The 72,089-nt window shown below is 38.8% G+C and overlaps 1 protein-coding gene across 2 annotated transcripts; it reads right to left on the bottom strand.

The window, feature by feature from the left end:
• Nucleotides 1–5,236: 5,236 nt before the first annotated feature.
• MRPS9 (mitochondrial ribosomal protein S9) lies at nt 5,237–39,059 on the bottom strand. 2 transcript variants are annotated; one of them, XM_064710195.1, is made up of 11 exons: nt 38,970–39,059; nt 32,064–32,243; nt 23,640–23,702; nt 23,520–23,550; nt 21,232–21,311; nt 15,018–15,100; nt 12,175–12,250; nt 9,340–9,508; nt 7,831–7,939; nt 6,810–6,979; nt 5,237–5,447 (listed from the first exon to the last, which is right to left on the bottom strand). In XM_064710195.1, the coding sequence occupies exons 1-11, from the start codon at nt 39,057–39,059 to the stop codon at nt 5,356–5,358; spliced, it is 1,143 nt and encodes a 380-aa protein (XP_064566265.1). In that variant the 3' UTR covers nt 5,237–5,355. The 2 variants fall into 2 exon arrangements, with proteins under 2 accessions (XP_064566265.1, XP_064566273.1); XM_064710203.1 differs by lacking the exon at nt 38,970–39,059 and adding an exon at nt 38,394–38,530.
• Between the last annotated feature and the right edge of the window lie 33,030 nt (nt 39,060–72,089).

Consider the following 72,089-nt stretch of genomic DNA (forward strand, 5'->3'; position numbering starts at 1 on the left):
ATTGTGCAACCATGTGCTTGCATTCTCCTTTTGCAATGAAGTTGAAGGAAGCAGATGTTTTGTCTCACACAGCCCTGTCAGTATTCACGTCACAGCCTTCTGGGGCATTGCTGCTCCTGCCTAAGAGCACTCTGAGGATTTTGCTGGCTCACCTCACACTTACAGCAATGGGCATGCCATGCTCAGACCAAGGGTGAAGAGTTTTGTAAGACAAAGACATAAGGTCCTTTACAAAGCAACGACCTCTTCCTTTTCTGCTACACAGTCTGTAGCAATATTCCTACCATTTTATTGTTGACAATGGATAATATATACTCATTCTTGCTTTGTAAAACATTTTCCCCTAAAACCTCAGTTGATGTTATATGAATACAAATTAAACCAACAAAAATATATTGTTGATATCTCCACCAGTACAAAAGCATTAGAGCTGCCACTGCCCATATGCGATCTAGCACTCAAGGAATTAGGTACATATGGCCAAAGTTTTAGTGGTGCCACCAATCCAAATGCTGTAGGGCTACTCTAGGGCTTGAAATAAGAACTCCACCAAGATATGCTGTAATTTTTTTGTAATAAATTCTGCCCTGGTTAGTTAGTGTAATAATTTTTTTCTTAGCATTATGTCAGTTACAACAGTTACTAAGGTAAAGGCCAGCAGGGAAGTGTGACGACCAGTTCTGGAACCAAGGAGAGTTTGCTTTTTTGACCTCAGAGGCAAATCAGCACTTTTAGAAAGATTCAACCATCTTGTACCTCCTGCTAATTATCTCTCAGTCTGAAGTTGCTTCTGTGATGTATTAGTCTGCTCAGGACATGTAACAAGCACACACTACCCTGCCTGCATTATTATGTCAGTATCATCAGCATCTGAAAGTGACATTTATTAAAACGATTAAGAAATAGTTAGGACACACCTTTAATACCTCAAAGATTTAGTGTGTTGAAATACACTGTGCTGGGAGTGGAGCACTCAAGGTTTTCTTCCTTCCCTCAAACTAAGCAAGTCCCCAGCAGAGCAGCAGAGTATCCATCACAGCTGACGGGGCTGGTAACTAGGAGAGAAATGGCAGGTGGACTGGAACTGCCCACCAGACTTCAACATTTGGCTACTTAATACTGAGAACTAACAGTGAAGGTGATTTCTGACACAGTGGCTGAGGGCAGATACTAAGCACCATGAAATCTAAACCCATTACTGCCCATTTGTTTGCTTGCTTGCTTTGTTCTGCTCCCACACTGTTTATGTAGGCAGGTACACGGGCAGTGATTTATGTTTACTTGTTTGTCTGGACATTTAGTAAGATACCACAACTTATATCCACTCTGTGCTAGCACAGCATAAAAAAATGCTTTCAATTCCAGCCCATGAAATTTTATCCATATAAAATATCAGAGAATACTCAGAAAATGAATTCAAATATTTACAAGAATTTTATGAAATTGTACAGATAAAGCACAGTTTCAATAACAAATCTCCCTCTCTTTAGCCTGATTTCTGGCATTTTATTTAAATAATTATATTTATTATGTTATGTATACATTTGGTATGAGATTTCTAAGGGTAAATTTAGGTTGGACATAAGGCAGAAACTCTTTAAAATGAGGGTGGTAAGATACTGGAACAGGTTGCTCCAAAAAGCCATGGCTGCCCATCCCTAGAAGTGCTCAAGGCTGGGTTGGATGGGGCTTTGAGCCAAGTGGAAAGTGTCCCTGACAATGACAGGGAAAGTGGAATTAGATAATCTTTGAAGGTCCCTTCAACCAGAACCATTCCATGATTTTTGATGACTGGCACAATGCTACAGTACCATTTCCAGGCTTCAAAGAGCAGCTGGCATTTCTAAGCACAATGTACTAATAATTTGAAGGTATTACACACTGAAATTAGATTGCTGAAAACTAGTATTAACTGGCACTTATTATTTCTCACTAAAACCTTTTTTCTTGTCATGAGAAAAAGAAGTCCTGGAAAGACAATTCGCCTATACCCTTTTGAAAGCCAATACACTTATTCTCATATTAACCTGTGTTATGGAAGCAGCGCTCATGAGGAAGACTCCTCCTGTCCTCCCCAAGCCTCCTCATCCCACTCGCGGCTCCGCATTCTGTTGCGCACTGCGCCACCTGGTGGCGGCGCGGCAGCACTGCCCGCACCGGGCACAGCCCAGCTCCGCCCGCAGAGCCAAGCGAGCGGGACGAGCACACAGACAACTTCCATTTACCTCACTGAAAATTTGGGCATCTTACAGCAAAACCGCCAGTTTGGTGGAGAGGAACGAAAAACAAAAATAGCCTGGATGAATCAAAAAGCATGGAGAGCTTATTTCTTTTTGCCCACATTCAGAAAATATTTTAATGTTCAGGGTATAAGAATCTGTCACAGGAGAGTAAATTATGGAATCTTGCTCGTGAGATAGATTGGTCCACATTGCAAATGTTCAAAACTGAGACCTAAGAAGCCTGGCTTGAACACAGAAGCCAGGTGTTCAGGGCTGCTTCTCTCACTAACTTTGGAAATGCAATGGAGTAAGAGGAGCAGGAAGTTAAAACAGATTATTCAAATTGATGAATTGATTCTACTGCTGTTCTGCTGTCATAAGCAACAATTAAGAACCCTGATAAATTTGGTTCTCCCACATGATACTTGTTCTAATGTCTGCAAGTACGAGTGAAAAAAATGCTAGTTTCACCTTTTCATCAGCTTTAACACTACAGATAATAGTAATTTTTCTTAATACAACAATTTAACTTCCTAACTCCTAAATGTTGACATATTTTGCTGATGATTGAGAGGAACTTCCTACAAATGAAAAAACTGTACAATTCTGCGTTTTGTTTTTCTCTTTTAAAAATGCTTTTTGGCTCACTTTCAGATTTAGTTGAAAGCCTGAACTGGTAGCTATTAAGCAAGTGACTTGGCTGCATAGCACTAACTAGTATTCCTAGCGACTTTCCTAAAAAGTTGCGGTAAATTCTGAAACTTTATCTCATTTTCTTTGCTCAGTTAAAACATAAAAGGCCATGGGTATACTTTTCTGAGAGGTAAACCACTAATAATTCCTTTAAAACATGATAATAAAAGGCTTTGCATGTTTTAAGCACTGATAAGCTGTTGCACTTCTAGCTTCTTGCCTAGTAATGAGGCAAGTAATGTGGCCAAACTGACCAATTCTCATTTGAGAAAATGATACAAATTTACTATTTAATCTTCATTATCTTCTTCAGCTAGCACCTTCAAGACCATGTGATTATGGTTATGTTCATTTCATCAAGTGAGCACAGCAAAAGGATCCTTAGGTACCTGTGCCAGCATGGATGATGTTTTTATTAAAAATCACAACTTCTACTGATACATGACATAGAGTTATTTTGCTACACAGAAGCAATTCAGATTTAAATTTAAAGAAGTGCTAGTTAAGCCTTTCTGTATTTGCCTTAGTGCAGAATCTCTCATGTAAAACCCCCATTTGTTTTTCAAAGGGAGAGGTGAATTGCCTCAGCTGTTGAATTCAATTTAACCAGTCACAGAATCTTCTGCATTGGAAGAGACTTCTAAATTCAGAGTCTGACCATTTATCCAGCAGAGCCAAGTCCACCACTAAGCCAGGTACTCAAGTGCCACATCCCCATGTCTTATAAATACCTCCAGAGATGGAAACTCCACAATTTCCCTGGACAGTCTGATCCAGTGCTAGACAAGCCTTTAGGTGATGAAAGTTGTCCTAATATCCAATCTAAACCTCCCCCGGCACAACCTTAGGCAGTTTCATCTCATTCTATCACTTGCTACTTTGGAAAAGAGGCCAACACCCAACTTACTACCACATCCTTTCAGGTAATTTTAGCCTTATGTATTCTGATAAAGATGTACTACCTTAGCAATGAGGAATCTTGTCCAAGTTTACAGAGTATTCTCATAGAGCGAAAGCTAAAAAGAAGCACAGGCTTTGGGAAGAGGAATCACAAACACGTCAGTCAAGAATGCATACCCAGTTTCTGACCTCCTCTGTTTTGCTCAGCAGACGAGGTCTATTTATTTGTTGCCCCCTGAATGACGCTTGGGAAATAATGACTGTACACATCACTTACAGTTGCTTATCACCTGCAGTGATCTGCTGGCACCCTTTATGACCTCTGAGGTGTGGCTTTTGGTATGACCTACAGCAAGTAAGAAGCAGAGCAGGTACTCTAGAGCTTAAAAAACTCTGGCTGGGAGAAAGAATTCCAAGTACTGAAGTGTTCTAAATTAAAAGAAAGCTGGAAAGCGCCCTGTTGTTAAAACTATTGAGTTGTGTTTTTCTGCCTTTCCTGTGAAATAAACTTTATCTTCTTTTTTGCTGTGGTCCACTTTCTACAGGATAGATGAAGGATATGCTCTTCCTTGAAAGTATTTGATCTCTGTCCCAGGAAGGAAGTTGGCAATAAACCAAAACCTTAAGCTTTTGGGTGAGCACTGTAACCACTAATCTATTTTGGAAGGCTACAATTATAGACAGGAGGTGGGCAGCACTGTCATCACCTCCTGCTTCTGATTTTAAAACAGAAAAGTTATGACTGTATTTGGCAAGGAGTCCAATGCTATCTTTGTGCATTAGCCATATTCAGATTCAGAACACACCTCTTTGAACAGGCCCCTTGAGATTTAAGGGGTGGAGAAGAGTGTTCCAAAAGACAACTTCAGCTTAATCCCTCCAGCTCTTTCTGCATTTGGGGGAAGAACAGAAAAACTGACTCCTCCAGAGGATGATTCAGAGAACCTAAATTTAGGTACTTGTTCTGAATCACTCCCTACTTAACCTGGGGAAGCATCCTGGAGACAAGTGATTCCACAGGCAAAGGTTATCCTCTGTGACAGTTCCTCTCTCAACATCCCCTCAATTGTCAGTACTATTCTCACTGGCTTCTCAACTCCACCACAGTTTAGGCAGGAAGTTGTTGCTTATCCTCAGATACCTGTGAGCACAAAAGGAGGCACATTGAAGATGTCCAAATACCTGGTTAGGGGCTGCCTAATTTCAGAATTTAAACTGCCAAATCATTAAACAAATAAACTGATTTTTAGAAGTTATAATCCACCAACAGTTTCATAAATTGTTATTGACTTCATTGGAGTTAAGATGCAAAGTTGGCACTTGGTGACTATTTTAGATTTAGCACTCCAAATTGCACCATGATTTTCCACAATTTAAAACAAATTTAGAGTTGTTTGTTGCTCTTTAAACAGAAGACATAATAATTATAAAGGGGAAAAAAGTCTTTATTACTAAATATATTCATACAACACTTTTAAATCATAAATCAGTATGTTTTGAAATTGTGGTAGCACTTTGTCACTCTTTAAATACTCAAGACTTATCGCTTTTTCCAGGTGAATTTCCGTCTGGGTCCCTCTTGACCAGGCTTTTTTCGTTCCTTCACACGTGGGTCAACTGTTAGTAATCCAGCTACAAAGCACAGAAAAGCACCCATTTATTTACTGCTCCCAGTTACTATTACAGGTATGCTATGTGTGAGCAAATAACTCTGACTTTGACTAACATAATTTGTATCATCCAGAGGGCTAAAGGTTCAGAACCACAAAACACTCAAAGGAGTGTCATCAGATCCTCTAACTTCTCTTTAGTAACTGAACTTCATTCATATTTTCCTTTACACACCACTAAAATAACCACTCATTGTTTCCTATCTACCCATATTACTTAAGCCCTTAAAGCAGTGGTCTTCAAACTTTTTTGATCATGCAGTCCTAGCAGCATTTTTGAGCATGTACTCCCAAATATATGTATTTATTCACATATGAATTATATACAGCACATTCTTACTGAATCCCAATGGATCAGTTGCACATTCCCTGTTCTGAAGACCACTGTTATGTGGTACATTTACTTGTGAGTACAAATACATTCATATATATAAATATACTTAAAAGTATACTTGGCAATGTCCCAAACATGTTCACAATTACCTGATCTCAGTAAAGATACCAAACTCAATGTCTATTTACAAGGGTTTTCCTAGCAAGTTATACTTGCCAGCGTTGAAAGGGTACAGTCAAAGAAACCTGTTGCAAAGCATGAATACAGCTTTTGTTTCATGGCTGGCAATACAGTGAAAAAATCACAGATGTTCTGCCACTAATACAAGCAGGTATTCTTGCTACTAGTCCAGAAAGAGCATAGTTAAAAGCTCACAGTTAATAACTGCATTTGCTGAAACAGCATAGGCATCTCATCATCGAGAAGCATCAAATCCTGCAGTTATCTAAATAAATCCTATCTTATCCTAGGTAACTTGTACACACTAAATACTGCAAGAGAGGAAAGAAGCTCCCTCAGTTTGGCTAGTTGCATGCACTATGTTGCTCATTACTCTCTCTTCAAAGCCAACCCTCCGGCATTTATGTTGGAGAAGAAAACTTTTTAAAACATGAAAAAGACGCAACCAGCAAAGCAAAACAAACCACAATCTCGGTATCTTACAGCTCACTAATGTCTGATCCAAATTTATTTAGTAGTGAACACAATTCATGTTTTGTGATTCTATGTTGAGGCAATATAAGTTGGTTAACAGACCTAAAAGAGGTCATGAACAGATGGAAAAATGCTTGAGAAGTCATCCAATACGTACAGAAATGATGCTAGGAAAAAAAGTGAAAACAGTCTATAAATCAATGCACATCCCTTTCATACAATACACAAGGTTTCACTGGGATTATTTACTCAAATCTGATCCTTAATGATCCTTGTATTAATTCTGTTAATTACCAGAAACACATTAAGAAACATTGAAATAATTTCAATTCCTACCTTGCCTCATGAATTCCACCTCCTTTTCTGTCACAAAACTCCTCAAGGCTTTTGCAGAGGCTAAACGTATTGCTCCAGCCTGTGCAGATCTTCCTCCACCAGAGACTGTGCAAACCATATCATGTTTTCCAATTCTGCCAAGAAACTGGAAAGGGAACAATAACTGTTCCCTAAGGGAAAAAAAAAAAAAAAAGAAAAGAAGAAAAATTTAAAAATTCATGTGCATAAAGTTCTTTCCTATGCACATTTCTTATCATTGTATATTAAAAAACATAGTTAACTTTTGGGCAGAGATCCAGAAAGACATTGATATCTCATCCAAATCAATAGGAAATTAGCAGCTAGGAGCATATTCCAACGGCCAATGGTATGTACTTTAAGATCAGTTTTACAACTAACTTTTATTCCACTGCTTCTCTAAGGAAGCCAAGATCCACCAGCTCTGGATATTGAAACTGAGCAACCTCTCCCTTTACTCTTGAGCTTAAAAACCACAATATGAAATAAAAATAAAAATCACATTAGGAATAGAAACTTTATGTCAGCCTAATGAGAAGTCTTCTCTATATCAGACTGTGCACATCCTCCAAAATCTGAAGCTTTATATGAAAAACCTCACCTTGTTTGCTTCCACTATGTTACTGTATACCAGAGTAATTACACATGCATGCAATTTACAAATCTCTTGTGAAACACTTAGAAATGATAATGCTTATTATTAATCTTTAAAATAAAATTCAAGCCCTTTATAAGGGGACTAAAATTTAAACTATTAGAACACTCCGTCCTCTTGCTTTTTGCATCCCTTCAGAAAAGGTGAGGCAAGGAGCACAGAGCAAGGATTGTCTATCAGTAAACTCCTGAAAATTAGGAGGAAGTGCAAGACACATTTTTATGAAACACACAGGTATACAGAGACAAGAACATAGACTCAACATAGCATCAAGGTGTAACTGTATGGCATTACTTTTGCTGGAATAATTTAATTACAGTAAAATATAGCATTTCATAGTGCTCTCACCTGTCCTGCAGCACTGGGAAGTAATGTAAAATATCTATTCCATTCACTGTAATTTTTCCAGTCCCATTGTCATAAACTACTGCAGTAGCTCTGGCAGTTTTTCTTTTACCTTAAAGGAATTAAACAAAATCTTTTATGAGGCTTCAATATTCTCCAGAACTTCAAGTGCCCAAGTAATTAAACAAATCTCATCACATTCATACAGTGCCAGCTGTTTGGTTTTACAGGCTGAGGTAAGAAAAAAAATGCAAACAAAGGACAACTATCTTTCAGTATATTTTAATCAATGTCTGTTAAGCAGAGGAGAAGTGTGTGTTGGGAAACCAACCTCCTTCAGCACAAAGGAAGCAATCATTTTGATAAAGGAATTATGAAACAAATAAGACATTCTTCTTCATTTTGGGGGTGATGGGGCACAAACAAGACTGGTTTTGAACTTATTAAACCCGGTGGTTTTTCTTAAATCACATGGGTTGCATGCTCATCAAACTTCATTAACTACTGTTCTGAAGATACTACTGAAAATCAGTGCAAATTAAATCACAGTTTGCTGCTCTCACATCTTTGCTGTCATGTAATCTTGAAAACAACCCAGGTAAAGCAGCTCTCTAGCCATTCTGCCCCTCAAATTCTCTGTGACCTTTGTTCTTATTATCATCTGCTGCCTACTGCATAATACTCATAATCTCTAAGATTCCTCTTAAATGTACAGCATAAAGTGTGTGTACACATGCTTTGTCCAGAAAATCATCAGCCTTTTCTATACATATTATGTCACATTTTTTCCCTGCAATCACTCATATTCTATTTTCTATTACTGCTTTCCAGCTGTGTGTCTCTCCAATGAAAACATAACAGGCTGTGTTTAGGAGATACAGAGACCTTCATGGCTTTTGTCTAACACCCCGTCCATCTCAGTATGAATGATCAATATCCCATTGTTCATCTCTGTCCCATATTTAGAAATTTCCTCTTCACATTTTCCTAGGTGTTTGTAAATATCCAAATGCCTTGCAATTTATTCTTTGCATCTTCAAAGTTTCCCCTTGCTGGACTGCCTACAAAAATCATGATAAAGGTTACTTACTAGTCTAATCATGCCATTTTTATACTAAGCAACAACACTGTTACATCCATGGAACTATTGATGTTTGTTTGTGCAGTCCTCTACTCGTTATGTTCAGCAGTCAGCTCTGCCCAAAATTCAAAGTCCTTTTGTATCCTACACCCTGTAACCCAATGGGGTCCTCTCTACAAAGCTATCACTGTATAAAAATACATATAAAAACCAGATGATATGAGTCTGGGCCAAAAATTTGTACTTTCTGACCAGTCCCTGTCTTAACTTGGTGTTCCATAACATTACTAACAGCTATACATGCAGTATACATATATATGAGCATATAAAATGAAGTAGTGACAATTTCAGCAGTGTTGTACATTGAATAAAGAAAGCAGTGTGAAGAGGAATAAAGTCTGCATCGTTACAAATCAACAAGAAATGATTACCTTCCCCAGTGCTGAAGGCCACTCCTCGCTCGTCATGCTGCAAGGGCTCAATAAGCACCTTCTGCAACTGTGCAGGAACTTCTTTGGAAAACTTCTGTATGTACTTCTCCTCGATGTCAGCACATGGCAATGTCGCCAATTTTTGTAAGAGTTGAATAAATCTTGAATACTATAAGACAACAAGACTTCATTAAAGTATGCAAGTGTAATTGCATTTGCGAAAACTTTCTATTTTTATTTAATGGATCTTTCCTACTTCACTTTTATTGATGATTTCTGACAAGATGACATTTTTGCACCTACATGCTGATTTAAGAACAGCAAGCAGTTGCATCATTTTCTGTGTGACTAAAGACATCTAGTTCTTTCTTCAGCAAACAGTTAAACTATACTCCAAAGCATAACCAACCCCTTTTTAACAAAGGATTACTGTATTAGAATGAAGTTCATCTCACTTAAAAAAAAGAAAGAAAAAACACTGGAGGGATGTCTTAATTATTTTATTATTGTCTTATTAAAATAGGAAAAGATTTTTACTTGTTTTTTAGTAAGTCAGCATATTCCCTGATTTGGAAATAATTTTATTTCACTGAACTGAATCTCACAAATGATTATATTTCATAACATATACAAAAAAATGCCTATCTTTGGCTGTTCAAGCTGAGTTACTTTAATGTTTATGATTTCCTTTAAAACTGAACAATCAAGGTATTTAAAAATTCAAGAGATACTTGACTTAAAGGGCAACCTCTTGAAATAAATTATCCTTCGCTACTGTGTGGTTCTCCTTCCCCCTTATACCTCCCTCCAAAGTTCTTCAACATTAAAGAGTACACACCAGTGTGTTAACCCATTTGTACCAAAAGCTGGGATGTCCTGTTACCAAGTGTTACAGGCAGGAGCTCCAGACAGCTGTCACCAGATATAAAGGTATCGTACCATCAAAAAAGGATTTTTCATATAGATATCATAAACTGATTTTTGAAGTTTTTTTCACTTACAAATAGTTATTACAAGTACTTGCTCTTTTCTCCTTTACCAGAGTCTTCTCTAGCAAAAATTACTACTTTTCTTGTAACTTAATAATAGTCCCTGAAAACTACTTTTACCTAACAATATGACACCGACTTGTGGTAAAGCCTTTGAAGAGCAGAAATATGGAAATAAAAACATGTAGAAATTATAGATACTATAGAAGTAGAAAACTTGCAACAGTTCTCATTTGGAGAGTGCAAAAGGAAAAAAAATTCAATAGCTCTGAGTTTGTTTAATAATGTAAACACCACTGAAATTTTTCTTGCAGTGGCAAAAGGTAAGAATTTGAGCAGGAAAGACTGGCAGCTTATACTGAGACATTTCAAATTTATTTAAACAATATATTTTACTATAGACTCAGACTTTGTAGCCTTACATGGGAGAGGCCAGTACAGAGAAAGGTTTAGTGTAGGTTTTTGGTTGGTTGGGGTTTTTCGAAGTTTATTGCAATGTACTTTCACAGATGTAAAATGTACTCATGTACAGAATGTACTAAAACCAAGCAGTGAAGAACACCAAACTGTTTGGTTGTACAATTAGACCTGGCACTTGGAGAGGAAAAATAGCCATTCCAAATGCAGGAGCTACTGAAAATATTGAAGTCTTAATGGCTTCTACTGCAAGTAAGGTAGAGAAAGTCTCCTGAGTATTATCAGGATGGAGAATTTGCAACAACTACTTCTAACTGATGCTTATGGACCACAATCTGCTGGAAACCTTTTTATATCCCCCACAGACAAGGAAGCCATCACATGCCACTGCTCCAGATGACAACTGAGCAAAGGGCATGGTTGCTGCTGTTATGTTATTTTTGCAAAGCTGTTGTTCACAGGACAGACAAGATTGAGGAACACTGCTTCTAGGTGAGAAAACACTTGGAATGTTCAGACAAATAGAGTTACATTCCCTGGTACTGTCATATTTAAGCTTCCAAAAGCTGGCCACATAGACTGAACCTGCTGTGACAAAATCTAATGCTCTTCAGGGGACTGCAGGGAAAAGCTCTGAGTGAGAAAAAAGTGTATGACTATTAGGATGAATAGTCTTATACCCAGAGATAGATGGAAAGGATAATTCCAAACCTACAGAGTGATACAGTTGGCAGACACTGAGGAAACTGCAAAACTCCTCCCTCCCACCATATTCATACCAAGGAAAATGTAACAGGAGATATCTGTATCAAACCACAGATCTATACAGCTTTTTGTCTTGTTTCTGTTATTTGATTTTGTAGTCAATCACTAAGAAAAAGGGCTCCTTATTTCTAGTAAGCCCTCTGTGATTTTTCTACCATTACCATGTCATCCTTAACATTAAATAACTCTGTGCAGGTTAGCTATTGTACAAATCCATTGCATTTCCCCGTGTTGAATATTTACCCCTTCTCTACAATTAGTAACAGCAGTTGTAGCCCTGTCTATTTTTCATCTGTAACTACAATAAATGATTATTTCTATAATAAATACTTATAACCCATTCCTGACCACATAATTAGATAACAAGGAACAAGTGCTCTAGGTCTCACAATGTTGCCAGGAGAAAAACCAAATTATGGTAATAACAATGGAAAGTTCTTAAGAGTTCTGTATTGTGCTAGATAAAAAATGTCTACACAAGTCACTTCAAAACAACATGGATGTGACAGTGCTGTGAACATATACAGACTTCATCAGAAGACAGAAAACTCTTTTGAAGAGCACCTCCTTCTGCACAATACCTTTCCAGTATCCACAAAACACACCCAGAGTCCATATTTTTAAGACACAAGCCTCCTTAAGATAGGGAACATTAATTACTTACATCATTATCTGACACTTTTTCTAACAACATTTCTTCCAATTCAATCTTAGTCAGCCATCTGCTGCCAGCCAGGTTTCTGTTTAAAATATCACATATATTCTTCTTTTAATTAACCATGCAATAGAGTTACATCACAAAAGACCACACATACAGTCAGTCTTTGTTCAGAAATACATTTCCCATTACAAACGAAGGCAGATCACATTCCTGTAGTAAACATGAGAAGGAATACGTTAATTTTAAAAGATTTGCCTTTTGAAAGGTGTGGTAACTTCATGTATTGAATTAACCACATGACCATTATGAGTATCAGCTATGCATTATTCATATTATTGAAGTCAGAGATTGAGTTAAAGTAACACTGTAATAGGAAGTGATCTTCCCCCCAGCTTATGACTTACTTTTAAAAGCCTGCTGTCAGGAAAAATTTGGTATACTAGAAGCACAGAGCAAAATCAAAGGCAGAATGTTGAAATCAAATTCTTTTGCCACTGGTCTTTACTCTTCTGATCAATATAAAGAGCAGCACTAGCAGTAAGCATAGTCAATGTACTAACGTAGCAGTGACACCCTGTGTTCTATCTACTGCGGAATCTTGAGCTGCTCAGCACAGTGACTGCACTGATGGCAGCAAAAGCAGAAATTTCTAAGATAACAGCCTCATACAGGAGAGATGCTAAGGCAAAGAAAAATCTTGAAGTAGATCTTTGTAATATATATGATATGAAGTGACCAACTAAACAGTCATAAAAATACATACCAACATTACCAGGTAAATTTAAAGCAAATATGTAACTAGCTTCTTAAACTCCTCGGGTTTTTTAGAAAGAGTGTTTTCAGCAGCATGAAGGAAGCTGTGATTCAGTAAAACACTCCTTCTGAAGGTGTTTTTAAGGAGTACTACTTCTCAAGCATGCATATTAATGCTTTTCTGAGTCAGGACGTGAGAAAGGATTATTTAGAAACAATGCAGATATTAACAATGATTTTAAAACGCTTCCAATCCTGACCTAGTATATATAGGTATATACTTACATTTACATACTGTTACTTGCTATTTCCACTAAAGCTGGAAAAAGTTTCTTGCACGTGAAAAGCTATAAACTTGAAGTAGTTCAGATCAGGTCCTAACCCTACAGTTAATATTACAGAATGGATTCACAATAGATTATTTTCTGGGAAAAAAACCCTAAACCAAACCCCTAACTCCATGCCTCTCAGACAAAAAAAACAGCCCTTCCCACTAACCCTCTGCCTATACTTAGGAGATAAATTATCCTATCCAGACTAATCTCAGAGGAAGTACCATATCCAGTGTGAGAAGTAAGTATCCAGAATTCTTTAAATACTCGGAGCTTTATAAACCTACCAGGGAAAAAACCTTTCATCTCTGACTAGCTTTAGGTTGTTTTTCACATCAGTAAATCCACTGGCTGAGCTCCGTGAAGAGTCAGGCTATTTTTCAGCAGCATGCAGCAAGAAACTAAATTCATTTGTTTTCTTGTCTGCTCAGAACCTAACACAAATCTGTAATAAAACATTTTGTGGGTCACAGAATGCTATTTATATCATGAAGAAACATGAACTTCTGTTATTTAAGAAATTGAAATAATCTCAGCAAATTAATCCTTTCTCTTCCTAACATAAATAACAAATGGCTGAAATGAAAAAGTGACAAACCAACACGATGTGCTCCTGGAGCAATGCATAAATCTGGCTAGAAAATACACAGCAAGAACAAAGATAAAAACAACTTGGGACTGGGAAAAATAATTATACAGTAAAGCAGTAAATGCCTAAACCAAAACTTCCTAACTGCAGCCATTTCTTTTAAACACTTGCTTAACTTAATTTTCTAAATTAAAATCCTTGCAAGAAATCTCAGAAAAAATCAAGACTACACTCTAAGAGGAGCAAACAGCACCTAAAAACATATCCTGATTGGATACACCTAGAAACCAGCAAATGTAGATTTCCCATAGCTTCTGGTTGACATGGAGCTTTTCTGTCCAGTGGCTAACTAGATGAAGAGCTTGCTGTGCATACTAGAGAAGTTAAACAGAAAAAAAACAGACACTAAATTCATTCACTAATAGTGGTAATAACTAAAGAAATCCAGCCAAATGAGCTCTTTTTCTTTTCTAAAATTACTAGGTTTTGATGATTTCTGTTCAAAAGCATTAGAAGAAAAATAGTGAAATTAAGTATTTTGAGACTCTTATATACAAATATTGGTAAGCTAAAATATTCAAGAACCATAATTAAAGACTATTAAAGAGCTCAGCCTTAGATCTTGAGATTTTAAAAGCAGGAACAATGTAGTTGGCACTTTAAAAGCCCATGCTTTTTTATAAAAAGTTTACCTCCTTTATTCAAAATGCTTTAATAAAACACATAATTAGAAAAATTCATACAGAATTTATGTTTTATATATATATATAAAACATTCATATATATGAATAGACATGTTTTATATAGAAACATAGAATTCTGGATATTTTCTGTTCATTTTCAAATCACACTTCAGAACTTTTACAAAGCAAAGGAAAAAAAGTGCACAGAGAGTTTAAAGAGTAAGAGAAATAGATGGGATTCCTCTACTCTAACAATGAGAAGTGAGTGCTCCACATATATCTAATAAAATTTTTCAACATGAAATTACCATACAAATATGGTAATTTCTATTACCTTCTATTCCTTACACAAGGAACAGAGCAAAAGTCTGAAAATGTGTTTGTGGAATAGAAGGCAGGTAGCATGGGGAACTACCAGAAGTGCCAAAACAGAATATGAAAGCACATTAAGAAAACTACTACCAATATTCATTCTAATTGGAAGCTTACCTTTTTTCCTTCTGAAGAGGAAGGTTTTGAGCTGTCAGTTGGTCTTGATGTTTCTGAACATTCAGAAATTTTTCATATGTTTCCTTAAATGCATATGGAAGAAGTATTTAAATAGATTTTTTCATTCAATATTTAAATTTTGCTACTTAAAACACATGTTTAAATGGTTTTTACTTTTCAAACACTTAAAATACAGAGGTCAGAAAACAAGCAGAGCTCTGAAAAAAAAATCATGTGCAGTTAAAAATGACTGATTTTGAATTCTGCAATTTTTGTCTTACAAAAGCTTGTAAAAAAAAATCTCAGCTGTATACAGAAAGATAACTACATTTGTATAATGAATGCAACTCCAAAACATACTGCACAATAATTTCATCAGTGTATTCACATTTTGGTTTGACTTCCTCAAAATACTGACAAGGTTTAAGATGTATTTAATTTCATTTAGTTAGGATTTTTGTACATGTAGAAGTGTCAGATTTACTGGTGGTCTGCATCAGTCACAACTTCTTACCCTGGTAAATCTACATGGATACAAAGTTGCACATTTATCACAGTAAGCATTTCTGTTCTTTCAACTGTGCAGATGGACCTCCTCTGAATTTTCAGTATTTTTAAATAGCTTTCTCAAAATTCTTAGCTATATTATTATTTTCAAAAATGGTGTGACAGTGATTTTAGGGTTTTTTTTTCAGTTCAGAAACTTATAAAGACTACTTGTTCTAAAATATAACCTCTAATACTCTTAATTACAACAGTGATCCAAATGCAAAGGTAAATAGGATATTTGAAGAAATAATTATAAATTACATTGAAACAACAGGACAGTTGTACTACAACAGAGTACTTCTATGCCAAATAATTTACTTTCATTTAGGAGTGAAACAGAAAGCTTATAGTCACTTTACTATACTGTACTAATATGAATTTTAGCAAATACTACAGAGAAACAAAAGTAAGAATTAATGGGAAAAAGCAACAATAGTTTGGGGATTTTTATTTGTATTACTTAAAAAAAAACAGTAAAGAAAGAAACATGAGATATCACTATGCTGTCAGATACTAACTAATGAAATACTAGTTCTTGACATAAAACTGGGATTTATAACAGGATGCAGTGAAATATCTGCAACAGCTTAAAAATAACCAAAAAATAGAAGCCCCTTGCTTAGTTATAAACACCTACTGTTCAAGCTGATTTTTTCACTAATATAAAATACACCTGCACATACACTAAAAATATTTGTACTAAAAATGTATGAACAAAGAACAGATTGTTATCTGAGCTGCACTCAAAGCATTTAAATAGGGACAACTCACTGAAGTCTCTGACGCAGGTCACTGAGGACATTTTTAATGGCACAATAGAACAAAATATTTTAAAAATAATTCCACAGTTAAAAATCTTGAAGTACAAAATTGTTCACTTCTGAGACAGCATGAGAATTCATTTATTATAGCAGCAAGCCTTTCAGAAATCCTTTCTCTTTCATGAGGTAACTGTATCAGATAGGAACTAGGAAAAAATTTCAAATTAAAAAAAGTTTATTTATCCTCAAATACAGGAAACATTACATAAAAGAGCAGCAAGCCTATTTTCAAGTATTTCCAAACCTCACAAATAGAACCATAGTCCTCTAAGGAAACAGGATAGAGTATTACTACTGTGGGCAAGATTTATGTAACATCACTCTAGTAATCTTAACAACCTCATTCAGAGCTGAGCATTAGGCTTCAAAAATTATTGCCTATACATTAAAGCTGACACAGTTTGGTTTAGAGAGCATGAGGTGTGCCTGCACCAAGCAATTTTTAGGTATCTGTAGTTAAGTACTGGTAAAGAATAAGTATGGAAGCTTCTGTTTGGGACCACAGAGTGAGGAAAGAGAAGGGAAGGAGGGCTGTGTCTGTTCCTCAGCACGCTGGGGAGAGCTCAGCTGGAACAGTCCAGTCAGAGATTGAATCTAGTGAGCTCCGTGAGTGTCTGCATCTGGAAGAAGTCAAGCCAGGCACAAAGATGAAATTTTGGTGTCAGATGCTTAGAATTCTGTACTGGTTTATCAGGTCTTATAAATGTGTATGGAGGTTTTTCACCTTACTGCTACTCTTGACTTACCTCTTGCCTTCAAAGGCAGAGGGGGTCACCACTCTACCTGCAAAAGCAGCCTCCTGTCTGCCCCCTCACAACCACCCATCCTCCTCCAATGCATTCTGGCATACATATTTATTTATTAGTATGGTCAGCAAAAGTACAGGAGCTCAACACAGCTCCAACACAGCTCCTTAAAAAAGGACACCTGGAAGTAATCACAACTGTGACCTTAAGAGACATACTACAGTCAGAATTGCTTCTAAAGAGCAACTCAAGAATTTTCAGGTAACATGACACAAGTCAGAAGACTTACGGATTTTTTCATATTTGGAAATGATTGATAAATACAGGCAAATAAGATATGGGTTACGATCTACCACTTTCTAGCCTCAGAAATTAATTGTCAGTCACAATGACAAAAGGGTTTAGAGCAGCAGCAACAATAAAATTTTCCTGAAGACCCTCCCTAGGTAATCCCAAAGAACACCAACACTCCATAGCCCATTTAAGTTTTAAGAACGTGCACTTTTAAGAATTAAAATTATATCTTTAAACTGTTCTGGTTAAATTACAGCAATCATGTCTATTCAGACAAAGAACCCTTTACTCAGGAGATGAAGTCAAGCAACATTGAAAAGTAGCATTTTAAAGTAATTCCAAGTGTAAGAGAAATGTTAAATATAATTTCCTACATATTTCTGGCAATGAAAGTGGACTTGGAACTCTATAAAATTTTGGTCTGAAGTACTAAAAAAAAATAAAAACATTGATGCATGTATCTTATCTCTGTATAGAGATAAAGCCAACAGACTGAAAGAACCACTCACGTGTGAAGTAAAGTATGTGGATGAGCCTTTGCAAAATCAGGAATCACATGTAATGCCCAATAATTTATCTGACAAATCTTCACTCCCCAATGGCTAAAGAAAGCTTCTGAAGACACACTTGCTTTTTCAAAGCTGGCAGGTGAAGATTTTACTAATCACTTGAGGATTCAATAGTCCAATTCATGACTGTACACATCTGTGTGTCTTGTAAACTCAGCTATTACACAATCAAAATAGCTGATTTTAGAAGATTGACTATGTACTGAAATGCTTCCATTTCTAATAGAGAGATCAAATTTCAGATCTCTACAAGGACACTTAAAATAATTAAAAATTATTTTACTCTGCACTAAAAAAATAGGGAAGAAATCAGCAAATGAATCCCTAAAAGAGATTTTTATGGGGAAAAAAATTCTGCCATCATTATAGTTAAGACATGCTGCAGAGCCCACATTTTACCTCAGTTTGCACTTTACTTTGTTTCTTGTGCTTTGAGTTCAGCATACACTTTGAATGGTTTTAAGTTTTGGAATATTTCTGAGAGTTAAAATGCTCAATTGTTAGAGTATTTACCTCAATCCATAAGCCCTGATATTTCCAAAAAATGTACAAGCATGATTATATGGAATTACTATTCTCCTGTGCACAATGGTATGAAGATACCATTTTGTCTTGTTCTGCACATTACAAAAATGGTATTATTCCAAAAAACTTTTAAGTGAAATGATGATCAAATGCACTATCAAATATTTGCAAAATGGTGTTTCATGCAATAAATAGTTTTTTGTGCATCAGAAGAAAAATAAATGGTCTTTTTCCCTATAGCTAAACTTTATTCAACAAGGAGAACAACAATATCATCAAAAGACATCTTCAACAAAGAGAATAACAATAATGCCTGTAACAAATATCCCTTATAATAGTTCATTTCACATTGAAAGCCAAATATGTATATTGGCAATTACAATACAGACAAAGATAGTTTATTTTCAGTAAGTGGACAATACTTTTTATAAGCACTAAGTAAACAATAATGCTATGCCCAGTTATATAACTAACAGGTAATAAAATTCAGGTTCCACATGAGCCTATGTAATTAATGGCATACAAGTTTAAGTTAAATAATATGTTTATCCTGTTTATTAGATTTAATGTAGCAATTTAAAAGACATCTTCAAATCAGATTGATTACTTACACTAGGCGGTATTAATATACAACTCTTTTCTAGACAAATTAATTAGCTTTGAGACTAAGGAACACATTTTGTTAAATACACATTAGTTTAATAAGTGGTTAAAACAATGTTAGGAATTTCATGCATATTTTGGCTTTCATTTGGCCAACTTAGAAAAAAATCCTGTTAAATCTAACTTAATGGATTTACATTTAAAGAAGCCTATTTAATGAAAATATTCAGAAACAGTTGAAGAACACTCAAGTACCCTATACTAATGAAAAATGCATTTGTCAAGGCCATTTGTTTGAAGGTGGTTGCCACGCTCTCAGAAACAAAACGCGCACTATACTTTCAGAGATTTCCAAGGCAAGCTAACTGCTTGGAAGAGCTAAAAATAAACTTGTGCTCCTTGTAAAATTTGTAATTTCTTCATTATGATGGAATGCAACAAAACATCTTGCCCTTGGGTTGCTCTGTTTCAGCCAAAACAAATGCAAATGGCTTGTCAGATGACAGCTGTTTGATAAGGCTCCTCTACAAGACCTGCATGCTTTACTTTTTTCCGTGAAACTTGGGATGAAAGGCAGAAGGCAGGAAGAGAATTAATGTAGCATACAGTCTAAAGGCAATGCTACAACCGTGATTAAGTAGAAAAGTTAAAAGGCACAGATTTTCCACAGCCTTGCTGTGTGCAACCCATCCGTGTAACAAGTTGACAGGCCTAGCGCGTCAGCTCCATCATCCTCTCCGACAGCTAAAACGCAGCATTGCATCCCTTTTCAGAGAAAATTTGCGTCTGCACCATGAAGCGTTGTACATTATTTCTTAGCACTGCAGGGGGCTCAAGTCCATATGGAACCTTCACAAATATTACCACAGATCAAACCAGCGGCGTTTCGAGGCAGATTTGACATACCTATTTAAATGAACAGCAGGGGTCCTCGGGCTGCCTCGGGCTGTGCAGGAGAAAACCTCTGTGGAAAGCCTATGCTGCAGCTCCATTACTCAGCAAAGACACTCTCTACATTTATCATTCATTTCATTTCTGCCAGGGCAAGAAGCTCATTTGCCCAAGGTCAGCAACAAAAAAAAAAAAAAAAAAAAAAAAAAAAAAAAAAAAAAGTGGGGGTGTTTTTTATTCTCCCAAAGAAATAAATGTGCCTGACAAGAGGGGATTTTGTCCTTTGGGTACACAGAACTCAAATAAATATCAGATCATTCTAATAAAAACACTATACTCAGTATAGCTGTGCACTGAATTTGTGACCATAAAGTTTGTTTTTCTGACAACTGACTAAGCATAGAACTAACTTCTTAAAACTATCTAATGAGGAAACAAAATCTGATGTGAATATGCAATTAAATATTTCTGATTATTATATTATACATTATTAATGCTTTTGTCTTGTTTAAGTACAGGTAAGAAACATTAATGTCTTCTCACAGACTCTTCTAAAGAAGCAGATAATGCTTGTGCTAGTGAGGGTCACAGATAAGAAAGGTCTGTTCACAACCCATGTCAAGACTCAGGGTCTAGTGGTGTTCTATTAGATACAGCTTTTTTCATAAAGATAAAAGATGCAGATCCTTTACTCCTGGAACCATATTAATCAGAAAAAGCCTTAAGTTTGCATGAATGGAACCATCTTACAAAAATCAATTAAGCAGTTTAAATGCAAATTTTCTTCACACTAAATGTCAGCACAAATAACATTTCCTATAGCTTTGCCCTTCACAGAGGGAAAAAAAAGAACTATTTTTTATTCTACAATGAACTTTGCTAGAACTAGCTATTTTTGTTGTATGTGCACTCTCCACTACTAATCTTTTGCTACCAACTACAGTTAGAGCCTACAGGAAAGTGTTCAGACTATTCAAAACCAGTCCACAGTCAAAATTGTAAAATGAACCAAAAATTAAATGAAGAACTATTATGTAGCGTGTTCTCTTAAATGTGACATAAAAAAGTTCATAATATACATTGCATGTAGCTTCAGATGTGATATTATGGCCTTCTGTAAAACATAACTAAACCCAGGAGATCCTGGGTGGCACCTTTAGAATAACATGCACTTGGACTGGGAGCTGACATTATTTATTGCAAATAACATACTTACATGCATTAATGAATAATATGACTGCTTGCCAGTGTAAAAGAGGAAGTGAAATGGTCGGCCATCTTCTCCCCACTGGATTTCTAATGGAAGGCAAGATTAGACAAGAAAGCAATATACAATCCCTAAAAAAAATTCCCTTGTATCTAACTGCAGTTATAAACCTCTTTCATAATACTGTCTTTCTAAATATCAGAGAACAAAGACATTTTACAGGTGTTCAATCTGCCTGGAAATCTAATAGTTCAGACAATCTTTTTTAAAGCTAATCTCCCTCTGCAACTATAAGAAAATATTTAACCTTATAATTGTAAATAACATTTTACATAAGGAAATCCCTCGTGTACAATTCTAAAAGATTGTATAGGTGGTAATACAAATAGAAGTATACATTTTAGTGTAAAAAGAAGTACAAACTAAGAGACAACTGAAATCTACTTTGAAAAGTGAAAGATTAGCAGCTCTGGAAAAAACAGTGCTAAAACAAATAAGGTTTTTATTTTATTAAGTTTTATTTATAATACATCTAAGCTAAGCTAAGTATGTGTACATTTGTCTTTTGTAGGCAACAACCACATTCAGAACTTGGGTGAGTTTGGAACTCATTTTTGTTATTACATTTGGGAAATAGAAATACAAAGACCTATCCTACAGTTTACATAATTAGTTCAGCAAGAAAACAAATGTTTCATATTAATTCAGAATATCCAGTAAGTTCTACTAATTACAAAATATTATTTAAAGTCAGATTTTGACTTTGGAGGAAAAAAAAAGGCAAACTTAGATAACATAACAAAGATGTCTTTCAAATAAAGAAAAACTACAAAAATAAAAACCTGGGAGCTTTTTACAAATTGAACTGTAGAGAAAGTCACAGCCATTTTATCCAGTGAAGTTAATTAAAGCTACCTGAAAACTGAGGGCAAAGATAAGACTCCAGAAACCTGTCTGATAAGCACAGTATATATTGGATTGGAACATCAAGATATATATATACATTCAGAAGCTGAAGGTAAAGATGCAAAACTAGGCAGAAAATAAAGAATACAGGGAACTTCTATCCACATATACTACTACTGTGATTTTTCATGTATGCAGTTGTGAAACCATATTTTGTTGAAAAAACTGTTCTGGAAACTTTCCAAAGTATAAACTTAAGTTTTTGTACTTCAAAATACATAGACAAGACAAAGCTGCCTTAGGAGATACTTATTGAATGTGTTATTTTTAGATATAAATACAAAACTAAACATTTATACTAATTTGTTCTTACAGTCCTCAGGATATTGCTAGCATTTCAAAGAATGCTTTAGTCCTGAAAGCATATAGAATAGTAGCTTAGTTTTTCCATAAAACAGCCCTTGGATTTTAAAACTACTAAATTATTAACTCTCTCCTACCCTTTCACTTTCTACTTTTTTACTTCACAATACAGGGAAGTTGAAAAATAAGGCATGATAACATTTGAAAGATGGAAATCCAAAATTTCAGATGGTTTAGACTGCTTTCTAAAGACATGAAGTCCCCCCAAAAACAAGTATCAATTATTCCAGCAACAGGAAGAAAGAAGGAAAATTTTAAGATTTTAATGATAATCAGAAATGTTTACCTGAGACCTGATAGCTCAGTGAATGTAGAATTTCACACCCCTGCTACTAGTTGATACCAAATACTAGTCAAAACCAGACAACAGGTTTTGACCTTATCTTTCAAATGTTCTATTTAAAATTAAATTGTTGATTTTAGTGAATTGACCAACATACTGGCATATCCTTGACATCTGGGACTCTACCGTGTTTCAGGAGAAAGATCAAAGACAATAGGTACAGACATGCAGAGTTAGGACTTGAAGGTCAAAGAACTAATTAGGAGAGGTTCCACTCTATTATTTGAAAAAAATTCAAACCTGTAATTTCTAATCTTCTAGAGCAACAAAGTTACAAAGAAAACTTTTGGTTTAAAACAGTATTAATGAATATTTTATGGAGGTGATAGCTCTGACAAAAAGCTACAGAATTCTACACATAATTCTATTTATTGCTTATTTTTAAACAATGAAAAACATTTATCTTAGTCAGTTAACGCAATTTCTGAGATGATCAGTGGTACTCTGGAATAGACTGATAATTTTTATCCTAAACCACAGAATATCAGAGTAGACTTTTACTGCTCATGTTTTAGCAGTCATTAGGAATATAGGGAAAAGAGCCAATCTATAAAAATAAGAAATTCTACATATGCAACAATCCTAATATTTAGAAATAATAAAGAAAGTATCTAAGAACACTTACTTCTCTGCTCTGGAAAAACTTCAGTAGGATGCTGTAAATAAATGAAAAATATCAGCAAAAGGGAAAAGTTACTTAAAGTAACATGCTACAGTTATTCAGAAATGCAACAAAAAATCCTACCTTCATCAGAGGTCTGGCTCGTTTGTCAAATAAGCCAGAGGGAAAGAGATAGGCAATAGCTCTCTGAAAAGAAGAAGAAAGATCTTGTATGTGACTTTTTTTCCCACAAAAGCATCATCAAACACATTTCTTATGCATTTTCTGATGCAAAAAATAGCATAATTTTTGTACAGCAGGCAAACAAATCAGTAAGAAAATATGACACATATGTGATGTGCTGAAAAGAAAAGCAGATAATTTCTTCTGGAATCCTCAGATGTAAAACCTCATTCTGAAGGCTGTACTCTACTGCATCAGAATGAGTGAACTTTCTTCTGCCAAATTTAGTTTTTATAGAATGCACTTATCATAACTTACCTGAACTACTCAAGTGCAAAGACCCCCTTTATACACAATGATTTTCCAGTAAAATTTCAAGTGCTGTGACTTCCATCACAATCACAACACTTATTTACTTATCTTTCTGAAAATATCAGTGCTTCCTAACAGTGCCTACTGACAGACCAAGCATAGAAATTTTATTTAAGGCAACAGGAAAAAGCCAAATTTTAAACATTTGGAATCCCACTTTCTACAGTTTACAGACATAGTTTCCTCAAGTCTAAAAAGTCATGTTTGTTGTGCCAGTAATAGCTACTTTACATAGCCTAAATAAGCATTTCACTGATCACTGCATTTGGAAACAACTGTGAATCACTAAAATCTTTGCTGAACTTGAACTAACTGCCCAGAGAAGAAAGACTCAAGTGACATCTTTTTTCTTTTTCCCTTAGATACCTGAAGGTTTGACAAAACATTTTAGAAAAATACATGATATTCATCACACTCATTGTTTACTGTTTTCACTAAGTACAAGGCACATACTGTATTTTGACTTAATATTGACCAGTATTTATGTGATATATAAAATGAGCATTATTTGCCTACAACAAATGAAGTTAGTATACCAATACTCCAAACCATTCTGGCCAAAATTTAAGGCAAAGCACCTTACAAAGTTAAGCCCAATGACACACATTTCTGCTTAATATCATCTTACTCTCCCTCTTCAATGTAACTAAACCATAATTTAATAATGCAAAAACATGGATTTATCAGAGCTGTTTATTTTAATTTGTTTCTAAAAACAAACCAGAAAAAGCTAGCCACCAAAAGCTCCCAGATGTAGGAGTCTGGCAAGTGTAGCCAACTTCAGACAGTGGGTAGCAGAGCTTCAGACAGAAATATTGTGCTTGCACAGTAAAATGGACCAACCAAATAAACCCTTCTGGCAGTGGTCTCATTTATATTTCCATTAGACAGTACAGAAAAGTAGAATTACAATAAAATCTGAGGTTAAAATCTTCTCTCAAGAAGAATGGCTCTTTGTTAGCTAGGCTACCTTAGGGCTATTACTTGCTTATAATTTTTTCCATAGACTTGGAGTGCTTTGTCAGTGCTTCAACAGATTTAATATGCATGGAGTGTAAAAAGACCTAACCTATTACTTTCATTAATCCCCTACTGGCATTCTGAACAGAAATTTTCAGAATTCTGAAGCAAACAAAAGGCTTAACTTGATTTTATAAAATGGTAATTTTGTTTCTCTTAGTGACTACTGTATTCCCATTTGTTAGTCAATGGGCATTTTATGCATACACACAGTAGGTGAACACCTATTTATGAACAAATGGGGATTAATTATGATGACAAGAGAGAAATCTACTGTGAGCCAAATGATGTTAAACCAACACCTTATATAATATATTAATAGAAATTATTACAGGGTCCTGAGACTGACTGTGTGTGTATTTAAGACATAATCTTTATACAAGCATTTCCAGCCAAAACAGTTACTGTAACTATGACACCTTAATAAATGCCAAACATAACAAGTTAACATTTACAATGAAAAATGTAGCTGCCATCTGAGACCTTCTACTTCTTGGAAAGTTTATTTTATTGCTAAGTGTATACTTATGTCTTTCACACTACAGCATGAACACATCCTGTATTAAGAAATCCTAGCATCTACTCTCATATCTCCACACAACAACCAACCAAAGAAGAATGGCTCATTTTATAGGCTTACTTTTTTGTTGTTGTAAAATGGAAATAAATAGCCTTCCTGACTTCTCTCTTTTTATGGAAAAGTAATCAAGGATGAACTATCTTGGAATGCAACAAATTCCAGTTCAGATTTATTCAGAATTTTCTCCTTACTTTTACACAGCTAGGTTCTCAGGCTGTACTTTACCAACTACATAGAAAGTCAGACTGCCTCTTGGGAGCTCCATCTACAGAAGCTGATTTTGTCTATGCAAATGTTTCATTTTTCTAGAAAAATCTTTTTAAAAAGCCCTGTACTAGCAATATAAAAAGATGGTGGCTCAATCTGAGGAATTACATCAGAATTAGTCTCTCCAAACTGCAGCTGAAGCACATAACCATGAAATTATTTTCCTGAAATCTTTTTAAAATGTCTTCAGATATGGAACATAGGTTTCCTTTCATGAATCTCCAGGTCTCAAACCAAAATTCCATAGAGAATTAACTGCATGTTAGTTGCATTTTCCTGAAGAGAAAAGCAGGTGAATGTCCCTCTTAAGACTTCATAATCAAGGTGTAAATGCTAGCAGTAAAGTTCCCAAGAAACCTTTACATTTAACTGCAGTTTCCCATTCCAGAAGTGGTTTTCACCTCAAGGGTCCTGGTCCTTACCCTTTTTTTAGTACTTATTTGGACTTGAACTCCAGATTAAAGAGACTGTTGTGCTGAATATGAAGAACTACTTTCTCAGTGCCACCATGTCAGCTATAGAAGATATATTCCCCCCATTCTAGACTCCACAGGTTCTGGGGCTGCTCTTTCACATTCTGTTTGATAAATCACACTGTTGCAATTGTGTTTGAAAATAAGTATATAAATTACTTGAAAAAGGTGGAATGGATACAGTCTGCTTCTGCTATGAGTTACTAAAAAAAATAAGTCATGTTTTTAAGGATTTGAAAATCTTTGTTTTTGAATTTCACTGTTGATCCACACAGAGAAGAGAAAAATACCCAGTAGTCACACCTTTAAAAGCAGCAGATCATAATGAACACATTAGCAACAAGGTAGTTTACATCTGACATTCCTTAAACTGTACAGTTGGTAAACTTAATTTTCCTGTATCAAACTAAAAGAAACCCTGTTATATCATCATTTGTTGAGGGACCAGAAGAGTCAATATACTGCCCTCAGGATGAAAATGCCTTTCACTTGCAGCTTTACATTTGAATTCAAGCCAGTTGGAATAACAAGTACAACCTTCCATCCCAATTAAGAAAAAAAGTCCAACAGCAGAGAAACCCAAAAAATCTGGCATTCCCTCAAACACACAAACCAATTAATTAAATAATCTGTCCAGCCCTGCATGGGTATGTCGTGTAAATTCAGTGTACCTGCCACATCCTCACCTTTCCTCCTCCCTGTGGATGTTGCACATCCTGACTGCTGATTGTCTTCCCTTCCTACCATCTCCCTACAAGCCAAGAAGTTGTTTGCTCATTTTCTCATTCGTCAGAGACTAACTCTGAATCAAATAAATTCAGCTGGGTCAGTCAGAGTTACTTTTTCTTTTGGTTTTTATTTCCCAATGTCTTGAGAAACTAAGAATTCAATACTTTAATTCAAATAGAGTTGACTGAGTCATATTGGAATAGGTGACTTCAACAGTTCAGTTCTTCAATTGATCTTGTCTATTCTTATTGAAGCTCAAACAAAAAACATTCCACTAATTCCCATTGCTCAAAACATGTGTAAAGATAGTTATCTAAGTAACATCCAGTGAAAAAGGTATTTTAGGGAAAAGGAAAGAAGAAAAAAAAATTGAAAAACCAAACAAACACCACCTCTACCCTGGGGCTCCTTTGCAGCAGCACCCTTTTTGGCAGCAGGCTCAAGAATCCAGCTCATTCCTTTTTAAATATCCACGAAATTTTAATCATCAAAACACTGAAGTGAGAAGTGACACTTTATGCCATAACATTTTAATGAAACACCTGAGCAAAAGCTGTTTCAGCTTCTACTCCTCAACTTGATCATAAGAGAGCCACTTCCCTTCTTAAACTGTGCCTCTTGAATCACATCATTTAGTCACTGTACTTCATCACCTCTTAGACCGAGATGTTTTCTGGAACAGCTGTTTTCCTTCTAACCACACTAGCAGTATTCTTTAGCAGTTTTCAGCATGCAAAATCCAGAATATCTAGGGTAAACCCAGGAATGAATGAAACAAAAATGGGACATAAAATGTTAATTCTGAAATATTTCTTTTTTATTTAACAGGACAGAAAAGGTTAAGAACAAAACAAACCACAACGCCCACCTGCCCCCCCAAAAAAGTGACACAACAATGCTTATATTGCAAAACACACCTCTCTTCTAACAACTAACTACTAAAATTTATTGAAACCACCCCCACCACTGTTCATCTACAGCTAAATTCTAGCTTCCACAGAAAGAAGTTTCAAATCCAAAGTGACATACCATTTTAGCTCTATCACTTGAAAAAAAAAAACAAATTAAGCAAAACAATCCACAGTCATTATATGAAAAACACTACCTTTTTTAATATTACATTATTTTTATACTATGTAATCACTTTCAAAATGAAAATTAATATCTTGTCATGAGCTTGCAGAGAAAATTCCCAAAATATCTGTTGAAACAGTCTTTATTTCTATCTTCATTTCATTTTTTTAAAATATGGAACAGTATTAGAAAGAGTAAAAAAACAAAAATCCAGCAGTCATCAGCTCAGATTGATGCAGAAGTAAAAAAACCACTGATGCAGGGTTTGCTTCCACTGGGAAAAAAAATTAAAAAGATTTGAAAAAAGCATTCTAGCTTCAACTATTTAAATAAAACCAAAATCTATTATTTATTGTAAGGACAATGCTGGACAAGACATTCTTCCTGCAGACAACAGGCAGTTCAGAAACACATTTTGTTCTGAATAACATTTCTGACATTTCACATTTGCCAATATTCACTCATTTCTAATACTCTGTGTTGCTAAAATTTGAACATTATTTAGAAATGAGATGTGCCAAGTCACCTTTAAAAGCAACTGGATACAAGCAATTTTTCATGAAAGAAGCCTTATTTTTTTAAAAGAAACCTGATGAGGAATTCAGTCTTTCGACATTAACATTTTCACAGTTAACTATCTTACTGGTATTTTTCCAACACTATAAATGCTAGTAGAAGAAAACATAAAGTATATGTTCAAATTATTCCATCTGCTTGACAACAATCTATTAGATTATAAGACAGACAACAAGCAAAAATGAATGCAGATCTTTAGCTTTTGAGTTTTACTAACTCTTACAGGGAAAGAGTATTCCTTTATGATGAGCTGGTATCTGAGAGAGCATTTAGACACTGCATAAAAATGAATAATAAAAATACTGGCATATAAATAGGTCATGAAGCTTAAGACACTCTTCTTGTATTAATCTTACTTAGATTCCTGGGCTTTAAAGTGGAATATCATAGAACTGACAGTGGAAAACGGCTGTGGGCTGTTTACTACAACTGTAAGTTAGAAGTTAAATCACAAAATAAAAGGATTACAGACTCAAACGGGGAAAAGCACTAGGTCAGGACTGCAATCTCTATTAATTAGGTATCCCAGCTGGGCAGTGGGTATGCAGCTGTTAACTTGATCAATGACTTACCTAAATGTCATCTCTACTGATTCGCTTATAAATTACCAGCAAGTGAGACTAATGTACAGGTGCTAATTTATTTAAACTGTTCTCTGCAGTTCTACATAGCTTTATAAACTGCATCTGGCACCTAATGTTAGCTGTCAGTTGTACTTAGACATGCCTGTCCTAACGACTCTGTTCATTAGAAATGAGCACAAATTATGAAATATTGTGAAAAATGATACATCAAATGGAATGGGCAAAGCAAATCAATTAGAAAAACTTCATAGCACATATTCACACATAGGAGAATAAAACATCCTAGCTTCAGAGTGAGGTCTATAATACCAATTAAAAAGCAATTGGTAGACTTGTGCAGAGTTATATATCAATTTGCTGGATTTTTTTTCTCCTCCAGAAATACTGTTGTAATGCACAGCTTAACTTTTCATTCCTAAATAAAAGTATCAGTAAGAGGCAATTCTGCTTCCACAACATCCGAGGATTAGCAAGTAAGTCAACTTATTTTCCTTTTTTAAAATTTCACAAGGTTTAGCTTTTATTAAACTCTACCTAAAACTAGTGAAGGACAGAATCCTAGGATGTCTACTTTTGAAATACACTGCAAAGACTGATTAACAGCAGAAGACATGGAGGTATATAAGTACTCATCAGAAAGAATTACTGCTGTTCAAAATGTAAAGCTTGGTAATTCTCCTGCTAGTGCTTAAGGAGCTTTTATATTTTTATAACAGAAATTTAATTATGCATAGCAGACACTATTACACACTCTAATTACTTCCCAACACCTGATGGAATATGAAGAAATCAAATCACAGATACTTGGTATCACCAAGCAAAACCACTCTTTTGGCCCCACTTCTCCATCATTTCAGAAGCAGCCTGCAAAGCAGTCCCAAACTTGTCACCTGCACTGCATTTGTAAAAGCTAATTTCCAGAATGAATCTGCTTTTGCTAATGGTGGAGCTTAGTTAATGTTGTGAAAATGATCACAGTGCTGTGGCTTTATAAAGAAGAAACCACTACATAGATACAGTCATTTTGCATTTCTTGCTTTCTAGAAGCCTTCCCCCTAGACCCTGCCAAGGAAGGAAGGCAGCCAGACTACAGATTAATGCATTCTCCTACCATTAACCTTTCAGGCAAACTGAACTATCAGCATCATCATTGTACTGTATTAACATGGGAGGTATTCTGACATGGTAGATTGGCGCATGTTTAGTTTACAAGAAAGGAACTCAAAAAAATAAACGTCATTAAAGGTAAGAAAAAAACAACCTGAAAAATACATGGAAAGGAAATTTTACAGTTTGCAGAGAAATAAAATAGCCAATGTAAAGAAACAGCCTGGTGTTACTGCTGACCTCAATGAATAGCTTCACTGTTGACCATACCCACTTACACCTAGACTGGCAGGGTCTCTGCACTGGCACTTGTTTGTAGAAGGGCAGAGAGATTCCAACATCTCTACACAGACACAGTATCAGGGCATAGCTTTGCACTCACAAAGCTTGATTTCCTATGGATTTGTGACCTGAACTCATGCTGCCTTTATGGATTTTCTGATACCTGATAAAACTCAAGTCTCATTTCAGTCTTTTTCTCAACAGGCCATTACTCTGGATCGTTTTACCTTGCAGCCTATTTTTAGAACTTAGTTTTGAAGCCTGTCAAACATGTTTGAAACGAGCCTGTATCACAACCTACATATTATTTCTTGGCATAAGCACACTGCCAAGATCTTTCAAATGGACACAGCCATGCAGACAGAATTTTGCCACTGAAAGAGGCAATAAACAAATTTCCTCTCCCTGAGAAAACTAAACCATGGACACCTCTCACTTTGCACTTCCACATCACTACCTCTACCTTAAGGACCCTGCTGGCCCACTGGGCTGCCTTGGCTACAGCAGTAGAGTTGCTACTGTGCAAAGAAAACTTCAGCCATGAGACTTCACACAGCTTCACCTAAGAGCGAATGTCACCAAATGACATTTCTCCCTCCTGCCTCTGATGTATGATAAAATAAGACAGATATGACAGAAGTGAAGGCCAGGTGAGACATAAAAAAAAAGAAAAAAGAAAAAAGAAAAAAAATGAAACATCCATGCAACAAAACATTTTTCTGAGTGAAAGGGAGCTTATCTCTACATGAGCCTAAATGACAGAGAGAAAGAGGAGGCCACCCATCTGCCAGTCATGAGAGGGAATGACGATAAAACAGTATGTTTGTAGATATTGATATGAGCTTAAATTCACTTCTACATTAAAATCTTCAAGCTAAACCAGTGCATTGGTTATAAAATATCCTATAAAATTTAATATACGTTACCAACAATCACTGTATCATGCAAGAAAACCCTAAATATACACAGCAGGTCAAATTGTGAGTAAACGTTTTGAAATGCTACATAAACCTTTACAGTGCCTCTTATAACCTGAGATCAAGGGGATTATCCATTAGCACTTTTCAAAAGAACCCACTGTGCTTTAACAAGATATAGTATACAGCTCCATACAGGGATTTGTGACCTCACATGGTAGCAGAAGTAGAATGTCTATTCACAGTCACAGTTGCAATGTTTGCAATGTATAGCAGCATTCCTGCTTATTCTGACAGTTTGATTAAAATTCACAGAGAGCTGAGGGGCTCATGCTGAAGTAAAGTGCTTTCAATATCTGAAACTCTACAGTAAATTACTTCTCCAACAGAGCAACTGTACTTACATCAATATCCTCTTGGGTAAAAGTTTCTGGATCTTCTCCCATCATGTTGGCTAAATGTCTCTTTCCTAGGTTGAACTCTTCAATCTGCTTTTTAATAAATGCCTCCGTGTACTTTTCAGGTCCTGAGGCTCCTACATTTCTCTTCTGCACTGCTGTAGTGGTACAGATCAGCCTTAATGTCTAACAGAAAAAAAAAAGTGAGAGATTTATTTTACATTTCTGGCATAGTGAGCACTAAATAAAATGAATGCATGAATAATATAGCAAGTTATTCATACCTATTACAAGATTCAACACATCACAGGAATATGTTAGGAAAAGTACTATTACTCATTAAACCATTTTCTTTCAATGGTTTAACTTCCATGAACAGATAAACACATTCTAAAACCTTCACATTTTAACACATTACCATTAATTTAGAAGATTTTTTTGATGGAAAGAAACATAGTATATCCTAAGTCAGGAACATCCAGCAAAAGCAAAGAACAGTACTGATCAACAGATCCCATCACAAAAGAAAACAAAAACTATCAGCAAATAATCAGGTTTTGCCTTCACCTAAAGGCAGTCCACAACAAAGTGTGATAAGAATATGTGGGGCAGCTGCTGAGTGGCTTTTCAGAAGCCACCGATCAAATACTGATAAAAGCTCTGGAAAGGCCAAGGCATGCTCCTTCCTTGTTTGTGGTGCCAGAATGGTTCTTAAGCTACTTCACTGTCTCAAGTAGACCTAATAGAAAACTAGCAGGGCAGTCCAGCAGTCAATACTACTGAGCACTGTACCAGTGCTATATAAGTCATAACCCAAAGGGCAGTTACCTTCTCAAGCACACAGGTTTGGTCTCACTTCTATCAAGACAATCGGCTGTTAAGATGACTAATTTCACTGATGCTCTCTGCCAGACAAACAGGAGCTTCACTGACAGAGCTGTAATGTCTCAATTCTGGCCTAGAGTCAATATTATGCACTATTTTGGCTCTTCAACATTAGTATTAATGTTCTCTGCAGCTTAACTATTCTACAAACTGAATGAGAACTGATTATTTGTGTGGTCTTCTGTGGGTGAGAGGAGGGAGGGAATCACAAGAAAGAAAGCAATGTGAGACAGAAAAGCAAAGACAGAAAAAGAACCACTTCTGATTCAGAAAAATGCCAATTTTTGTTCATCACACAGTACCCTGAAAGACTTCACCCCCACCCCTTCAACATGCCATGGCTAGGCTTTGTGAGGAGACAGTGCAGCCTCACAAGGCAGAGAGCACCCATGGCACAGCTCAGCCCTGCCAGCATTCTTTGCTCCACTCCCTTTACTCTCCCTGTGCCAGCTCTGGCCCAGGACTCCTCTGCAGCCAGCTCAGCTGCCTACATGAGGCACAACACTAACTTCTGCTTCATCCCAACAAGCAGGCAGCTGAAACACTGAACTTGGAGAAAGAAAGCAGAGGGGGAGTCCTTTCTTTACCTTCATTTCCTTCAGCAAGTTATTAAATTGCCCCTGATGCTCTGGGAGCTGCAGCCTCAGTCTACCTTAAGCAAAACATTAAAAACTAAACACATGCAGTAACGTGAAGTAGTTAGGGTTCTGATTACAAGGAACAGAACAAAGGTAGTATTCAAAATTATTCAATGTTCTCTAAGTCATGAGAATTGTCTTCAGAACACAATTTAGACATGCTGAGAATTTTGATGGATTTCATCCTTCTGAGCTCAGCTAATATAAATAAAACACTTGCTACCCCTCCTGTAACTAACACAAATACAACAGTAATCTCAAAACCCAGTTATAACCACAACATAAACACGTCTCATCAAAACAAGATTACATAAATTTATTTGCAAGGCAAACAGAAAAGCAACTCAAATTTGTACCTTCAGTTAGCTTACAAGAACTTCTCCTGTGACAAGAAGCTTTTGGTGTTCTCCATTCCATGGTCATTTCCTACATTAAGAGGAAATGAAACACAGCTTTTCTTTCTACTTTCACAGAGCCCAGTTGGTATTTTGGACACCTGGCAGTCCAGGATGGACTGATCGAACTCATCTAATTTGCTGCACATATGTAAAGCTGCTCATGACAATTTACTCATCCATGCCTGTGTCAGTGTTCCATCTACATAACAAAACAACTCACCTTGAAATTTCAATTTGGAATGAAGACTACAATATGCTGCCTTAAACCTGTATATAGCCCATGCCTGGGCTGCAAGATAAACCTGATTAAATTCATGGGACCTGACGTAGAAGGTAAAGTAATCTTTGAATAAGATCACTCAAGTCAGAAAGGACTGACCCTCTATGCTTTCACCTGACAGACAAAGATTTGTCCCTCAGGGTATGAAACTCAAGAAAGTAACATATATCTCTGCTAGAAAAGATTTTAAAACAGGTCTAAGGTAGAATTTGGTGCTTAAGAGCCTGTTGCTGCTTCATTTTCTCCACAGTTTATACATATTGCATGTAGCACTAATCCTGGTTTGTCTCTTCCTTTTACTTTTCTCTTTAATACTCATGTTTCCTGTGAGGAAGCATTGACATAATGAAAAGAATAAATGAATAATGAAATAATGACAGAATGAAAAGAAAAATAATCACAATTTTAAATGTACACGTTTTCCACAGGCAAGGCTCTGGTGATTTCCTTATAAAGCAGTGAGGAAAGCAAAGGTACCTCCACATATTCCCTATACTTCTCTCCTAGTCACTCCTCAGGAAAGAATTCAATTCATCTTCTAGCTTGTCTTAATAGTAACTAATTATTTGTAATTCTTGTTAATGAACATATGATTCCTTATTACTTGGCCCAAAATAGCTTTCTCTTTGGTATGCTTTAAACAGAATACTTTAAAAAAAGATTGCTTTCATCTTATTCCTGTCAATTTCTATTGTAATTTTCTCATTTTTGTCGTTCTTCCCTCAAGCTATTCATATTCTTCCCTAGTTTCAATTCGTCACTAATCAAAAGTCCCTGGACACAGAAACTGTTCATAATTAGAAAACAGCCTCTTATGTAAATTAATATCTATTGTATTGGGTACCTCTTCTGGGATAAGAGCACTATTTCATGGGTGGCACAGGCAGAAACTGCAAAGCACAGCTAAATGCTTCTGGCATTTCAGTCAAACAAGAAAGCATGCTCCTCTACTTTGTAGAGGAAACCACAGAGGTTTGCATTCACTTCTCACACATTTCATAAAGCATTACTGAAGACTGCAGCCTCACCATTTTAAAAATAATATTAATGCTTATTAACAATGGTCATGAAATAATATGCTCTTCCATCAGAACATGGGAGAAGGGAAAGCCTTTACTTCTGGACACAACTTATTGTGATTAACCCTTCCTTCCCAACTCCTTTCTGAGCAACCTAGAATTAAAACTTTTGGGCAAATCCTGATTTTACAGGAGACCATAAACTTGGAGAAAATCAGCTTATGTTAAATTTGTCTTAGAAAAAAAAAATTAGCTTTTTCAGAGAACTTCAACTTCTCTGGCCTATTTTCTTCCAAGAAGAGAAGTAATTAGGACTGTGTTTACTCATCCTGTTCATTTTGCTTCACTGGAGTTTCACAGATATAAACCAAACCAACAGAGAAGTCAAGTTTCCTGTACTTGTGGAATGGGAAGAAAGGTGGACTGGAGTCAAGAGATTTAAATTCAAGCCCAAAGGCTGTTCATTTTACAACAAGACACAGGTACAGAGACAGAAGATGACACCAAATGACATAGCACATAGACTGTTGCACCATTTCCATGATTCTTCCATGCTCTAAACAGCAGACTTCAACCACCTCCTTTTCAAAAACCACGCAGTGCACAAATAAATTTGTACCAAGAAGTTACCTCTGGGATAGGACTTCACTAAGAGATGTGGAACTGGAGCTGTATAACCACATCAGGATGCTGGACTAAAGCTGCCCAGTGTCCAGTACTCCAGCTATGGGCACAGCTGCTGCTACAGAACCCAGCAGACACGCAAGACAGTCCTCTGTTAACTTGTTGCACAAGAAGAAACATTTTTTACATAGCAATTATGCAGAATAAAAATGCTCAGAGCCATCCCAATTTCTAAATAATTGCTTTTTCCTCAATAAGTGAGCTCTGGATTTCTAGAGCGCTGTTTCACAAAAATGTGTTTAAATTGATTTATTTAAAACAACATTGGTATAATCTTAGATTTTGGTTGGCCTACAAACTAATTATGTGAACCAGTATCAGACTGATGTCTCAGAAGCATTTTGCAAATACACTGGAAAGCATCACAAGATGTCAGCAAATACGCGTAAGTGATTTGCTGGTTTTTTTTATACCTGATTTCACAAAGCATTTTATCAGAAGAAGGTTTTTTTTCAAAATTAAATCCCTTGGCAGGTCACCACAGAACTGCAACTCACCTGCTCAGAAACACTCAGAATGCTCTCTGTGCATGTTTAACCAAATCTACATACTATGTTTTGCTGTTCAGTGGGGAAGTAAAAAATAGCTCTAAACGCATCAATGCATGGCAAAAGTCAGATGTGTATAATAGGGAACAGAATTCAGATCTAGCTGCTTTTAGGCTCAAATTTTCAAGTACTAAGAGGCTTTCCAGTTGCATCTTAGTTAACAACTGCAAGAAAGGCTTCTCTTACATTTCAAGGTTGTAGTTCTGAAAGTCCGTCATCAAAGTACCACAATCTCTGTCTGATATAGGTACATTTAACATCTACAGTGATTTAGATAAAGTACTCAACCCAATCAAATTAAAAAGGAACTCTGAACTCTTCTGCTGAGAATAGCTATTCAATCACATCAGAGTGAATGATAGATAGTAACTAAGCGAGAACTCTTTTCTTCTTATAAATATCACTACATCTCTGCCATTTGCTTATTGGAAGAATAGGAAACTACACCTGTTGCTCAGTCAGTGCTAAGGGAACTGAAATGACAAAGTCCCTCTTCCATTTTGCCTCTCAATGCAAGAAACTTTAAAGTTAAATTAAATACTTTCTCCCACTAAGACAGACAAGAAGTAATGAACTAAACAATTGCAAGGTATTTTTAGGACAAGATCATAAAAAATTTCCAAACAGTCAGGACAGGTAAGAAATTTTTATAGCAGGTCAGAACATTGATACAGCAACTTCTGCCCTGTTGTCAAACACAGCCTGTATGAGAGGCACAAGGACAGGACAAACAGGTAGTGATCATTTTCCCAGGGCACTGGACTCGTTTCCAGCAATCTGTAGTTCAGGCATGCCACTATCTTCTTTTTTAATGGTGCTCAGTGCAATGTTCTTCCAAGTTTCTCAACATGCTTTTTGTATTCACATAAATGCTTGCCATCCTGAACATTCTCACCCAACAGCTCCACAAGTTAACTACACCTAATGGACAGAAGAGTCTCTAAGGCTTCTGGGCCCTGTCTCCCATTGGTTCTCCTCATATCCTTTGGTTCACAGACAGCTAGACAATTTGTGTATAGCCACAGGCTCAGGTACTGATCCCCTCTCTGGGGGCAAGAGGAATAGATAAATGATCCCTCAAGGCCCCTGCCAGTCCTGCCTTCCTCTGTGACTCCTCCTTTGAGAACATTCTCTCATTTACAATACCAACCTAAATTTAAGGATGTGCCTCGCCAGGAAAACCAAGTCACTGTCATAATCATACTTTTGACACAAAGCAACCAAAGCAACACGAACTATTCCAACTGAGAATGAAATCAAGTATTAGAACATTTTCAGCTTTATTCTTTGTCATTCCTTACACACCTTAAGAGTATGTATTCCTGACTGCTGCATAAAGAAATAGCCCATGGGCACCAGGTCTTTATCCCTAATGAGTCAAGTTAATCTATATGTAACCAATATAAATAGCTCAAATTGCTCCTTCTGGTATTACATTTCATTTTCTTACTGCGTCTTCTGTTACCCCATGGCTTGGTTTAGTTCAGTCACCAACAGCTCTTCAGCCCATATAATCCTAAATTACTTTGTAACTTGAAAGCATTACCAGCAGGCCTTTTTATCCACTTGCTACTCACTGATTAAATATATATACAGGTGTATCAAATACCACTGCACAAATAATACTAACAGCAGCTAAGCCTTTTAATTAAACGGCAAACAGCTAAACACCACTACCCCCGAAAACAAAATGATTCTGTTTAATCACAAGTTACCTTACTTGTGGAGCACATTTCCCTCTCCACTGCAGGTATTCAGAGATTTGTCTTGTGCAACCCGCTCTAGTGGGATATGCCCCCGCCACGGCAGGGGGGTTGGAACCAGGTGGTCTGTAAGATCCTTTCCAGCCCTAATCTGTGACTCTGTGCCTCCTGATCTACTCACCTGCTGATCAAACACCACTGACAGAATCACGGCATTGTCAGGGTGGGGAGAGACCTCTGGGATCATCCAGTCCAACGCCCCTGCCAAGGCAAGGTCACCTGGAGCAGGTAACACAGGAATGCTTCCAGGTGCCTTTGGAAGGTTCCGGGGAGGGAGACCCCAGTCCCTGCCAACATCAATGTAAACAAGTTCTTCATGTTGAGGTGGAACTTCTTGTGTTTTAGCTTATCATTCAAATTATCAATCTAAAACCTGCCATCTTCTGCGCTGGCTTTGCTCTATATACCGCTCTGTTAATTCTAGGCTTAACCAAGCTTCTTCTGCTTCACATTAAGGGAAGCAAACACAGCTCACGGAACAGCCTGAACGCGGCGCCAGCCCTCGACACTCCCAACCCACGCAGGGCTGCCTCAGCCCCGCCGGCCCAGGAGCAGGGGCAGCAGCACAGCGGGGCCTCCCAGGCAGTGTCGCCCCGTGAGGCCGCTCCCGACGGGGCCATTCCCCTTAGGGCCGTTCCCCTTGGGGCCATTCCCGGCCGGACGCCAGCCCGGCCCTCACCGCCCGCCCGGCTCTCACCTGCGCGCGCGGCCCCGCGCCCCAGCGGCGGCACAGCCGCAGCACGCGCCCCACGGCCGCCGCCATGACCGCGGCGCTCCGCCCTCCCATTGGCGGGCGGGGCCGGGCCGCGCCTGCGCGCTGCCACAGCGGCTGAGCCTGTGGCCGCGGTTCGGAGCGGGCGCCGCTTCGGGCTTAGCGGCGTCCCGACGTTCCTGAAATCCAGTCCTGCGGGAGAATGGTGGCTTATACCTGGAGCGACGTTCGCAGTGGCCGCCAGCTCAGCAGGAGACCCCCGGCGCGGCCTCCTGTCTCGGAGGGACAGCGCTGAAAGCAGGACTCCTGTTTGAGTACGCAGCGGGACTTGCCCTAGTGTCTGGGCAACCGCACTGCTCTGGAGATTTGTAGCAAAAACCAGATTTCACCTTAGCACTGAACTGGTCTGTTTAGGTTTTGCCCGTGGGGAAAAAAATCAATGAATCTCAGGACCAACTAGGTCGGAAAAGACCTCTGAGGTCATCGGGTCCAACCCGTGGCTGTCACCGCGGTGCCAGCCGGCCCATGGCACTCAGCGCCGCGTCCAGCCCTTCCTTAAACACCTCCGGGGACACCGACCCCCACACCACCGCGGGCTGCCCATTCCAATGTCTAATCACTTTTCTGGGAAGAAGTTCTTCCTAATGTCCAACCTATACCTCCCCTGCTGGTTTAAGCTTAAGTTCATGTCCTCTTGTCCTGTGGCGGGTTGCCTGGGAGAAGAGGCTCATTCCCAGCTGGCTGCAGCCTCCTTTCAGGCGCTTGTAGAGAGTGAGAGGGTTCGCCTGAGCAGCCTCTCCTCCAGGACAAACAGCCCCAGCCCCCGCAGGTGCCTCTCATAGGATTTGTGCCCCAGACTTTTAACTAGCCCTGTTGCCATTCTCTGGATGACATATTTTAGAGAGACAGCGGTCTTCTCTTGCTGAGGGGAGGCTGGTGTCCATCCTGTCATCTCCCAAGGTGATGACAGTGTCTCTGGAGGCTGAACCTTGGAGCCTGAGAATGTTCCAAGTTTCTCTGAGTTACATAGGATATACCCTTATAGGTGATTGGATTTTGTCAGTAGTTTTTTCTACCATGGGAGAAGTGGAAATGAATTAAAAACTGAATTTAAGAAGCTTTTCTTTAGGACTTACAGGGGCCTTCTTTTTAAGAGGAGTAACTATTTGAGAGGAAGTTCAGGAAATTAATCTCTGCTTTTCCAGGTTTATTTTTCTGTTAAGTTTTTAATGGGGGGCCCTTGCTTCCCCACATGCAGATGAAAGTATGATTTCCTCTCTGGGGAAGGTTGTAAGAAAACTGGCCATGGGCAAAGAAAGTCATCCATGCAGGGAGGTCAAGGAGGAGCTGCCTGGAAAGGTGCATTCATTCTTGCAGTTGCCAGCTGTGGAAGTGAAAACATCAGCAGTTTTACTGACATGGATATGTGCAAATGATTGCCATGAGTACTGCACTGAAGGAGAGCAGTGAAGTGTCTCTCCTGTGCACACCTGGCCAAGCGCTGGGAACTGCAGTCACGCTCTCAGTCACAGGGTGTGTGGGGATGGCATTTAGCTGCTAGCTGTTTCTCAGAAGAGAAAAAGGGGGTTGGTTCAGGGTCACAGTCCCACTGACCCACCTTCTGGAGCAGCCAGCGGAGCTGAAGGGGTGGAGAATGCCAGCGATGAGTATGGCCTCTTTGCGGCCCATGGTGAATCCCATCTGCCATCTGTCGCCCCGCAGCTTGGCTTTGTTCAGCAGCAGAGGGGCTCTTCAGTCCTCACTGTGCTCAGCAATTGTTACTTCTCACCCCTGTCAGCTCTACAGAAACAAAGCGCTGCTGGAGTGAATGGGTTTTATTCCCCACATATAATTAATCACCAATTAAGCTTGAGGAGCAGGCCACCTATAAAATATCGCCCACTTATTCTTGGTAACTAGTTGGTCTAAATACAGCTTCTGTGGTTTCCTACATTTTTCTACTCCTATGCTCACTGTGAAAAAATCCTAAATGCGTTTGCAATCTGGAGCATGATTTCAAAAACATTGGGTTCATACAGCCCATGGTTTCAGCTGGAGGTTACAGAATTGCTCTAGCATATTGCTGAATAGAGACTGTGGTGTATGTGAAGTCCAGCAATTAAGGGCTGTGTTGTGTTTCTCTTGGATCATTAAAGCTGTCAGCCCTTAGAAACTGATACCTGCCCCTTCGAGGTGGAAGATTTTTGCACAAATTTCAGGTGTATTTCTCAACTATCCTGCTTCTACCAAAGAGTTTGTCTGCCCCTAGGAGACACTTGTACACTGGTCACTGAGTGACCGTTTTCTATACTGATCAGGAGTGCATGTAGCTATTACTTTTGGATGTTTTGAAATGGAAATATACTTCTGTGGTAGGCATGGCTAGCATATTCCAGAAAGATTCCTTCTAGTGAAGAGATTCTGCTTCTGTTTGGGTGGCAGAGGTCTGGGTTTGCCAGTTCAAAATCAATTTTTAGCACAAATGAAGGTAGGATAAAAGTGAGCAGAGGTTATTTACATGCTCAACCCTCTGCACCCCATCCCTCTGTCAAAATTTGTTAAGACAGGGGTGGAGGGAAATGCAAGAAAACCATGTTTAATCTACTTATCCCAAGATTAACTCCAAAGGGCTCCTCTTTCTGTCTCTGTGTTTAGCTGACAGACTGTAGATGCTTACCTAATCCATGCAAACTACCCCAATGCTTCACTAAGCCCTCTGAGGAACTTTAGTCACTTGTGTGGCAGGGATGTCCTTCTTGAGCCCAGCTGGGCAATGTTCTGCTCTGGGGACCTGTTTCAATTGTGAGCCTGATTACCCATGTCCTTGTGTAACCTGCTGTTCATGCTCTGTGCAATCACAGAAGTGGGGAGTGTTGCCTGCAGCACATTACCTGCTTTTGGTTTTAGGCTTGGATAATGAGGGGTAAGTGTATCATTTGGGACTATTCAAAGCTTTGGAGTGCTGTCTTTGAGGATGGCCTGACATAAAGAAGAGGATGCCTCTGTGTGGGGCTTGAGGTTTCTGAAGTGAAAAATTCCTGAAAGCAGAATAAGGAAACCAGGCTGAGCCTGTCACATGTATGGGTCGGGCACAGCTGGAGGGGCACATCTGTACTATATGCAAATTCTTAAGCACAAACCTAGGGCTAGCTCCAGTCCAAAGTTGCTGATTGCTTATGCTACCAGCCTACATGCAGGCAATCCTGAAGTGAGATTTGGGGTCTTCTTTTGTAATCAGAGATGGGATTTGTAGATAGCATGAGTTACTAGTATGAGTAGCAGGTTACTAGTATGGGTATTTGCAGATAGCAGGTTGCTAGTATGGGTAGTGTGAAAACCAGGTGCTTGAGGAGCAGGTATTCCAGTGGCAGTGCTGGAGATGTATGGCTCTCCAGCTCACTGCCTCATAGAAGCAGCCCAAAAATTGGCAAGAATCTGTGGCAGCCTAAAGATCCATTGAGCCTGATGGCTTCACTCTACCAGTGATACGTTCTTTCAGAATCACAGAACATGTTGAGTTGGAAGGGACCCATCAGGATCATCAAGTCCAACTCCTGGTCCTCAACAGGACCATCGTCAAGAGTCACACCATGTGCCTCAGAGCATTGTCCAAATGCTTTTTGAGCTCTGTCAGGCTTAGTGCTGTGACCACTGCTCTGGGGAGCCTGTTCCTGTGCCCAGCCACCCTAAGGGGAAAGAACATTTTCCTAATAACCTACCTAACCCTCCCCTGGCACAGCTTCAGGCTGTTCCCTCCAATCTTGTCACTGGTCACCAGAGAGAAGATATCAGTGCCTGCCCATTCTTGTCCCCTCACAAGGAAGTTGTAGACTGTGATGAGGCATAAAGACAGGGCAGATTACAGAGAAAATGTCTCCACATGGGTAATGAGCTGAAGAGTGTATTTAGGCTTAGATATGAGAGAAACTCACGCAGGAGAAGAGGTCAGAACTTGATGAAGCAAGATCTGCTGCCTTACAACAGAACAAGCTTACCTGCAGCAGACATGGGGGACTGCATCTGTCAGAAAACAAAGCAAATGGTTGTAGGAGGGTTAAAACTTGACAGGATGCCCTAATCCAGACATACATGGGGGACTGCATCTGTCAGAAAACAAAGCAAATGGTTGTAGGAGGGTTAAAACTTGACAGGATGCCCTAATCCAGACCCCTTTCTGCAGAGATGCCTAAAATTTTATGTTTTTCATAAACATAAATAAAAGAGTAGATTTCTTTTGGAATTCTGAACTAAAGTTATTCTTCTTATAAATTGTTTTCTGTTCCCTTTCCCCTGTGCCTTTCTTCCTTAAGCTGTAAGTACTTTAGCTGAAGTTCTGGGGCAGATGAGCCAAAAGGGACAGCAATCAACAGGGGCTGACTGGGTGACAGAATCTCAGGATGTTACAGTGTCCATATGCATAGAATATTTCCCAGAGCCTAACTAGGAGTACTTGCTGGTTTGCCTTTGTGCCCAGGGAAGTTTAGGAACACCCAGGTCCAGCATTGAACAAAAAACTGGGAGTTTTTCTCTAGGGAGAGCCCTGGAGAAGAGTGTCTTGACAGAAAGCTTTGTGTTTCAGCTGATCAGTATGTGTTTGAAAAAAAAACCAAAATGAATGTTTAAAATGCAGACAATTCAGCAGTATTTTAACTCTGTTCCAGTTAAGTAATTTCCAGATATTTTATGACATGTGTGTGCTTTTTGACACAGAAATTGTTTTGCATTGATCTTCCTCATCACTATTGAAAGGCTTGAGGCTGATATATCCAGAAGTCATGCTTTCTTTAATACAAACACATAAATTCTATTTTAAAAGGCTAATAATAACAACAGCTATTTCGTTGCACCTACTTTTCTTCAGATGTGGAACGAGCACACTTCATTTCATAGACTGCATACGCCAGCTACCTAAGGGTTGTCAATTATGTTACGCTATAAAAGGCACAGCACTTAGGGGGCTGTCAGTCAGCTCTGTAGTGAGAGAGATTTCAAGAATCTTTATTCCAACACTATCAAATATAAAAATAAAGCTAATTTACCTGACAACACCAAATACAGAGGCATCCTATTTCATTTTATAGTGAAAGTGGTTTGGACTGAGCATAGAATTAGGAAAAGTGAATCAAGAGTAGCCAGAAACCTTTACTTGTAAACCAGTGCCCCTGTTTTGCTCCTTCCCACAACTTTCTTGCTCCATGAAAGAAGGTGTTACCCAGATTTTCATTACTCTTTGGATCACAGCCCTGCATCTGTTTTGTCTTTTCTTCATGGCCTGAAGGTTGCTGGTTGGGGTTTTTCCCCCCACATTTTATGGGTATCATTGAGCACTGCAAGGAATTTTGGGGAACATTCTTTTCTGCAGTATGATGTTCCAGCTCTGCCCTAATTTGTGTGCTTGGGTAGACCCCACTGAATTTACAAACAGTTCCAAGAAAGAAAGAGAACTTATATTGCTGTAATTAAGAGGCATCTGAAGACAGTTTTATCCCACTGAATGCCAGAGTCAGCCCAAAAGATATATAAATGCAGTGTCTATGCCTATTTTTAGCTGGCAAGTGCTTTTAGACTATGTAGTGTGTCTTTGTCATTTGTCTACCATACACTTTGCTTCCATATGTTTATCACTGTTGCTATTGCTGATTCAGTATTTCAATAATAGACTCATTTGGAGCTGTTCTTTAGACTTGGGTTTGCATCAGACTTTTCTGTCTCAATATAATTAGACTAAAGTCATTGCTGATCCTAGCAGCATCTTTTGAGTCAGAGCTGACATTATATCCAGAAGCTGTGCCTGTGCTTCTAAATAAAAGAGGCCTAAGGTCTGGCCCAGAGACAAAGTGACCTCGATCAGGTCACATCAGTGTTGACTGGGGCCACCTTACCTGTATAGCACAGCTGCTTGGAAGACCCCAAAATAGAACCAAAAATACAAATAATCTCCCTCATCTGGACGCAGAGCAGTGGTAGTTTTTTCCCTTCATCCCACAGAAGGAAATATATTGCTATTCCCATTACTGAACCAGTTCAGATTTATAAAGTTTTCATTATTGATTCTTTTAAGGGCTAGGTACAAACATATATTCAGAATAAATATGTGAAAACTGTAGTTTTTCAGATTGTGTGTGCTTCTTGAGATTCATTTGTAGGCAGGGAGTAGACATTGTAGGTCCTGTCTGCCCCACCAGATAACCAGAAAATACATCTCAGAGCACGTCCTCCTGGGACAACATGAGGAATTGGCCATTCTGCAGTATATGGATGCTGCTGGGGGTTGTGAGCTCCATCTGAAGCTTTGTCAGACTGCAAGCTCTCCTTTCTTTTGAAGGTTGGCACGTGTCTTCCTGTGGTCTTGCATCTTTCCTGCTGGATTAAAATTCATGCAGGTGCATGATGGTCAATGAGCAGGAACTGTCCCAGAAAGTGCTGTGGTTCCAGACACTCAGCTGATCCTGCTGAGCACGCCAGGTTGTGGAAGCTGTGGTCACCTTGGCCACAAACTATTCTAACAGAAAACTGCATTCACCTTCTGAGAACTGGATGGGGGCTGAACAGTTAGAGAATAGAAGTGGTCCTCAGTGTCTTTGGAGTTCTGGAAATGGCAGATCCAGCACCGTGCACTTTTCCATGCTTCTTGGAGGTGCTCTGAAGAGAACCAAGTGGTTATTCAGAACGAAATTTTTTCTCCCCTCAAAATGAAACTAATGACTAAAATACCATCCAATTCGGAGCTGAAAAGGAAGCTTTAACTTTACATTAATAAGTTTTGAACTAAACTCTGAAATAATGAAGTACAAGAAATTATGACCTAAATTATTTCAGGTTTTAAAACAGCTGTAGCAGCAGAAGCTTCTGAGTCATCAGGGCTTCCACAGAAAAATCTAAAAAAATAAATACAATGCATCTTTACCAGAAATAACAAGGAAAGAGAATGACAAATTTGATCTGGATTAAGGAAAAAAACAAATTCAAAACCACCACAAATCACTGTTCTTACTTTCTGACCATTATATTCAAATAACAAAGAAAATAATTTGCAGTTGTCTGCTGTAAAACTTCTTACCAAAACAAACAAATCTTGTGCCTGTATTGAATCTATGTCAAGACATAAAGTGCCCAGCAAAACCACCTATCTAACATATTGCAGATGTCTTTCCCAGATGGTCTGAGTATGAAACTGGTCATTTTTTGCTGCTCTCTTACTGCAGCAACAAGGCACTACCTACAGTCTGCCCTGTGAGTTCCAGTACTGAAAACCCAGTCAATGTGACACCTGGAAGTTGTTCTGCTGCATAAGTAAAGATCTTAATCCACAATAATCTTGTGTGAATATGGTTGGAGAGGGAAGTAAGCATGCAAAGCTTCTTTGACATACCACATCAGTGCAAGAGGTAACCCAAATGCAGAAATAATACTCTGCTCTTGGAGAACTAAGCAGGCACCTGGAAAGTAGTTTTACTTACAGGTGTTTTCTCCTTGCCTCTGGAGAACCTGTCATACTTGAGCCAAGTTCCAACTGTGGGAAATAATCCTGAGAAGAGTAGGAAGCACTAACGAATACTTGCCCTTCTCAACCTGACCTACAGGTAGAAAGGCAGTTCCTGTTTTGACATCTCTTGCTCTGCCATCTTTTGGCATCAAAGAAATCATTTAAGAGGGTGAATGATACAGCCTGGAGCTCACTCATGAAATAGCACATGTAATTGAGATTATTATAAGTATCAGTAGAAACTGTCTGAATCATCACCTCCTTGCATGTGAGAATCTAATACTGCATGTCAGCCTAAATCTGAACATCTGCAGCTAGCAACTGTATTTCTCATATTCTGATAAGTCTGTTTCTAAATGGGAGGTGAGACAGAAGAGAAAGTTTGCAGATTTTGAGCGGGGAAAAGAGAAGGAAACTCCAGCTTCTGTGATCATAGTCACAAGCTGACTGATTTACTCACTTATTGATGACATAAGTCATGTGTCATTTATAATGCCCTGCCACAATGCAGCCGGACATGGTTGGCTGGCAGCAAATTATCCTAAACCTTGTGGAGGTAAGTAGGCTCCAGCATATTTTAAAGATGCCAGACATTTTGTCTCTTTGGCCAAGCCTTCTCAGTCATTTATAAAGTTACATGGAAAGGTCAATCTCTGCTTATAGATACAATATGATTTAACCAGATTACATTATTTCCATTCACTTAAAAGATAAATAATTTTTTTAAAGCACAGCAAAATGAATAAGCTTGTTAAATATCTCTTGGGAAAGGACTTCACTATCCCCTGGGATATGACTGCTAGTTTTCCACTCTTCAGAATACATTAAAAAAAGTTAATCAGACTGGAATTTCAGTAGAGTTTCTGTTGGAATATAGAGGTTCTGAGCAAATACAGATTTTTTAATGCAAGAAGCCTTCAGAAGAAGGTCTATTTCTGAGTGAAGTTGTCAGGGGAAATGTTATACTATTCAAAATAAATACTACAGTTTCAAACATTAAAAATAAAAGGGGAGATGAGTCAACTATATGTAATTCTTCTGTTGCATGAAATTAAATGTGTAATTATTTGGTACATTCGAGATAGTGCTCAGATCAAATTTTAAACACCTTATTGGAGACTGAAAATTGGTGTTGCAATGAGGAACAGGCTTGGGGAAACAGAATTTGTTTTGCCTTTTTCTGTTTTAAATTTTCTGCAAATGATATGTAGTTTAATTATTACTTTAAATTGCCTATTTATGTTTATTGAAAGAGGTTTTTGCACTCTAATAGCATATGATTGTTAAGCAACTTCTAATTATATTGAGAATGTTTGCAAACACACATTGGTCTTCAGTTTTTTTCTCAGATTAGTGGAAATATTTGATGTACAAAATTGGAATAGTTTGAAATTCTTGAGAAAAATAAAATTTTTTTCTTCTAATGTTCATGCTTAAAATTAGAGGATGTTTTGCTTCTTTAGTATTTACTCAAACTTAACAAAATAAATCAATGTATATGAATGAATCTTCTGCTTTCAAATATTAGAGGACTTTCACAAATTCTCAAACATTCTATTCAATATTCAGTTAATCTCCCAGTTAAGGTTTAATTCTAGATTTAACTGATAGAATGCATAGAACAGCTTATCACTATCACTAAGTAGTGGCAGTGCTGTGACTGGTCAGGGGCATGGTATTCAGAAAAATTTAAAATTTCAGAATCCTCAGAAGTTAAGGTCAGTGAAGCAAAATAATGAGAATCTAGGCTGGAAGATTATAAGAAAATTGAATGTAAATAGCACTGCATTTTTTGAACCTGGACATATTTGCAAAAATGGGAGGATTCCATTCTCTTGAAATTCATTTTAGAACTGAGCCAAGGCCAGGATTCTGCTGCCATATGTCTTTAAAGAACTTCTTACCTGGTGGACAAAGCTGTTGCCATTAATGGTACCCCATTCAGTGCCATGAACCAGAAGAAGGAATTTCAAAACCAGGTCCTAAGAATTTCCATGATCAATTAATAGAATTTTTTCAGGCCAGGGGCTTTCAGCTTGTGGTAGAAGATGGCAGCTCTGCCATGCTGAGGGACCATCCTCAGGAGCCCTGGAGATTGGCCTTTTCCCCTGTGTCTGATGCCTGCCTTGCCAGCAAAAATTCATCAGGTGCTTTGTCAGGATGGCAAGCACAACAGTGATTGAGTGTTAAATCTAGCTACCTTCTGTGGGTGCTGGCCAATACACAGTTGGGTTAGAACTTGAAGTTATGTACATGCAGCTTGCAGCCTTTTTAAACCCTGCTGAACAAGCTGACCCAAAAGAGGAACTCTAAAAGGGAGTGGGCAGGGAAATATCATCGTTCTACTTGAAAATTTTCTCCTTATACCAAAATATATAGTGTTTGTTTATACTAAAACAAGATCATATCCATAAATCAGAGAAAAGGATAAAAAGAGTAATTAATATTCTCTCTTCTGTACCTATTCTCTGTTTGCTTTATAATTTGTAGCAGATGGAAGCCAAATGTTTTTAAAGAATCAAAACTAATTTTATAATGAGATGGTTCATCTTTTCAAAATAACTTTTCCTTAAAATGCCAGTTATCCTTTTGATTTTAATGTATAAAAACATTACTGTTGGAATATGATAATATTTTAGTAGCTCCAAGTGAACCTACAGTCTTGAGCTTTCTTCCATAGTCCACATCTGAAGATTCTTCCTTTTCACACCACTATCTCATTGTTTTACTTGTCTTTGGAAAAATCTAGAAACCTTTGTGTCACAGCAATATTCTCACTGTCTGCTAACAAGCTGTTATGGTTCTATTTGTGGTAGATTTTCTTGATTTAGAACAAAATCTGTTTTTTAAAATTTATTTTATTGCATGGACATATATAGTACATTATGAGCAATTCTAACACCAACCAATGAAGAAGTCTGTCTTTTTTCTTAGTTAAGATTTAAAGAATTTTTAAGTCAATATTTAAAGAAATGTAAATGAAGATCTGACAAGAAAATAAACAGAATTGAGTAAAGTAGAACAGAGAAGGACGTTGACAAAATATACTTTCTCTTAAGTGACAATTCCAAATGCTCATTTAGGAGTAAAAATAAATGGATGATGATAGTGGGACAGAAGCCTGTGGCAGAAAGGAAGCTATAGAATGTGTCCAAAGCACCTAAATAAACAAGACTGAGAATGAAAGCTCTTATTCTTAAATGCAAAGGAAAAAACTCTTAAATGCATCCTTAGGTTGCTTATCTGAGGATTCAAAGCACATAATATAAAAAGTACCAAATGCAGATGAATTATTTTTAATTACAAATGCAACTCAACAATTTGTAATTTCATGTGGCGAGATTTTCTTAAAATTTCCAACTATGATCTATCTTGATCTTTTCTCAAGTAAATATCTTGAAAAACTTCGGAAGAAATCCCTGAAGATTAAGCATATTAACATTGTGAATTTCTGGGATAACTTATCAGGTAAGCAGGCTACTACTGCAGAGAGAACATGCTTTCTTGGGGAGCATTTAATACATCACCATTGCTGGGAGTAGCCCTGGTATGTCAGTGCCACTGTAACAGAGACGGCTCCTACCTCTTAAAAATAAGTGAGGAGAAAATCAGGCAGGTTGAACAAATGTCTCTGTAGATAGGAAACTTGTTTGAGAAATTTCTATACATGTAATCTCCAAAATAAAAGTTTACAAGCTAGTCTGTTATGATCATTTCAGAAAGTTTTTTTTACTTTAGCAACAGAGAAGAATGGCTAGTGTTAATGTAATTCCCTGTCAAAAGTACAAAAAGTGCACAGATCTAGGAAGTAGGTGATGCTACTCTTAAGCTGTGAAGGAAGGCACATCATGTGTACTTTGCACTTCACATTTTATGATGCCAGAAGTTAAATGCATAATATAAAATTTGCAGGAGCTGAACTATACAATAATTATGATAATTGGGGACATTTCTCTCCTGGGAGTGAACTCTAATAGTTAAGGAGTGACTTGATGTTAAAATAAAAATCTCACTATGCATTGATTAATTAAATAAAAGGTATCCAGAAGGTTTATTGCATAGTAGCAAGGGACATGATTTGTACTTTCCATGGGCCACAGTATGCATCTGTTAAAAACCATATCTCTGTTTACTGGAAGGTGAGACTGCAACAGGACATACCCTTTCATCTGAAAATTACAAATATGGAAATGAGCACCTAGTGGGAAGATGTATAACCCTTTTCATTTTTATATTGCCTATGACAGAAGCAAACCTGTGCTTTGTGGTGCTTCCACTTCCATTTCTGATAGCCATGAAAAGGTATTGATCTCCAGAGGTGTGTCAGAGACGGCCCTGGAGTACTGAGGGTGACCGAAGTGGTCCACTTCATCATCTGCTCTCTCAGTGTCTCCAAACCTTTGGAGAATGCCTCACACCTGATTTTGTGAAGAGGGCAAGTATGTCTTCACCTGGCAAGTGCTTAAACTGTGTTTGGTGTTAAGCAAAGCATCCTGGGGCCCTGTTCTGGCCAGCTGTGCCAGAGTGGCTTGCAACTGCACTAATAAAGACTTACCCTTCAGCAAAGGGCATCCACATCCACACCACCTCTTGGAGTGGTGCCTGGGCTTGGAGTGGTGCCTGGAGTGGTGCTTGGAGTGGTGCCTTGGAGTGGTGCCTTCCCCAGTTCTTGAACTATGGCTGGGGAAGTCCTATATGGCAAGACCAAAGCTGTGTTTGCAACTATTGCAACTATTTCAACTATTCTAACTGTAATTTTACAGTATAGCTGATGGACTTCCCCGACCCAAGAACTTTGCCTGAGACTGTTTAACTTAGCAATATATAACCCTAGATATTGGATCAGTAAGAGAATACCAAGAACCACATAGGCATAGGCCAAGGAATCTGATTTCTATGCCCTGGCTGTACGACATTTAGGAGAAAACCTCTGCTGACTTTAAGACTCATGAAGACACCGAGGTCCCTGTGCACAGGTATTGCCTCTGCTTGGAGGTATTGTCCCCATGCTGCAAGCTGGGTGGGCTGGGCTTGGAAGGGGGATGCCAGTCTCCCTTGAAGATCTGAGGTGGTTAACACTAAATAAGGTGGCAGTTACCTGAGCTGTGGGGAGCTGTGTGACAGCACACACTTCCAGAGCTCAGATGAAATGAGTTCCAGATGAGATCCAAGCTAATTTCAGAATATGCAGCTACTAGACACTTTTGATCTTGGGCTCAATCCTTTTATCTGAATATGTAAGCAGAATACTATAGATTTAGAATTAGGTCAATTAAACTGTTTCTCCTCGGGAACCTATGTTTTTTGATCAGTGGTGAGTCACCTTAGGTAGCAGGTCAGAGTGTTTTCCTCATGAGTTTTGGGCTGAGAATATTGCACTAGCTTTTGGATTCTGGTTGTGCTAGATGAGGTTTTGAGTTAAAAAGGGGCTTTTTTAGAGCCTTGTTGTCAGGCCTAGTAGAACAACCAGCTTCTGAAATCTATAAGGACAGACTCAAAAATAGCCTAGATAAACCAGCTGGTACAGGGAATGGTTTCCAAAATCAGGGTAGCTCCTCTGAAATTCATCCCCTTAAAGGCTTCTCCTTTTCAAAGAAAAGATTTCTAGCACAAGTCCCTCTGCCTGTCTTGGTGGATGCAGTGTGACACGAGGCAAGCAGTTTAAATGCCAAGGCAGTTGATGCGATGTGCGCAGACTGACATAGAAAAAGAAAACTCAATGGTTTTACTCTGAAATCATGTTCTTAACTCATCAAAGTTATTTTGTTTTGTTTTGTTAGGTTAGAGGGATATGGTGATGACATAGTGATGAAGCCTTTTTCTCCTAAATAGCCTACCTATCATATTTGTTTGTTGCCTTTGTAAGTACATTCTATTAATGGCATATATTTTTGCTATGTAGATGATGCAATGTTAGAAACTGCTTTCCACACAGTTTAATCTGAGATTGTATGCCATAACATTGCTTACATTGATATGAATACTACTTGAGCTTATAGTGTCAGGGATAGCTATCTCAACAGGATAGTAAAAGAGCTGATTACTGCCTGAAGAACCTCTTTAAATCAGAAATCCTCACAATAAAATGCCTTTTAAGAATCCTTTTAATATTAGAGCATTCAATAGTTAATCACCTTCAAAAACTGTAAGGTACCATGGTAAAAGGAGGAAAATGTCCTTCCTCTTTCCACAGGTACTTCATCCTTGTTTGAAATTTAAATGCATCTTTGGTTTATTATTTTTAAATGCCTTCATTTAATAATTAATTTTTAAAAAAAATTTTTTTTGCAAAGTTGAGTAGAAAATAAGAATGCTGAATGTCTCCTCTCAGTCTAGACTGCTATTTTTTGTATACAGAGGCAAAATGTTTGATGTCATTCCTGAATAATGTTCAGCAATGTTTTATCCATCTGAGTTATCCAAATACAAGCAAAGGGCAACTCCATATTTCAGTGACCTGACTAGTCCCTTTGTTAAATGGCCAGCTCCACTTAGCTGCAGACAGTCATATGATATAAAAGTATAAGACATCAGAAAAAGAGGTGCTGTAAGCTCTGGAATCTATCTTTGCAGTCTGTGCTAATATTTTCTATTACACAGGATCTTGTCCTCAGTAGAAAAGTTCCAAAAGTTTACATTAATTAATTTTATTTGATCTATGTAAACTAGAAAAAAGTCCATGAGGCTGACACTTTGAATCCAGTTCAAACTTGTTTAGATTAACTTCTCTTAATTAGCATCTTAAGTGAAAACAAAGCAAGGGTAAAATCACTTCCTATGCACCACTGATGGATGTGTCTTCAGTGAAGAGTTAACATGAATTATCCGTGCTTGAGTTACTCTGTTTGTATAAGCTCTGTTTGCATGAAAGCAACCACACTGTGAAATAACACTAGAGTTTGTTTTGTCCACGCTATGCTTGTATGTAATACTAACAGTTGTGGATGGGCATCCTATGGATTTCTTTACTGGAGCAGGCTGCCAAACAAAACAAAACAAAACATCCCGAGTTAATTGTTTATAAGAAAAGGCTGACCTCTTTAGATGAGCAGAAGGCACTGAAGGACTGTATACCCTTGAAGTTTTCCCATGGAGCAAACATATGTCCCTGCTACAGGGATATCAATTGTTAGACTGCATCCATTAATGGGCCAGCCAGTTAGAGCCACAGGCTTCACCACACTGAAGTTGGGATCCTGGTTAAACTTGGGCAACATTTAGGCTAAAATTAGCTTTGCAGAGATATTCTTGCATTTGGAATTTGCACTCCTGCACAGTAAGATGCAGATCTAGTATAGCAAGATTTCCTTATATTGCTCAGATCTGCTTAGTGACAATAATATGTCAGATTCAGGATGAGCTTGCCTGGGTGCACTGTGACTGCTGCTTTTGAGGTCAGGTGCCTGCTTACAGTAATAGTCTTCATATTTTCCTGAGCCTTTTCCTGTGATATACCCCATTTTATCTATCCTTTGACATATGTATAAAACTTAGTCATTGCACTAAAGATATATCTTCTCTACTCTGAAGTTTGAAAATAAGAAAGAAGGTAACAGTTTTCAGGACAGGTTACTGAGAATGACAGTTCACTGTTGGAGGAAATTAAAAACAATAGCCAGCTATTTCAAATAAAAAAATCTATTTGGGAATCTAAATACATATTTGCTCACTTAAATGAATGGCCTGACTTTTGGAGGTGCTAAGTTGATCCAAATTCAGAATGTTTTCCACCCTCAAAAATCTGGCCAATTGCTTTCATGTCTCTCTGTGGAATGTAGTCACCCAAGTTTGACAGTTTTGGCTCTAAGGTTTAACTTGACTGAAAACAAACTGGCTTCAAAACTGTAGGGGAGGTTAGCAGCAGCTGCTCAAACCTATGTATCCAAGAAAGAAAATCTTAAAATGTCAAATGGATTTCTTCTCATGAAGTCAACCAGCAATAAACAGGAACAGAGCCATACCTGGAAGGGTAAAACTAGACCTCAGTTTGCTGTTTCTTGCTCATATGATGTTTCTGAATAACTCTGTCCAGGGTCAGGGGCTCAGGTGGACTGTTGTACAGGAACCTGAGGCTTGTCATTTTCATAACAACATCTATAATTTAGATACTGCTCTCTTCAGTTCTGAGTGGAGGAGCTGTGAGCTGGCACAATTATAACCTCCATACCATTCCTCTTCAAAATAAATGAATAATCTTGCAGGAAGCAAGAGCTGCCCAGGCTGTGGCAGACTGGTAGAGAATGCTGTAAGAATATGTTTGCAATGCTTCGTGCATCTGTGGATAGAGTGACGTTCAAGGAAGACATAAAAAGGTAGTCAGGAAACTTTCCAATTTAATTTGAAACTCAAACTGAGACTCAAAATCTGAGACAAGAATTAGTGAACCATTTGGTTTTAAGTATTTGAAATTCTAGCATAAAATTATCTTTCAGTAATGGAAAAAATAGAAATTAATATTGAAATGATTCTGCATTCAAGAAGTGCAAATCTGTCTTCAAGTTCATTTAGCAAAGTGACATTTAAATTACTATGAAGAATTGTGTGTGCTATATATTATTTGTAGTTTCATAAAATGTTGGAATGAGATTGTCCTGGGATCAGCATATGATTAAACTGATTATATACCTTATATACATGGTGTGCTTCTTTTTCAGTCACAATCAAAATACAACCTTCTTTTATTAATATAATAATTTAGATGTCATAACTGAGATCTCAGTTAAATATTTTTTAATTTCTATTCACAGCCTTTTATTCTCTATTAACACACTCATTCCTCTCACCTAAAAAAAAGATTCTACTTTTCCCATCACCACGATGGCTGACATCTGCTAGGCTGACCCCCTGCCCCTCACAGCAAAGCGCTGCTATGCAGAAATGGACGACAGACAGATGCTCTTCTCCTCATTCTACACAACTTCAGAAATACGGATGGGTGCAGAAGAGGGCACCAAATACTAACTGTCAAAGCAGACACTGTTTTTCTCTCCTTAACACCCATGCTGAGTATTTTTCTTTTCCTCACTCCCAACCCCCATCTATGCATATGTGTCTTAATACTCAAAATAAGTCTTACTATTTTATTTTGAGTCTAGGAACACTTCCATCCAATTTCCTTCAGGCCTGTTGATCTTCCTTTTCTGCTGTGAAAACAAGGGTGTGAGTAGCAGAAAATGAAAGAATATGCTACTGTAACCCACGCTGGCACTCTGTGTCGCTCCTGTCTGCCATCTTTAAGCTCAGGCAGCAGAGGTTAAAGTCACTAAGCTCAGAAACCCACGTTTCAGCTCCTGCTACACTTGCTGTGCCACCCTGGGTGTTATACAAGGAGGACTCTTAATGTAAAGTGAAGACTGCATAGTTAAAATTACCTCAGGAAATTCCAAAATTAAGATTTCAAGTGTGATATGTTAATAGAACTGTATTACACAGATAGCACCTTCTGCGTTTTTTTATTGCTTTTATAGTTAAGGCTTATTATCTGTCATACACACATTCTGACCCAGTTCTTCAAAATCCATTGAAGTCAAAACAGTCAAGGTTTCATCACTGCAATACATAGGTAATTGAAGAATTACATGCTGATGATAAGGCACAGGGACAGGGCAGAAGGCAGAAATTGTGACTTTACCTAGTTCTAGTATTCCTGTTGTCCCAGGACTATGGAATCAAACCATCATTGTTTTCTTCTCCTGTAGATGTAGTTTGCACATTTCTCTTCATTGTGGCTGAATATCTGTATCCTGATCCAAACATAACTCCCATGGAAAACAGGAATTCCAAATTAAAATCCTTTTGGAGTTGGGCAAGAGTAGTTTTCTTCACGATTAGTAGAGCACTGAACTATGTGGGAACTAGATGCCCAGCTAGTGATGTATGAGAGCAAAGCTCCTGAGCACGTACTGAAGAATGCTTTGTTTTGGTGTCTAGGAAACTTTGTGGCTGGAAGCAAAGGCAGTAGTAGATATTGGGCATTTGAAAGGCAATTATGTGGTGCTTGTTTAGAGACTCGAGAAACAAGCAGAGGTTGGTGTGAAAGAAGTGAAAAAATCATGAATCAACAAATGAAAAAAAGATATTATAGAAATATGTGTTACTTTACTGACAGTAGAATATTCTGGGGACACAACGTATTTGTCTTTCAGACTATCTGCTAATAATACATGAGCCCAAAGAGACATGGAAAGATTTATCCACACATTTCCATACATGGGATAGGAATGTGTACAATGCCCTTTTATCAGAGCTGTGTATCACCATGCACACTCATAACTCAAGCTTCCCAAAAGCTTGGAAAACAACATGGGTGCTAGTAGCTCAAAGTCAGGGTCTCTAAAAACCTAGAAAAGGTATAAAATGGAGACTCCTCGGTAGAGGGTGACACTTGGACCACCAATGATGAAAACCTCAAAAAGAAGTAGCTGTCTGTGTGTCTTAGTTCCAGGTACTCCTCTATCAGGTCCCTGAAGGATTTCCTAGGGTCTATTCCAGGTTTAAGAACGGAAAGGGGCCTTGGGAAACAACTATAAGCATGATAGCTAAATCATGGAAAGCTGAATGTCACAAAAACATATTTTGACTTCTACTGAAAAAATAATCTTCTAGACTGCATATTTACTTAATATTTTTGCTTCTCTCTTCTGGTTTCCATCTTGGTTCTTGATATAAACTGTTTGTTTCCAGTTTCTTGGATCTTCACTGCCTAGTATTGTTTTGAATCTTGCATCCTTGTCCCATAAAACCACAGTTATTACCCACTTATTGCACTTCCAAATAAGTACTTTTACCCTTTTGCTCATCTTTCTCTTGGGAAGAATTCCCAGCAGATGTCTGCAAGCTTACCTCATTCTCTGCTTTAAAAGGATCTCAAGGCCTGCAACCCCTACAACAATCAGGCTGCTGGCCACGATGCTGAACAGTGTCAGCTCTCTCTTTGTACTTCCCTCTAAGTGTCTGTGTTCCCAATTCTATCTCTAGTTTCATTCTTAGACTTTCTCATCTTTCAGGCAAGAGGATCTTTTGTGAGTTGCTGGTGCAGCACCTTTTCTTGCAGTAAGCTGTGGGCTCCAGGTGAGAGTATAAATCAACACACTGGGGCTGATTGTCTTAGGCAATCCCTGTATTCTCCTGTGCAGATTGTCTGTCAATTCCTCTACTGGATCTCCAAGATGCTGGTGGATGAGGAAAGGGATAGTCCAGGTGATCCTTCCGACCCAAACTGCTGTATGAAGGATTCTCAGGAGCAGATGGCAATGAAGGCTGAGTCAGGTCAGGTCCCACATTCTCACTGTTACAATGGCCCTTTGGTCTGCAGGGAAAGTTAAAGCTGCCTTCCATGGCTTTTATTTGGAAGCTGCGGCCTGGTGATCTGCCCCATCTGCTTCACCCAGGCAGTGAATCAAGCCTGTTGTGCTTAAACCATTGACCCCTACTCTGAGAAATACCAGAGAAGAATAGACTTAAACTAAATCTTTCAGTAGCACCCTCTCCCCTTATTTTTCTCGCTCCCTCCCATTGTTTTGAAGCCACGTCACTTTTTGTTTGCTGGAGGAAGATTAAACAAAGGAAGCCACCAGTGGCGCTGGGGGTTTTGCCGCTCGTGTTGCCTGCATCACTCGGGCAGCCTTCCAGCAGGTATGCCCATACAGCTGCAGAGCCATTCACTGCTGAGCCATAAAACTGCTGGCACGTCTCACCATCTGTGAGGAAGACTGTGTGAGAACTTCCTGCTATTGCTGGGTGGCTTTCAAGACAAATGTCAGTGCTGACCCCATTAAGATAGCAAACATTTTAGAAATGGCATAAGGTATTGCAAGGCTGTTCTCTTTCTCTGTCCTGGTAGGGTGAGTCATGAAGTTTTGTAGATGTTCTCATGAAGTTTTGTAGATGTTCTCACATGAAAAAACACTGGAATGGTTATGACATTTTAACACCATGAAACACTGAGCAATTGTGAAACTCTTTCCATTGACTGTCTGACAATATAGCAAAGATTAGGGTGGGAAATAGTGGAATTTTAAGGTATGCTGCTACCATTACAGGAAAGAAAATGAAAGAGGGAAGAAAAGCAAAACCAACCCAAGAGCTAGACCTCAGAACTTTGGTAGCCTGGCACAGTCAATGGAAAAAAAGAACTGCCGCTCTGTATCTAGTCCATCATCCACACATTTCAGCCTTGGTGTTCACAAAATAAAAATGTTTTTTTCCCTTAAAACCCCTGCAAACTCTCCTGTACAACAGTGTATTAATTTAATTCCTAGCTGATTATGAAAGACATTGAAATAAAAGTGATTTGAAATGGTACCTGACTGTTGCAATGTAAGTACCTGTAGCTAAGCCTAGGGCCTTACTACAAGTTTCAGGTATCTCATAATCATATCAAGCAAAAAGATATATTTCTTTCCTAGGTGATCAGTATTCAGGTTACAACCTTTTTTACCCAAACATATTGCTTTTATGGGAAAAAGTACATTTGAGTTTGAAAAACCAAGTCATGTCATGCAGAGAAACAAGTTGGAAAAGAACCTTAACTAGTATAAGTTTCATCTGCAGCCATAATCAATGTGGACAAGCAGAAATAACCGCTACGCTCCTACTTGGGGGCCACAAAAACCAGTGAGACATCTTCCTTTGCCTTCAGTGGATCTTGGATCATATCCCAAAAGACGGCCTCTGACTTGACCAAGATAGTTACTAGCCTTTTGTTCATTTTAATTATGCTGAATGAACATGACTAAGGCATGTTTGAGCAGTCCCAGGATGGTGTGAGCAGTAGCATGATTTAAAGAGGCAAAAGTTATCTGGCATTTTTTAAAGATTAACTCACACCCTTCAAACTTTTTAATCCAGATGCAGCTAGCTGTTACGGTTGTGTTAGCCATCTGGTACTATAGTCTTTGGCTGAAAACAGAAGCAATATGTATCACCACTGCTTTTTGTTTCCAGGAAAAAGGAACGCTGTTTTTATGATCATCCATTCATTTAGTATCAAGCACATTTCACACATGAGTTAACTGGAGACCTGCAGTTGATATATTCTGTGCTAAGAAGAAGGGCTTTTTATGGCTGATGGTAGAAACAGAGATGCAGAGGGAAAGGTTGCAGTTTCAGAGTAACTGAATAGAATATCATTGGGTTTTTTAGCTTTCCCTTCATAAAAAGATTTTTATTTAGTGACACATCTCAAATAACAAAAGGGTTTGTGCTTTCTGATTTTGCAGTTCAAAGCAAATAACATCTTCAGCTATATTTTGCTAAGCATTAAAACATTTGTAATTGCCTTCCACTAACCTTTCCAGCAAACTACAAGTAACTTGATTTTATAGACCTACTCACTTGAAAACATTTTATTTTGTTCAAATAACAGATGCATGCAAAAAAATTACCAGCAATAGAGAGGAGAAAGGAAATGACGAAGACAGAGGACATGATGGCTGCTTAAAATGTCATTCTTGGTACACAGCAGTACCACATTACACCACCCAAATGAACCTCCTGACTTCTCATTGCAGGGATTGAACTAGATGAATGTTAAAGGTCCTTTGCAACCAAACCCTTCTAGGATTCTGTGATTCTGTAAGGAGACACAAAGTCTTTTTGATAATAAAGGGAATGCTGCTGTCACATCAAAGGGAATGCTGCTGTCACACCATGCAGTAAAGGACACCAAGGACTCCTGTAATGTCTATATCCTGGAGACAGGAGTAGAGTTGGAGCAGGTCTGTTAGCTCAGGTTTCTCTTTGTCTCCTAGAAAAAAAAATTAATACTCGAAAGGATGGAAGAAGATAACACATCCTAGGTTCATAGTTAGTGACTTTGCATGAACAATGCACAAAGTCAGGAGGCAATAAGACCCAGCAAGCCTTGCAGCCATTACAACTGTTCTTTGAAGAATACAGTATAGCTTCCTGACACGCTGCTATTAAAAATGTTTAACTGTTTCAATGAAACCAGCCCTTATTTCTGCCAGGTTGATGTGTGGGTCCCTTCTTTGCTCTCAGTTACACCTGAGCTGACCAGCACTGCTCTCAATAGAGGTTCACTACTATGACTTGGCTCTCAATAAGTTGCCTAGCAAGGAGATTTTCCCTGTGCTGTGCCTTCTGTATCTGCACAAGAAATTTCACATACCCAAGCATGTAACAAGATACCTGCCAGCGTATACTGCCTGACAATTTTACTCTAGGGCTATTGGTGACCAGGGGATACCTAGGAGGGCCATGTGGCCTTTTCCTGAGCTGTCCCTCAGCTAAAGATGATCCTGCATCCTACAGTGTTCAAACACCCATCTTTACCTTATGCATGTCATGCAGTTATTGCATATTTTAGGTACCTATCATCTCAGTGTCTAAATCCAAAAAAAAAAACTTAAGCAACTGAGGAGAAGCTGGAACTGGGGGCAGATTTCATTGGAAGCTACTCATCTAACTCACTGAGATGTCTGAAACACTTTCACCAAGAGATGTAGGTATATATATATATATATATATATTTATAAGATATATGTATATATATATGTATAAATACTTGAATAGCTTAAATGATCCAGGCTTAATTGCTGATGTCACTGTTAAAAATGACTCCTACATCATATACACTTTATTGAAAAAAATTAAGTGTTAAATACAGAGAAGCTTCAGAAATGCTGAAAATATATATATGCATAGAGAGAGACAGACATGCACAGTCTTGTCTGAGCAACAACAAAAGTTACACCAACTAGTATAGCCACTCGTATGTCTGCAAGGATAAACAGGTCAGGAGGCCCAGATTTCTTGGCCCAATAACCCAGATTCCTAAAAACCCACTGGAAAAGTATTTTAAGTGGTAGGACCTAACATTAAAACAATGGGAATTTGCTCTTGGAATTAAAAGGGTCCACCACATTGCAGGCAGATTAGCAGGCAACTGGATTCATCCTGTCTGTTGAGATCTAGTAAGACATTCTGTTTCTTAATAGGTCTAGCTTTATAAATCTGATCTTCAAAATGGTCTTGGGAAGTGTTCTGCACGGGCAATCTCTCCTAAGGCTGAAACCAACACAGGGCTATGCCTGTGCTTGTCAGAAACAGTGGCTGCAGCACAGTAGTAAGTGCTGCTCTTTGCTATTTGCCTACTGCCCACTCCCAATCCAGCTGACTGCCATGCAGACAGGCTCTCTGGCATGTCTGAACATCCCCAGGAATATGGCTTTCCATATGATCTGAAACACCATGCGGCAGCCGTGCCTGCAATCCTGCAGTTGGCGCAGCAGGCAGGGCTGATCTTGAGGGCAGACTTTGGCAGGCAGGAGAGACATCCCCTGGAGGGAACCTCCATGTGTTTCATTGAGAAGAGAGCTGGCAAGCATGGCTTTTACACAGTGTTGTTACTGCCATTTACAGTTGGTGAGCAGTGAGGGCTAGGCTGCCTGCTTGTGGTGTACCTGCAGTCATAGAGCATCACATTTTTTTGCTATTTTTCTATCTGTGTCTATGCTTGTGTTATGTGATTCCACTGTTCCTGTCTGAAGAACAGTGCTTGTGGTATCAAGATTGAAAGGAATCCCCAGCCTGTCCTCTGGCAGGCAGAGCTGGAAGCCTCCTCTAACAACTGCCTGTGTTTTGCACTTAAGCGAAGCCACAGCTAAATCTTGTGCCTCATCTTCTAAGTGCCCATCAGTTTTTCTGTCTCTGGAAACAGCAATACTGACGATTTGAAGAGGAGGAAAGGGGGGGAAGAAAAGAATGAGTGAAGAAATGAGCAATGTCCAAAACAAATAAGGAAAGTAACAGCATAAGGGGAGGCAGCGGGTGAGCTCCTCTGCCCTACTCTGCTCAGGGCCTCATCCATCCTCCCACCGCCATAGATTGGCATAGGAATGTGATGGGGAGACAGACACATTTTGAGGCTAATATACATCCTCCATCCTCCCCATCACAGCTGCATCTGGCCCTGCGGTGGGTTATCCTCTCCCTCCAAATGTTCAAGTCATTATCAGTTTGACAAATCCAATATATATAGAAAAATCTCCAGGCAAAATCTGTATTTCCAGAAAACGAGATTCCTATACCATCTGCAGCTAATTGTTTCATACCATATTTGTCTCAGGCCTGCTGAGCCCACTCTAGGCCTGCTGAGCCCATCACTTACCCTGGTTTTACACAGGAGGAGCTCCACTGTCTTCAGTGGATTAATGGGATTAACACTTTTGTGTATGAGAGCAGAATTCAGGGATGAAGGAGCATCCACCACTGCCTCAGATCAACCTCGTCATCACCTTAACACTGACAGTCATGTGCTTTGGTGGTGGGTGATGAGTCTGGTTTTCAGGGGAAAAGGAGAGGAGGCAGCCAGCCAAAACTGGCTGTGGTGAGGAAGGGAAAGAGGAGTTTCTGCCTCTGAAATCAGATCCAAACCACTGGGCAGGGAGATGCCGGCTGCAAAGGGTTGCAGCCATGGCCCTGCGCTCGCCTCTTGCCTAGGGTGATTGGCAGCATTTCCCCTCATTCAAAATTAGAGAAAACAACAGAGCTCAGCAGTAATCTTGATTCTAGAGCCTTGTTGAAACTCTAGACACACATATCTGACAGATACAACAGAGATTAATGAGCTGTGACCAGAAGTTTGATTTTTCTGTCAAGTGCTCCCATCCGTTTTTAATAAACAGGGGAACAACATAAACTCCAGCGCCTGCTCTCCGCTGTTTAAACTGGGCAGGTTGCATTTGGTACCATGCGTGTCTGTGCTGAGTTATGACTGTAACCACACTGAAAAATGCTGGGGTTTTGTTGGATATTTTTTTCCCCCGTTGGCCCTTTTGTGGCTTCTTTTTTGATTAGTTTTTCTCCTTCCATATTGTTTCTTTTCTCCTCAGCATGGACTGTCTGGTATTTTACCACTGGAAGCTGTCAAATGTAATATCATGTTTACAGCTAAATGAGTTCAATTTAGTGTCATTGGTGTATTATCTGGAGCACATAAGTACCTAAAAAGCCCACTGCTTTTTTTTTTAACAGCACTCTGCTTTATTTTTTTATGGGGTTTTGGAACATGGTTTCCTCATCCCTTCCAAGTACAACAGGCTGAGCCAGCTAGAGTGGAGCCCGAGGAGCATGTCATAGTCTCCTCATGCTTCTGGTTTCTTACATTATAATCGAGCATTGCTCTCATAAAATAGTAATCAGTACATAGACATCTGAATTTGTCAGGAATTCATGGTAAAGCAGTCCCTAAGGATTATATGCCACAGAAATGTGTTTGAGGATTCCTCTATATTTATTTCTCACAAGCTGTGATAGAAGCCACAAACGAAACAAAAGAGGATGGTTTATACCCTGAGGTATTTATGGGATGGGAAAAACAGTGAGGAAATACTGCCATAAATCTAACTGGCCACAGAATGTCACTCTTGCTCCATGCAAATAAAACTGAAAGGAAATTTACCTGGTAATATAAAACCTGAGTCTTAAGGAAGGCAACTCAGGGAAGCTGTTGCATATAGACAGATGAAGTATGGCTATGCAGGCACGAATGAGTGGGTACACAAACCCTCTCCTACAGGGAACTCAATGACATGCCTGAATGAAATGCTTTTGCAAACCTCTGATCTGGGTCTTCATCTGAAGTCAAATCCTTCGTGTGATTCTTCTGCCAAAGAGTCAACAGGTGGGTTGGGGACCTTAGAGGGTAAAAACACCTGGATCTTAAAAACCCACCCCACACTAAGGCAGACATGCACAGCAAGCCCAGCCTTTGCTTTGGGCACATCAGTTTCCCTGCTAAAAATACCTGATTATCAGTAGGATTCTGGCTGTGAGAAAGGTCCTTTCTGAGATGCAGGGCCAGGACCACAGAGAAACAGCTAGGCTATATTATTTCAAACAAAAGCTACTTCTTGAATAAAAAGCACTTGCAGTTTCAAAACAAACTGCCCTGAAACTGAAATTGTCCTTGGCTTGGTGCCACATACAACTGAAATTGCCACTAAATTTAACAGACCAATGCTTAGCATTTAATTGCCCCTGAAAAGACGTCACAGTCAGAAAGGCACAGTATTAGAACCCAAATCTTTTCGTTTTCATTCAGGGCTTCATTTCAGGTAGCAGGTACCTGCTTCTCCAGGCTGTGACCTTGACCAGACTAGAAGACAGAGGTCACACACCTGTGCCAGAAAGGATCCCACCGTGGTGCCACCTCTATGTCGAGGGGGAAGGCACCAGCTGCAAGGCACCTCTGCGTTTCTCCTTGGGGAAAAAAAGCTTTTGCTGGGGTCCAGAGTGAGACTGAGGAAACAGAATAGAGATTATTTCCTAATGCCCCAGGGCTGAAGGATTGAGATTTGCACCCCCCCCCCCCCACCTTCTTGATGGGTGAAACTTCTCTGGAAAAGGTACTGAAGCTTGTGTAATCTGTCTGTGATCACATTTGTGCGATCTGTCTGCTGAAAACACAATTTTTATAGATCTGCCGAGGTGAAAAAAATAGGTTTTTGCATTTATCAGTTTTTGAATGTGTAGAAGTTGAATTTAAAGAGTAAAATGCAAAAATTTAGATCAGATAGAAAATTCTGCAATGTTGGTTTTTGGTAAGCCTTGAAGTATTTTGACTGAAGTACTTTTTCCTCATGTTTTTGGTCAAATCTTACTTAGATTTCAGAAGAGAAACTTATTTTCAGTTTGAAAATTGCATATTTTCTTTTGAAAGTTCTAGAAAGAGGATATTCTGATAATTTTTGAAAACATTTTCCAATTGTATTTGAATATGGCATTTTAATTTTTATAATCCCATCTCCTCCCTAAGGCTTTGCTTTTGACAAATCCACATCTTCGAGTGAAAAACACTTTGAGGAACACTTCCCAATTTTGCCTAATATTTACATCTATTCTTCTCTGAGAATGTGTCACAGCTGTAGATCAACAGGAATCGCATAGAACACGGTTGATTTATGGTCAAAATAATATTTTTAAATCAACTTGTATTTAAGAGTAGTGAATAGCACATGTCCATATACCAGCAATGTATCATAAGGATTTTGTACCGCTTTTACATTTTTTACATTTCTTTTGCATAATTATACACGATTCATGTGTGATTGTAATTTTTACAATTATTTTACATAATTACATGTTATTAGAGCTGAAATTTGGGCACAGTTAAAGACTGCAAGCCAGATCCTCAATGTTTCAGGCATCCACCCTGATGGCATTATCTGTCTCCTGAGACAGGCAAATTGGACCAAAAGGGTCTACTGTCCACTGAAATTAGAACAACCCCAGAGACATCCATGACTGTGAAGTGGCAAGGAAAAAGAAATTGTTTGTCGCTGCTGCTTTTATCCTTAGCTGCAGCTTTAGCCTTTGTACAATGAGATCCCAGACACACCACTCTTGGGGAGGTGAACGAAATTCATGGGAAGCTGCACACTGCTTTCCTGCATCTGTCCCCACTGCCTTCATCCCTGGCCCCCAAACCACAGGTACTTGGATACAAGGCAAACCTACAGAGGGGCTTCCGTTTAGTCCCAGAATATTGATCCCTCTGCCAGAAAAAATCACATTTTCAATGTGCTTGGTAAATAAGGGGAGGAGGTGTTCCACACGCAGCAAAATTTGGGGCGTTTTCTTCACCTTTGCCAGGCGTGCAGGCATTTTCTACATTAGAGCAATTGCTTGGTGGGATGGGACACACTACCCTCTGTGAAGGTGAATATTAATCACAAGTTTAGCTCCTGGCCTTTGCTAGCACCCTATTTTTGGCTGGCTTTCTGTTCCTCAGAGCTCAGGAAGGTCTCTGTCAGCTGAGATACATGGGGTGGGTGAATGCCTTGTTTCCTTGACTGGATTATCCCTCATCTCCTCTGCATTTTAAGAGATTTGGTGGGCCCGTTAACAGTTTCTACCTGTTTTAAGACCTGTGACAGGAGGCTGAATGGTTCACTTCATGCAGCACCATTCGCCTGCCGTTTCTGCTCACGGTGTTGACATGATTTATGTAAATCATAAAATGTGGTGGGGTGACCTCACGAGTGTCCAGCTCTCCTCACGCACGTCTCTGGGCAGAAGGGCTAGTATTTATAAACAGTGGTATATTCACATCTCAGTAACCTGCTTTATTTACACTGCTTGAGCAGGGCTGCTACTGCACAAATGAAATATTATTCCCCACCATGTGCGTTTCGTTTTTCTGTCAGCTCTGTGTTTTCTTTCATGCATTACCCTCCCTGTCGGTGAGTTTGTCGGCAGCTCTCCCCAGCAAGGGGCTGGGGAGACGGGAAGGGGGTGAGTGAAGTTTGCTGCCATTTCCAGAGCAGATGGTGACAAGCAAGTGCAGGACCCCAGACTAGCAGACTTGCAAAATCCGCACTGGGGCTACAAGCTGAGCTCCAGTTTCTGCAGGTTGGAAGGGAGCAAGCTAGGGCTCTGTGTTAGCAGCCAGCTGGGCTGCAGCAACACAACCTTTCCCCACAGCCAAAGCCATTGCCTTTGCTTACGGTGCTCCAGCCCATCACATGCTTCACTTGCTGTGCTGCTGCTGGTGGGGTGCTTGTTCCTAGGAAATCCTGGTCTTGGCTGTTCTTTGATGAGAGTAGGTGAGAGTTAGTCAAGCTGTAATCAAGCTTCTCAAGCATCTGGATATGGTTGGACTAGCCCGCATTTTCTAGCGAAGTCGTCTTTCTGCAGTCATTTTTAAGGAGAACTTTTTACTACAGCCTCCAAAGAGCTCGTGTCTGGCTCATAAATTAAGAGAAAAATGTCTTCTCTCACAAAATAACCACAGTAATTAACTCAACCATAAAAACTGCTTATCACCCTTCTGGTTTAAGGGCACTTGTTTTTCATTTTTAATTTTTACCACTAATTTAAAAAAGGGGGAAATTTTCTTAAAGTATCTTGTTTAAAGTTGTGTCTGGTTTATTATCTCACCAGCTTCTGCTGTTTTGAAAATGCGTTTTTTTCTTTTCATTTTCTCAACAAGATATTTACGGTAAATATTAGCTTATGTACAAGTCAAGAAAATCAATATCTGGAACTCTGTCAACCTCAAAAGACCGCGAGCATTTAAAAATGAACTCCAAGGCCTGAAACTCCAGAGGAGAAAGAGCTCTCTATTGCCTTTACTGATGGAAAAGGAAAAGCATCTCATAAAAATCTCAATTTCTGTAAACTGCGTATACATGACTCTTCTAGCAGCACTTGAACAGCAACTAAATCATGGGGCCACAAGTGCTCACCAGCTTTTGGATTTAGATGCAGATTCTGGTAGTATCTGGCTGTGTACAGGGATGGGACCTGTGTTTAGGTGGATCCTCCTTCTCCTGTCCTATGCTGTGGTTTCCACAGGAAGAAAATGCCTGTGTCTGGGCAGAAAGGGAACAGCCAGTGCTATGAAACATGATCGAGGCAAGCAGGAAACACCTCTCCCATGTTTGTTTGAAACGAGAGCAGAGGCAGAGCTAAGGAAGGATCAGGGTTTGGGCAGTCACTTATTTGTTTGGTACCCCGGGAAAGTTTAGCTGCCAAGCCGGGGTCGCGGGCTGTGTGATGGGGGAGCAGCTCCGCTGGGGCCGGCAGGCACATCTGGAAGCAGACATTTGGCTTGCGGCTGCAGCCCATGTGTCAGCTTTGGTGCGTGTCTGGAAAAGTGTGCGGCAAGGACTATCACCCCCAGGACTGGGGAGGGGAGAGAGGGAAGAGCCAGATGGCTGAAAAAAACTCGCTAAGGGAAAGTACTTCTCTCTTTATATTCTTGCAAATCCTTTTTTCCTGGCCCCCAAGTTCACAGCTGCATTTGCTTTCCTCTCATAAAGATTTCTTTTTTGTTGTTGTTATTCCCAGAATGTGATGGAGGAATTCCTGTTTGTCAAAGGCATTTGACAAGGCTGTGGTAAGCCTCCCTGGTTTACTGGTTGAGATCACAAGGTAGTTTAGTTATTTGTCAAAATGTACTAAGTGAAACCTGGGCCCTCTTGCTTTTCCCCATCTTTCAGAAGGCTTTTAAGAGGGGCTGGATTTTGCCCTCCCTCCTTCCCACATAGGAAACAGCACCTTTTTTTCCTGTCAGAAGTGGAATTGCCTTTGCACAGCCTACATAAATAGAGGTAGTAGAATCTGGTTTAGGGAAGTATTCTTCAAGTACATAATAAATTATTTCAGAAATCTAAATGACACTGAAATGAAAAATTGTCCTGTTACACCAAAGGGATATTTAGCTGGGGAACCCCCACACTTAGTATTTGGTATTTTGAAAAATATCAATATTCTCTTCAGCTTCTAGTTGAGGAACTGAGACCGTGTTGTAATTCTTACAAGATGGATTTCCTGCTCTCACTCAAGGGGTTTTCCCCATAAAGTATGGTGGGAAGTGTGTTGAGCCTCATTAACTCTCATCTTGTTGCTGAAACAGCACTGGAAACTGTTGGAGATGTATATTAGGCAAAGCTGCCTTGGCTTGCGTGGACAGCAGTGAGAAGCTGCTGTGAGGTGAGGTGAATCAAGGTATAGTGAAAAGCAAAAGGAAATCAAATATGAATCCAGAAGGAAGTTTGTCTACCGCAATATGTACTATACCCCCTCTTTCTTATGTGTCAATACATCACATATTTCCTTCCCAAAATCAGGGAAGAGTGAGTTGGAAACTGAGGAAGCCATTTCAGACCACTATCCTTTAAGATAGCTCCAATTTTGCATTTTACATGTTACATCCTGTTGTATTTGACTGTCCACAAAATCTCTGTAAGGTCTCCATAGATCACAGAAAAAATATTTTGCTCTCTCCATCATTTGTTTTACCCTGGCAGTGTTCTGTAGGTTTGTGTAGAGCTGCTTCACATTTACAGAGGAGTGAAGGAGAGGAGAGCTGGAGATTTCACACTTGATATTTACACACTGGACATAGGCTTCATTTATCTCTTCCCGAGTTTAACTCAGTGAAACAATTAAAAAGTCACCTTGAGGATTTATCTCTGATAGCACTTCAGCACCTCCTAAAGAGAAGACAACTAGGGAGCTGGCAGTGCTCAGAATTCAGCGTTGTGAAGGACTGGACTGCAATCTTGCACGCATCCTGTCTGTTTTATTCCCTGGCTGAGGGCTGGGATAGCCCATGTACGTGACTCCAGATGCTAGCAATACAGAGTACATTGAAAGCAGAGCTGGACCAAAATGTTCCCTTTGGACTTCTTCAGCAGTATGGGAAAGTACAGACTGAGATTCAGGGTGTAAACTTTCCCCATTGAAAGTTTGATACAGTCCGTGTGATTTCCAGGTGAAGTGACTGAAAGTTGGGGGAAACCTGTTCCCCTTCAGTGTATTTACTGCATAATGTGAGCAGCTGCACTGTCTAACCCGGCAGCAGATATTCTGCCTTGGATGTTGTATATATTATGTTGCTGAAAGAAGAATAACACAGTAATAATGTCCAGCTATTACAGGCCTTAACCTTTTAGCCCCGAGGGACTGCTCAGAGTTTTGTCTGAAGAGTGCCTGTAGGGGCAGGGTACAAATTTGCAGGTGCAAAGTAGTATTTGCAACTGCAGATCACAAAGGTGCAAATGCCACGTTCTGGTCTTTTGCTCTGCCATCCGACAGCCTGCAGGCAGAAAACTGGGCCCTGTGCAGAGCTCCAGTAAAACCCGTGATCCTGATTATTTAATAACATTCCAGTCAAAGGATAGACCACCTTCTGCTCCTGTGATATGCATTTTCATTTTTTGGATGGGCTAGCACATTGCCACTTTTTGCCAGTTTCTGGAGTCATGACCTTTAGAGTCTGTGTGTGGCTTCTTGTTCCTTCTGCATCCAGCTTAGAGATTTTACAAATCTTCCACCAAGGGGAATGGATTACACTGTCTCCTGCATTCTTTTGTGTTCTCAAAGAGCTATAATATTTACCAACAAAAATCTCCTCAATCTAATCCAGTTCACATGAATATCACATGAGGCTACCTCCTGCAAGAGGCAGCCTTAAGATGTAGTGCATGATTTTGTGCTTACTGTCTTCCTTCCCTTGTCCTTATTTTTATTTCAAAGGAGCTATCTGTGCAAGAAGGGTGAAAAGACACAGGCCTTGGAGTGCAGACCTGTATGAATTAACTTAATGGCAAGTGCAGATGAATACTTGATATCCAGAGAGTATGAAGTACAGAGATTGCATTTATTAAACATATATGGGAAATTTCCAAACTCCAGCACTGCCACAGTGCTATGAGGGAAGGCTTGTATTGCTACATGAGTCCAGCTTGTCTGCCAACATGTCTACCCATTCTGCAGGTGTATGTGTTACAGCCCAAGGCAAAAATATCCATGCCTTTCCCAACGATCTCATGGTGCTTCTGCAGGCCAGATGGTTCCAATTTGAGGCCTACGCTCGGTGATGTAGCTGTATTGAGTTTCTTCCCTGAAACCAACAAAACCTGCTTTACCATTTTGCTTGGATTAAAATATTTGTCCCTTTTTTTCACAGGGCAGAAGAGGGACTCCTGAAGCCACTGAAGGAAGGAAATCATTACAGGGTTCTACAGAAGTAGGTCATGTGCTACAGCTGCTCATAGTTTAAGAGGAAGAAACATGGGACCTCAAACATGGAACACGACTCCTTCAAAATGCTTGAGAGCAACCCAAGGAAAACATCCTCAGAGGCTTATTTAATAAACATTATCTATAATAGTCTCAATGTGTGCTCATGTTTCCTTAGGAGTTTGCACCTACTTCCCAGAGCTAACAAGATTCCAAAATAGAGCACAGAATAATTTAATGAAAAGGATTTAATAGTTTGTGTTAAAGCTAATATGGTCCATTAGGAGCTGTCATTTTATAAACAATGAAGGTATGTTATCCTCTGTATTGCCATTAAGCCATTCCACACAAGGTTTGTAAACAATCAGTAATGTTCTATAGAACATTCACAAAAGACAATTAGACCCACATTTGAAAAATGTGCTTTCCCTCACATTTGATTTCTTTTTAGGTGAACTTAAGAGGATTCTATATTTATGTAGTAGATGGATCAATGTGTAGTATAAAAACATATATAGCCTGTATCTATATATCATGTATATATATATTTATATATGTGTGCATATGTGTATTTCATTAGAAATCATACAATGTTCTTTATCTTAAAAGCACTGCTGTTCTGACAGTTTAAAAATGCCTAAAGTGAATTGTTAAATCAACTGAAAAGTTTTTAATTATAATCAAAGTGTGACTTCACAGTGGCTTTTTCTTTTTTCATTAAATTTAATTTTTTGTGAAGACTTAACCTGTTTTCTTTAGTAACTGTGAACACAGAAGATTATGGACAGAAACAGGGCCAGTTTTTGTGTGTGTGGCTCTTCACAATGAGACTTAAGTAAAACGTGTGTAATTCTATAAAGGGACTCCCCAAGTCTTGGGGCTCCTTGTGCTTAGTGCCGTATTCCACCTGTGTGAGCCTAGAGGATGGCAGCACTGTAAGTTATGTAAGCCAAACCTTGAAGAGGCCTGAGGAGAGGGACAGAAGAGCTCCCCAGCCCCTTCCCAAGCCCCATGTCTTTTGGAAGCCAGGCAGGAACGAAGTATGAGAGAAATCAGACCTAATGACTACAAGGGAGGTTCTTCTGGTGTATAGTGAAGTAAGTGTTTAAAAAATTAGGTCCATA

The sequence above is a fragment of the Zonotrichia leucophrys genome, chromosome 1, assembly GCF_028769735.1.
Source record: "Zonotrichia leucophrys gambelii isolate GWCS_2022_RI chromosome 1, RI_Zleu_2.0, whole genome shotgun sequence".
Lineage (NCBI taxonomy): Eukaryota > Metazoa > Chordata > Aves > Passeriformes > Passerellidae > Zonotrichia > Zonotrichia leucophrys.

Excerpts from the sequence above, each read along its gene's own strand:
- MRPS9 (XM_064710195.1), bottom strand. The coding sequence starts at position 39,059 with ATGGGAGGGCGGAGCGCCGCGGTCATGGCGGCGGCCGTGGGGCGCGTG. Across the intron at positions 12,251-15,017 it reads CCTCTTCAGAAGGAAAAAAG|AAACCTGGCTGGCAGCAGAT; the intron begins GTAAGCTTCCAA and ends TATTTTAAACAG. Across the intron at positions 9,509-12,174 it reads AAAAAGTGTCAGATAATGAT|TATTCAAGATTTATTCAACT; the intron begins GTAAGTAATTAA and ends GTTGTCTTATAG.